Source organism: Choloepus didactylus, chromosome 3 (assembly GCF_015220235.1).
Source record: "Choloepus didactylus isolate mChoDid1 chromosome 3, mChoDid1.pri, whole genome shotgun sequence".
Classification (NCBI taxonomy): domain Eukaryota; kingdom Metazoa; phylum Chordata; class Mammalia; order Pilosa; family Megalonychidae; genus Choloepus; species Choloepus didactylus.
Window position 1 is genome coordinate 82066785 of NC_051309.1, and position 72089 is coordinate 82138873.

The following is a 72089-nucleotide window of genomic DNA, read 5'->3' on the forward strand; positions in this document are numbered from 1 at the left end:
TTAATATTGTTACGATGACAATATTCATCAAATTCATCTACAAGTTCAATGCAATCCCAATGAAAATCCAAGCTGCCTTTTCTTTGCAGAAATTGACGAATGGATCCTAAAATTGCAAGGGACCCAAAACAGCCTAAACATTCTTTTAAAAGAAGAGCAAAGTTGGAGGACTCACACTTCCTAATTTTATAACTTACAACAAAGCTGCAATAATTAAGACAGTGTGGTACTGACATAAGAATAGATATATACATCAGTGGAATATAATTGAGTGTCCAAAAATAAACTCTTATATTTATGATCAATTGATTTTCAGCAAGAATGTCAAGAACATTCAATGGAGAAACAATGGTCTTTTCAACAAATAGTGCTGGGACAACTGAATCGCCACAAGGAAGAGAATGAATTTTGACCCCATCTCACACTATAAACAAAAAATAACTCGAAATGAAACAAAGACTTAAATGTAAGTGCTAAAAATATAAAACTCAAAAGAAAAATATGAACAAAACTTCATGACTTTGAATTAAGCAATGGTTTCTTAAACACAGGGCCAAAAGCACAGGTAAGAATAGGAAAAAAATAGATAAATTGGACTTCATCAAAATTAAAATCTTTTGTGCATCAAAGGACACTATCAAGAAAGTAAAAAGACAGGTCAGAGAATGGGAGAAAATTTTTGTAAGTCATATTTCTGATAATAGACTAGTATACAGAATATATAAAAACCTTACAACTTAGCAACAAAAAGACAAGGAAAATAAATAAATAATGGACAAAGGAAGTTGCTTAGATATTTCTCCAAAGAAGAGACACAAAAACCACATGAGAAAATGTTCCACATCATTAGTCAATAAGTAAACGCAAACGAAAACCATGAGATACCACATCATACCTACAAGGATGGCTATAATAATAATAATAATAATAATAATAAAATATCCTGAAAATAGCAAGGACTGTCAAGGATATAAAGAAATTGGAATCCTCACACACTGCTTGTGGAAATACAAAATGGTACTGTCACTTTGGAAAACAGTTTGGCAGTTCCTCAAATTTTAAACATAAAGTTACATATGCCTCAGTAATTCTACTCCTAGATATATACCCAAAAGAATTGATAACATATGTTCACATAAAAACTTGCAGGTAAATGTTCATAGCAGCAATATTCATAATAACCAAAAAGCGAAAACAGCACAAATATCCATCAACTGATGAGTGAATAAGCAAAATGTATTATAGCTGTACAATGCAATATTATTCAGCTATAACAAGGAATGAATATAGACATTATCAAGATGGCAGAGTGAGACATACTGATTAATGTTCTTCCTTAGAAACAGCAGCAAAAATGGTAAAATCAACTATCTCAAAAGTCTGGAAGACATACAAGACTATAGAACAACTCAATGAATGCTGAATAGGAATTAAAAAAACACAACACCTAAAAACTGGTAGGAGAGTGGAAAGTCTGGGCTCCTCCCCCATGCTCAGATGCATGCAGCAGTTTGTGCAACCCTGCTGGTAGCTTGGTATCCCCTAAGGGTGTGCTAGTTTGAATCTATTATGCCCCTAAAAAGGCATATTCTTTGATGCAATCTTGTGAGGGCAGTCTTATTATGGGTGGGATCTTTTGATTAGGTTATTTCCATGGAGATGTGACCCCACCCATTTGGTGAGTATTGATTAGTTTACTGGAGTCCTTAAGAGAGCTCAGGGGCCAACACAGCTCCAGATGCTTGGAGATGCAGACAAAAAGACATTTGAAGATGCCAAGCTAAGAGATGAAGTCTAGAGTTTGTCCCAGAGAAGCTAAGAGGGGACCCCTAGATGCTTAGAGAGAAATGCCCTGGGAGAACAGCAAGGATGCACAGGAGCTGAGAGAGAGAAGCTAAGAGAGACAGAAGCCCAGAGACATTTTTGAGAAAGTCATTTTGAAACCAGAACCCAGTAGCAAAGGACCAGCAGACACCAGCCACATGCCTTCCCAGCTGACAATGGTGTTCTGGATGCCATCAGCTTTTCTTCAGTGAAGGTATCCTCTTGTTGATGCCTTAGTTAGGACACTTTCATTGTCTTAGAACTGTAAATGTGTAACCTGATAAATCCCCTTTATAAAAGCTGATCCATTTCTGGTATTTTGCATAATGGCAGCTTTAGCAAACTGCAACAGAGGGTTCTAGTGCAAGTTCTAAAGGCCCGGCACATCCATGGCAGCAGTTTGTGACCTGTGTGCATTCCTAGTGCAAGTCCCCTGGGACGTGATTACCAGTGCACCTAAACAAAAATATTGGGTAGGTCTGTACCTCGATCCTAAATGGCTTCATGGAAGACAGGCTCAGGGTTTCATGGAAGACAAACTCAGACTCCTGGATCATCTAACCTGGAAGTTACCAGGGGCAGAAAGCAGTCCAGAAAGGGGGAGCTGAGCCAGGAACCTGCAGAGTGGACCCAGTGACAGCTGGAGTGAAAAAGCAGACCAGAGCACAGGGAACAGAGCTGAACTGATTGCAGCATGTAGGATAAAAAATTATAATAGAAACAAAAAATACAGCCCCTGGCCCTGGGAGGAAATGCTGGGAAAAGGAACTCCTTTATTAAGGAGAAACAATTGAACATACTTAAGAATTCTTGAATGTTACTGCATATATACAGGGTAAGATGAAGGCTCAGAATGAGACCCAAACTGTTAACCATGGGCTGTTCCATGAGTTCAGTTTAAACTGGGTGAAATGTTGAAGAAGAGTCTTAGTGCACAGCAATCCACACTAAAACCTTAGGAAAGAGGAGAACCTGACTCCCAGAGTTAACCACATCAAAATAATCAAATGCACAGACTTCAACAAAATATCACAAGACATACAACAAAACAGGAAGAGATGATCCATTAGGAGGAACAAAATAAAACAACAGAGGAAGTACAGACATTGGACCAACTAATCAAAGACAATGGTCAACCCTCCTAAATAAGTTCGATGAGCTAAAGGAAAACATGGACATAGAACTGAAGGAAATCAAGAAGACAATACATGACAAAAAGGAAAAAATAAAAAAATTTTAAAAGGAACCAAATGGAACTTTTGGAGGTGAATGACATAATACTGGAGATTAAAAATACACTTGAAGCATGCAATGGCAAATTTGACCAGGCAAAAGAAATAAACAGTGAACTAGAAGATAGGACAATAGAAACCATTCAGTCTGGAGAGTAGATAGAAAAAAGAATGAAAAAAGTGATCTGAGCCCAAGGAACCTGGGGTATAAATATGGATTATGGGGGTCCCCAAGGGAGAAGAGAAAGAGAAGGAGGCAGAAAGAATATTTGAAGAAATAATACCTGAAAACACCCCAAAGCAGATGAAAGACATGAATACACACACACAAGAATCCCAACAAACTCCCAACAGGATAAACCCAAATAGGCCTACTCAAAGAAATATCATAATTAAAATGTCAAATGTCAAAGATAGAGGATTCTGGAAGCAGCAAGAGAGAAGTGGTTCATCACATATAAGTGATTAGAAGATTAAGGGCCAATTTTTCATCAGAAGCTGTAGAGGTGAGAAGGCAATAGAATGGTATATTTAAAGTACTGAAAGAGAAAAATTGCCAGCCAAGAATTCTTTATCCAGAAAAACTGTCCTTCAAAATGAAGGAGAGGAACCCTGGTGACCCAGCCCAAGGTGGGCCCAGCCTTGGGAGGAATGGAAGAAAAGCAATCAGAAAAGCCTTCCTGAGCCATGCTTGGAAGAGCAACCAGAGCTGCTTCACATCCTCCTGTCTTCTCAGATCACACTACTTTGCTGGTGTCCTGTGCAAATCCTGGAAATGAGGGAACAACATTCCAGAACCCTAAGGCCATCCTTTGGAGATAAAGATGAGTGTCTTGATTTGGCAGATTGAAAATGGCCCTTGAAAAAAGTCTGGAAACAAAAACCAAATGTGCTATAGTTGGTATCACTGGGGCCAGGACAGCAGAGGAGATTTGGACACAGACAGATGGACACAGAGGAGAGGAGGCTGTGTGAAGATGGAGGCAGAGACTGGAGGGATGCAGCCTCAAGCCAAGATGGGCCAGGATGGCTGGCAAACACCAGAAGCTGTGACAGGCAGGGAAGTTCCTCCCCAAGAGCCTGCAGAGGGAATGCCGACCTGCCCATGCCTTGATTTCAGGTTTCCAGCTCCAGCGTGTGAGAGAATCAGTCTCTGCTGTTTTAAGTACTCCATTTGTGGCATTTGTCTTAGCAGCCACAAGGAGCTAAGATAGATCTTAAAATTATCCAGGCCCTCCAGAGCCTAGCTCCACACTATTATCAGCAAACACAACTGTATGGCAGCTCAGGTGGAGGTTCTATGGTGAATGAGTCAGCAAAAATCCCTCCTCTGTGCTCAGAATGTAACTTTGGGGCCTGAAGGATTGGGAAAACCACCCCAGAGGCCTTTTTTTCCATCACCCCAGAGACCTTTTAATTTATATATTTTTAAATTAAGGTCCAAACTTTATTTGGATTTTTCTATTTTTTTAAATTTATTTTTAGTTTTTAAAAGTTAAGATAAAATTCACCTACTATAAAATTCATCATTTACAGTGTACAATTCAGTGAATTTTTGTATATTTGCAAAGTGGTGCAACCATCATCCCTATCTAATTCTAGAACATTCCATCACCCCCAAAATAAACTCCATACCCATTAGCAGTCACTCCCTATTTCCCCCTCCCACAGCCCCGGGGTAACTACTAACAAATTTTCCATCTTTATAGGAAAAAAAAATGAAGGAGAGGTTAAGACATTCTCAGATAAACCAAAGCTGAGGGAGTATATCAGTACAATACCTGTCCTACAAGATATCCTAAAGGGAGTTTCTCCAGTTGAAATGACAGTAAATAGTAGCTTGGAGCCCTGTGAAGAAGTAAAAATCTCCAGGAAAGGTGAAAGCACGGGTAAATACAAATGCCAGTATTTTTGTATTCTTAGTATCTAACTTCTACTTTAAAAACAAAACAAAAACAAAAAATGTAATACAGTAGTTGTGAGTAAGTTTTATTGCTAGGATTTAAAACAATAAACAACAATAGTAACCATAGAGTTAATATTATGGAGATGCTCTTGAGAATATTTTATTGTAACACACCAACTGCAAAACACACTAATAATAAAACATTGCAGTAATGATTTTAGCAGGAGAAACACAAAGCATGTTTCCTTGAAAGGTTTTATATATGTTCCTGTAATTTATTTTAAAATAGTTCATACTACAATTATGTAATATTGGGAGGATCTGGGTGAAGGGGTGCTTGGGACCTCTTTCTACTATTTTTTGCAACTTACTGTGAATCTATAATTATTTCAAAATAAAATGTTAAATAAAAACTACTTTATAAATAGTGTGATATTCTGTGTGTATTCAACAGTGTAAGTTGTGACTTTAGTGGCAGTCAGCTGAGGTAATTGTGCATTTATTGAGTGCACACACACTGTGTGGTTGGAGCACCTAAAAAACAGAGAACTAGTATGGTGGAAAGGGGAAGTGTAGAGTCATAAATGTCACCAGAAGGAAAGTTGAAGATTAAAACATGAGAATGTATAACACAGTGAATCTTGTGGTGGACAATGTCCATGATTAATTGTAGAAATATTAAAAAGTTATTTCATGAACTAGAGCAGATGTATGACACTATTATAAGGAGTTAATAATAGAGGGGTATACAGGAAAAAATGTACCTCTTGCAAACTATGGACTATAGTTAACGGTAATATTTTAATACCCTTTCATCAACAGTAACAAATATACCATGCCAACACTATGGGTCAACTATATGGGGGGATAAGGAACATAGGAGGATTATGGTTTTCTTTTTTATTATTTCTTTTCTGGAGTAATGAAAATGTTCCAAATTTATCATGGGGTATATGCACAACTATATGATGGTACTGCAAATTGGTGATTGTATACTTAGGATGGTTTCTATGCTATGTGAATGTATCTCAATAATATTGCATTAAAAGGAAAAAAAAAGACAGAGAACTGGGCACTTCATCGAGGTCATAGAACAGGTGGTCTGAACGGTACCCTGCTGGCTAATGAACTTTACTTTAGTTTAAAAAAAGTGTGCAAAATGGGAAGTCTGTACTTTCAGTTCATTCTTGACCATACCCCACTTCTCTGTTCCAGGTTTTTCTGTAATTCAGAGAAACTATAATTTTCTCAGTTTCTCAAAAGTGCTGAGCCCTGGCTAGCTTCCAAGATTTTTTTTTTTTTTGAGATAAAATTTACGTAGCATAAAATTTTACCATTTTAATGTGTACAATTTGGGGGCTTTTAGTATATTCACAACATTGTACAACCATCACCACTATTTCCAGAATGTTTCCATCACCCCAAAAAAGAAATCCCATGCCCATTAGCTGTCGCTCCCAATTACCCTGTCCCCCCATACCACAATAACCACTAATCTACTTTCTGTCTCTATGGATTTGCCTGTTCTGCACATTTCATATAAATGGAATAGTACAATATGTGGTCTTTATGTCTGGCTTCTTTCATGTAGCATAGTGTTTTTAGGGTTCATCCATGTGGTAGCATCTGTCAGTACTTCATTCCTTTTTAATGGCTGAAAATATTCCATGGTATGACTATATCACATTTGTTTATTCATTCATCAGTTGAGGGACGTGTGGGCTGTTTCCACTTTTTAGCTGTTATGAATAATGCTGCTATGAACATTCGTTTACAGGTTTCGTTTGAACATATGTTTTCAGTTCTCTCGGGTAACATACCTCGGAGTGAATTCTGAGTCACATGGTAGCTCTATCTAATCATTTGAGAAACTGCCAGCTTATTTTCCATCTGGGATGTTTTTATTGGCCCTTGGGATAATTTGAATATGCCATTCCTTAACCTGACCCATTCGTCCTTTCTGCTTAGCCATCACTTCCTTTAGAGCCTTTCCTGACCACTTACTTCTAAGTTAACTTTCCCTAGTTTGAAGTGAGGAATACTATAGTAGGATTTACCATACTATTTTGTAGCTTGTTTCTCTCACCCCACCCACAAACCCCAAGACTGTGAGCTCCATTAAGAGAGAATATGTGTACTTATTCGCTAGCACAGGGCCTGACACCTGGGAGACATGCTATGAGAAGTAATTAGATTGCACAGTCACAGCATATATTCTATTCAAAGCAACAAAAGCCTCTGCAGCATGATTCTTCCACTAACAAAAGTATGCATTAATTGATTTATGGAGTTGTCAAGAGTGATAATTAGTTAATTGTTCATATATACATATATATGCATATGTATATATATAGCTGATATTCATGACTAATTTTTTTAGGGACTAAATTTTTAATCATATTTTTTATTATTTATAGAAGTGATAACTTTCCAAGTGCAATTTAACAAGTAGAGAGCAAATTTCAAAGAATATTATAGGTTATAGTTCCACAGTTCAGTTATTTCCTTATTATGAAATACAGCTTGTATACAAAAAGGTAATATCTTTCAAAGTATGATTTAACAAGTAGATATATAGGAAATTTCCAAAGTTGTTATGAGTTATACTGCCATAGTTTCAGTTATTTCCTTAATGTGAAATATAACTTATATAAAAAAGTATAGCTTTCAAATTACAATTTAACAAGTAGCTATACAACAAATTTAAAAGGATGCTCTGTGTTACAGTCTCACCATTTCAATTTTTTCCTTCTAGCTATTCTAATGCACTAGCAACTAAGGAAAAGAAAATTATATAGAGATTCAGTATTCATAATCCTTTGTTAAATTCCATCTTGTCTGTTGCTACCCCTTCCTCTAGTTTAATCACTTTCCCAATCTTCAGAGATGTCTAGGCAGTGACCATCCTAACTGTTCAAGTTGAAAAGGGGTGTCAACTTTATGAGCAAAGGGGACACATCTAGTTGATGTTCTTGAAGAGGCTATTGCCTCTGGGATTTGGGACTTAGCTAGCATAGGAGCTGTTCTAGTTTGCTAATGCTGCTGGGATGCAAAACACCAGAGATGGATTGGCTTTTATAAAAGGGGGTTTATTTGGTTACACAGTTATAGTCTTAAGGACATAAAGTGTCCAAGGTAACACATCAGCAATTGGGTACCTTCACTGGCAGATGGCCAATGGTGTCCAGAAAACCCCTGTTAGCTGGGAAGGCATGTGGCTGGCACCTGCTCCAAAGTTCTGGTTTCAAAATGGCTTTCTCCCAGGACATTCCTCTCTAGGCTTCAGTTCCTCAAAAGTGTCACTCTTAGTTGCTTCTGGGGCATTTTTCCTCCCACAGCTTCTCCAGAGCAAAAGTCTGCTCTCAACGGCCGTCTTCAAACTGTCCCACCATCTGCAGCTGTCTCTCATCTGCAGCTCCTGTGCTTTCTTCCAGGTGTCCCTCTTGGCTGTAGCTCCTCTGCAAAATGTCACTCACAGCTGCACTGAGTTCCCTCTGCCTGTCAGCTCATTTATATGGCTCCACTGATCAAGACCCACCCTGAATGGGCGGGGCCATGTCTCCATGGAAATATCTCATCAGAGTTATCACCTACAGTTGGGTGGGGTCATTTCCATGCAAATCTAATCAACACCGATAATGTCTGCCCACACAAGATTACATCAAAGATAATGGCATTTGGGGGGCAAAATACATTCAAACTGGCACAGGAGGTGTTACCCCGCCCATTCAGGGTGGGTGTTAATTGTATCACTGGAGTCACATAAAGGTGTTCACAGACAGAAGGTCCTGAGAGCAACTGAGAGTGACATTTTGAAGAGCAGCTGCAGCTAAGAGAGGACAAAATGCCCCAAGAGCAACATTTTGGAGAATGCCATATTGAAATACAACCTGGGAGCAAAAAGATGCCATCGCCGTGCCTTCCGAGCTAACACATGTTTTCTGGATGCCAATGGCCATCCTTCAGTGAAGGTACCCTGTTGTTGAGACCTTACCTTGGACAATTTATGGCCTTAAGACTGTAACTTTATAACTAAATAAACCCCCTATATGAAAGCCAATACATTTCAGGGATTTTGCAAAAAGGCAGCATTAGCAAACTGGAACAGGAGCACCCTAAAGGATTTAAGTTTCTGAAGAATAAACTTAGTGAGTGAAATTTTTATAGAGTCTCAGATAGGGATCCAGGTATTCTTTAAGGTTTTCAGGACTACTGTTGAGGACTTATCGTGTTGTGGTCATTTGGCATATGTGTGTGAAGCTTACAAAGGAGTATCCTCCAGGACAGCCTCTTAACGCTATTTGAATTCTCTTAGCTACTAAAACCTTATTTTGTTGCCTTTCTTTTCCCCCTTTTGGTCAAAAAGGCATTCTCAATCCCTTAATGCCAGGGTCAGGTTCATTCCCAGAATCCATGTCCTACATCACCAGGAAGTCTCATTCATCTTGAGGGTCCTGTCCCTTGCCAGGGGGAGGGTGATGAATTTATTTGCAGAGTTGGTCTTAGAAAGAGAAAGTCCACATTTGAGCAACAAAAGAGGTTCTCTGGAGGTGACTTCTAGGCATAATTATAGGTAGGCTTACCCTCCCCTTTACAACCATAAGTTTCATCTGAGCAAGCCTCAATATTGAGGGCTTGACTTATAAACTAGGGAGTTCCTAAGTTCACATAGCATATGTTATGTGCATGATAATCCATCCATATCTCACCTTGTCATCACTTAGTTGTAAAATCATCATCACTCTCCATTTTGAACAATTCTCATGACCCAAAACATCTTGTAGCTCTTGTCAGCCATTAATTATTTGTCCCTAGTATTTGTGTAATACTAGTATGGTGTTCCTATTAATTATAGTCCCTAGTATGCAATAGGTAGATTTTTCCCATATACCCTCTGTTGTCAACTCTCTCTGCTAGTGTCATAGCTTAGAAGCACATCATGTAAATACCTATCTATATTTGTGGTGCTGATCTGTGGAAAACATGCCTTTAAACAATCCCTTTCAATCCTATTCACCTTCAATACAGCCCTGATACTTATAATCCCATTAGCAAATAATTGTCAAACCTATCCATTACCATACCTTTGAATTCACCATCATTAACCTATCTGAACATATTAGATTATCATTTGTCCTCACTAGCTACTGTCTGTCACTAGGTTCCCAATATTCTATATTATAAGACATTGATTTTACATTGTTCAGATAGTTCATAGAGGTGGTAACGTACGATAGCTCTCCTTTTGTGTCTGACTTATTTCACTTAGAATTATATCTTTAAGGTTCATCCATGTTGCTATATATTTCAGGACCTTGTTGCTTCTTACTGCTGTATAGTATTCCATCATATGAATATACCACATTTTGCTCATCTACTCATCTGTTGAAGGACATTGGTTTGTTTCCATCTCTTGGCAATTGTGAACAATGCTGTTATAAACATTGATGTACAAATGTCTGTTCAAGTCACTGCTTTCAAATCTTCTGGGTATATACCAAGAAGTGGAATTGCAGGATCATAGGGTAGTTCAATATGTAGTTTTCTGATAAACTGCCAAACTGTCTTCCAGAGTGGCTGTATCGTTATAGAGTCCCCCAGGCAATGAAGAAGAGTTCCAATTTCTCCACATCCTGTCCAGCATTTGTAGTTTCCTATATGTTTGATGGTAGCCATTCTTATTGGTGTAAGATAATATCTCATTGTGGTCTTGATTTGCATCTCCCTAATGGCTGGTGAAGATGAACATTTTTTCATGTGTTTTGTAGCCATTTGTATTTCCTCTTCAGAGAAATGTCTTTTCATATCTTTTTCCCATTTTATAATTGTGCTGTTTGTACTATTGTTATTGAGTTGTAGGATTTCTTTATATATGCAAAATATTAGTCTATTATCAGATACATGGTTTCCAAATATTTTCTCCCATTGCATTGGGTGCCTCTTCACCTTTTTGACAAATTCCTTTGGGATACTGAAGCTTTTGATTTTGAAGAGTTCCTATTTATTTTTTCTCTGCTTGTGCTTTGGGTATAAGGTCTAAGAAATGATCTCCTAATACTAGGCCTTGAAGATGTTTCCCTACATTATCTTCTAGGAGTTTTATGGTACTGTATCTTATATTGAGGTCTTTGATCCACTTTGAGTTAGTTTTTGTATAGTGAATGAGGTAGGGGTCCTCTTTCATTCTTTTGGATATGGATGTCTAGTTCTCCCAGCCCCATTTGCTGAAGAGACTGTTCTGTCCCAGTTCAGTGGATTTGGGAGCCTTATCAAAAATCAAGCAACCATATATCTGGGAGTCTATTTCTGAACTCTCAATTCAATTCCATTGATCAATATGTCTATCTTCATGCCAATACCATGCTGTTTTAACCACAGTAGATTTGCAATAGGCTTCAAAGTCTGGAAGTATAAGTCCTCCCACTTTGTTCTTCTTTTTTAGAATGTTTTTGGCAATTCGAGGCCCCTTTACCTTCCAAATAAATTTGATAACTAGTTTTTCCAAGCCTGCAAAATAGGTTGTTGGAATTTTGATTGCAATTGCATTGACTCTGTAGATCAGTTTAGGTAGAATTGACATCTTAATAATGTTTACTCTTCCTATCCATGAGCATGGAATATTTTCCCACCTACTTAGGTCCTTTATAATTTCTTTTAATAAAATCTTGTAATTTTCTGTGTTGAGGTCTTTTATGTCCTTTGTTAAGTTTGTTCCTAGGTACTTAATTTTTTTAGTTGCTATTGTGAGTGGACTTTTTTTTTTATTGCCTTTTAGGTCATTACTAGTGTATAGGAACATTACTAATTTATGTGCATTAATCTTATATCCTGCCATCTGCTGAATTTGTTTATTAGCTCAAGTAGCTTTGTGGTCAAATTATCAGGATTTTTCAAATATAAGATTATATCATCTGCAAATAATGACAGTTTTACTTCTTCCTTTCCAATTTGGATACTTTTTATATCTTTGTCTTGGCAAATTGCTCTGGGTAGAACTTCTAGCACAATGTTTAATAATGGAGGTGACAGTGGGCATTCTTGTCTCATTCCTGATCTTAGGGAGAAGGCTTTCAGCCTCTCACAGTTTACTACTATGCTGGCTGTGGGTTTTTTATATATGCCCTTTATCATATTGTGGGAGGTCCCTTCAATTCCTACCTTTTGAAGAGTTTTTATCTAAAAGGGATGTTGAATTTTGTCAAGTGCTTTTTCATCATCTCTCAAGATGATCATTTGATTTTTCCCCTTTTGATTCATTAATGTATTGAACTATATTAATTGATTTTCTTATGTTGAACCACACTTGCCTGCCAGGAATGAACCACACCTGATCATGGTGTATAATTATTTTAATGTGCCTTTCACTTTGATTTGCAAGTATTTTGTTTAGGATTTTTGCATCTATATTCACTTGAGAGATTGGTCTATAGTTTTCCTTTTTTGTAGTGTCTTCATCTGGTTTTGGTATCAAAGTGATATTAGCTTCATAAAATGAGTTAGGCAGTGTTCCTTTTTCTTCAATTTTTTGAAAGCGTTTGGGCAGGAATGTTGTCAATTCTTTTGGGAAAGTTTGGTAAAATTCCCCCTGTGAAGCCATCTGGCCTTGGGCTTTTATTTGTAGGTAGATTTTTGATGACTGATTGGATATCTTTGCTTGTGTTTGGTTTGTTGAGGTTTTCTATTTCTTCTTGGGTCAGTCCAGGTTGTTCATGTGTTTCCAGGAAATTGTCCATTTCCTCTAAATTGTCAAGCTTGTTGGCATACAGTTCATAGTATCTTCTTATAATTTTTTTATTTCTTCAGGATCTGTAGTAATTATCACTTTCTCATTTCTGATTCTCTTTATTTGGATCATCTCTCTTTTTGACTTTGTCAGTCTAGCTAAGGTTCTGTCAATCTTGTTGGTTGGTTTTCTTAAAGAACCAACTTTTTTTTGTTTGTTTGTTTTAGGGTTAGTTTGCTGATCATTCTCTAGACTCTTCAGTTGTTCAGTTAGGTCTTTAGTTTTAGGTTATTCTTGCTTTTTGATATATGCATTTAGAGCTATGAATTTCCCTCTCAGCACTGCCTTCCCTGCATCCCACAAGCTTTGATATGTTGTGTTCTCATTTTCATTCATCTCTAGATATTTACAAATCTCTCTTTCAATTTCTTCTTTGACCCACTTGTTGTTTAGGAGTGCGTTGTTTAACCTCCATATATTTGTGAAGATCTGGTTCATTGGTGGTTGTTGATTTCTAATTGCATTCCTTTGTGGTCGGTGAAGGTGCTTTGAATAATTTCAGTCTTTTTAAATTTAATAAGACTTGTTTTATGCCCTAGCATATGATCTATCCTGGAGAATGTTCCATGGGCACTAGAGAAGAATGTATATCCTGGTACTTTGGAATGTAATGATCTATATATGTCTGTTAAGTCAAATTCATTTATCAGATTGTTTAGGTTCTCAATTTCCTTATTGGTCCTCTGTCTAGTTCTATCTATAGAAGACAGTGGTGTATTGAAGTCTCCCGCTATTATTGTAGATGTGTCTATTGCTCCCTTCACTTTAGTCAATGTCTGTCTCATGTATTTTAGAGCTCCTTGATTGGGTGCATAAACATTTGTAATTGCTATTTCTTCTTGGTGAATTATTCCTTTTATATAGTGTCCTTCTTGTCTCTTATGACATCTTTGCATTTAAAGTCTATTTTGTCTGATATTACTATAGGTAATTGATTGCACTTTACGTAGAATATTTTTTCCCATCCTTTCATTTTATTCTCTTTGTGTCGCAGGGTTTACAATGAGTCTCAGCATAACAATGGGTCACATTTTTTAATCAATTCTACCAGTCTGTATCTTTTAATTGGAGGGTTTAATCCATTCACATTCAAAGTTATTATTGTGAAGGGAGTTCTTGAACCAGCCATCTTATCTTTTGGCTTTTAGTTGTTTGAGCTATTGTTCCCCCCTCTCTTTTTTTCCTCTATGTTAACCTTACTAATAACTCTTCAGTTCTGTGCTCTTCTCCAGATCTCTCTCTCCTTTCTTTTTTTTCTCAGCTGGTAGATTTCCCTTTAGTATTTCTTGCAGGGCAGTTCTCTTGCAACAAATTTTTTCAGTGTTTGTTTGTCTGTGAGAATTTTAAACTCTGCCTCAATTTTGAAGGAGAGGTTTGCTGGATAAAGAATTCTTGGCTGGCAGTTTTTCTCTTTCAGTATTTTAAATATGTCATACCACTGCCTTCTTGCCTCCATGGTGACTGCTGAGTAGTCAGTAATTAGTCTTATGTAATATACTGTGATTACAGCTATTTAAAAAGGAAAAAAATCTATGGTAAGAAAGATATCAATATGCTAACAAACCATGGTATTGTATGTGGTAAGACAATGAATAATTTTTCATGTTTCTTTCATTTTCTAAGTTTTAAATTTGATTTTATTATCCCTATAATATAAATAATAAAACAAACAATGAAGTAAAATTTTTAAAACCCATATGAATAAAATGGCTGTCTCTGAAGAAATTCTTCATAGGATTTTCACTTTGCAGGCATAGGGGCAAAGATTTAAAAGGCTTCATGATGTAAAATATGTAACTTTTGACAAGAACTATAGAAAGGTGGGGGAATGGAGGCATATAGGTACATAGTTTTTGTGTCCTATTGAAATTAAGTTGGTATCAAAGAAAAACAAGATTGTTATGGATTTAAAAGTTTAATTTTAAGACCCACAGTAAACACAAAGAAATTATCAGAGAATATGACCATAGAGATGAAAAGTAGAGTATGGGTTAAGAGAAATGGGGGAAGAGGCAACGGGGAGTTAAGGAATAAGTGTAGAGTTGCTGTTTGAGGTGAAGGGAAATTTCTAGTAACGGAGGGTGGGAAGGTGATAGCATTACAACATTCTAAATGTGATTAATCCCACTAATGGAATGCTAGGGAGAGGGTGGAATGGGAAGATTTAGGCAGTATATATGTTTCCACAATTGAGGGGGAAAAAAAAAGACAGTCTAAATAGATGACAATTGAATGCCAAGGATGACCCTGGATAGGATCTGAGGATGGAGGACAGGTGGCTCAAAGGGACACAGTTGAGACATAAGGAAAAGGAAATATAGAATGTAAGCTTTGTATCATTGTTGAATCTCTTGTACTTCTTAGCTGCACTTAATGGGATTGCATAAAAGAATGTTCTTGTTCATGGGAAGTGTATACGTGAATTACAGTGTATGTTCAAGTATGTGTGCAGCTAGATCTCATGTGTTCAGAAGACAGAGCAATAGATGATGGATGATACATAGGAAGAGAGGGAGGGGGTGAGGGAAAGAAATAGCAGTGTGGCAACATGTTAAAGTTAGTGGATCGGGGTATCAGGGGAGGAGGGTCAGGGAATGCTGGAGTTCTGTGTATGGGGTTTGTATTGTTTTTGCAACTGTTCCTGTAACTTTGAATTATTTCAAAATAAAATTTAAAAAAAAATACAAAAAAAAAAAAAAGGCTTTATGAGATTCTGGAGGGCAACTACCAATTCAGAAAATGCTTAGTCCAAGTCAAATAAATTAACTATCTCTAATACTCAAGGAAATACTGGGACTCATCCACATTTTCCATTTCTTTAATTATTATGGAATACCTGGGGAATATGGAGCTGAAGTCCTTAAACTTTAGTGTGTGTAATAATACCAGAGTTTCTGGGTTAAGTGAGATTCCTTGACCCAGTCCCCAAAGATTCAGACAGATGAGCCATGAACCACTCATGAAGACATATGCTTTAAGAGTAAGTTAGGCTCTTCTGCCCTGGGCCTGGAAGGGTGATGTGTCTGGGGCTTTCCCAGCCTCACTATGTCTGCCATTTTCAATTTTCAGAGTTTGTTGACTGTAATCTTGCTGCTTTTATGTACCTGTGCTTATATCCAATCCTTGGCACTCATCCTCATGGACAGAAATAAAACTGGATGTTGGGCATATTTTGGAAGTATGCTGCAATTGGTGAACGAAAGAGTCCTCATGTTGCATGCAGTGTGCTGTATAGTGATGGCCTTCAGTATCCTGTTCATGCAATAGCTTGGGACAATGCCAGAATTTAATTGCCATCAGATTTCAAAATAAAAAAGGATTTATATGCAGAAAATAATGGAAAGAGTGGTTAACCCTTTTATCTCTGAACATTGACTGAGATAAATTTCCAGCTGCAGTTCTTTATTTTTATGTTATTGGACCAGTGTTCTATGTAAATAATTAAGAAGTAACCAAACAATCAACCTCAGTACTGTCACTACAATATTACATTCTGCAAATGTCTTCTGTTGTGTCAGATACCAGTTTTTAGTGAGGTGTCTCTAAAGCACAGAGTAGAAAACAAAATTGGTAAATTACTCAAGTTCCTTACACTGTGATTTGGAAATGATAAATCTTTATAGAATGAGACCTTTTTTGGGCTAGCCTTTTTATTGGGAAAAGGGGGTTTCAATTTGTGTTGTAAGGATTGAGTTCTTATTTAATATTGCTTGCTTTTCCTCTGGCCACACCATTTTGAACATTAACCAGAGTACCTCTACTTTTAGTAAACTCTGTAGTTTATTACAGATTTTCTAAATATATAAAATAAGCCTATGCAGTTCTTAAGAAGGGAGATAAGTGAGATGTGACTTAAGAGTATTATTGGGAAAATGTTCATGTTTAACATGAGAGTATACACTAGCCAGCATGTATAATAAGCCTCTGAAGCTTCTCGCCTAATATAGGTAAATGTCTTAAGCATAAACTTGAACAGCTTGCTGTCTGTCTCTGAAAAAGTCTGCATTCTTAGAATGAGAAGAGCAAAACAGAACAATTATAGAATGATCTCTTACATAGTTTTCATTCTTTTTAATGTCAGGTCTTCAGAATTGAAACAATTATTTTAATTGCCTCATAATGCAAACTGTGTTATTGTTTTGTTTTTTAATACAGAAATTTAAATCTAGTTTACGTTTTGTCTGTCAAAATTTGAACTGGAATTTGATGGATATTATTTTTCAGTACTTTGTAGATGATGATAAACAGTTTTCAGAGCTACCTATCTATAAAAAAGAAAAAGAGTAAGGACCATATGTGAATAATTCCTTATTAATGCTGATAATTATCTGTTTACCATCATCATCCAAGATCTTGCCATATCTAATTCACAGCTGATCCCAGCTCCCCCAAGCTGTGAGCTTTATGGAGAACCTCACATTACTTTAGGGAGAGGAAAAGAGGAAGAAAAACCTGTGCTTTAAACTGGAGTGTGTCTTGTCACTGCAGGACAATTGTACATGAGTTTAGAAGTCACCTTTATCATTTCTAAACTGCCCTGACCATTAGATAACTCAAGTATTCATAATTGTGCCAGTTTGGATGTATTGTGCCCCCCTGAAACACCATGGTCTTTAATGCAATCTTGTGAAGGCTGATGTATTAATGTTGATTAGGTGGGCATCCTTTGATTGTTTCCAGGGAGATATGACTCAACCAGTATGAGTGAAAGGTTAGATTGGATTATTTCCATGGAGATACGGACCCCGTCCATTCATAGTAGATCTTGATTTAATCACTGGAGTCCTATAAATGATCTCACAAACAGAAGGGCCTCAGAACAGCTGAGAGGGACATTTTGGAGACACTTTTGGAGCCAGCCGCTGAAAGCAGACTTTTGCTGACATTTAGGAGACACAAGCCCAGTGCTTGCTCCGGAGAAGCGAAGAGAGGACAAAACACCCCAAGAGCAACATTTTGAAGAATGGACAGGAGCTGAGAGAGGAGCCAGAACACAGCCCAGGATCAGCAGATGCCAGCCACATGCCTTCCCAGCTAATAGAGTTTTTCTGGATGCCATTGGAGTTCTTCTGTGAAGGTAGCCTATTTGATGCCTTTGTTTGGACACTTTTATGGCCTTGGGACTATAACTTTGTAACCAAACAACCCCCCTTTATAAAAGCCAATCCATTTCTGGTATTTTGAATTCTGGCAGCATTAGCAAACCAGAACAATAATGAAGAGTCTGAGATGACTCTTGAAATTTGTCTAACTACCTAGGCAAGGACAGATGGTCCACTAAGAAGACTTCATGGATGATACAGGCTGGGACTCTAGACATAGCATATCAATAATGCAATATAACCCCGCCAAAGAATAGGGTTAGATGGGGTAGGGTCATGAAGCTCAGTGAATGGTGCATAATGTTTCTCTCACAAGAAAGGGTGAATTAATAGGTATTTGTCCAATTCCCTGGCTTAGCTCAACATCAGCAGATGCACACTAAGATTAGCCAGTAATGCAAGGATTGGTAAAACATTGTTACCAGGTGGAATGTTTTTCAGGACTCTTCTAATGTGCATCATTGGTATGGAAATAACTAGCATTCAAAAAAGCAATGTTTTTTTAATTGTTAAAAAGTAGGACAAGAATTTTTCAAAAATTGCTCAATATATTACATTGCATTAGATAGCATGAAGAAGTCTTGTCCTTTTGATTGGTCCCTTCCCATGGCTTAAAGCTAACATAGACTGACTAGAAGTGCTTTCATCTGTGAAATTCTATTATCATCTGATAATGGATAGTTGTGAGGGTACCACAATATTGTGAATTTGATTAATCCCACTGAATGGTATGCCTGGGAATGGTTCTGAAGGGGAATTTTTTGTTGCATATATGCTAATTTTTAAAAATTCCATTATGAAAGTGGCATCAGGGATTTGGACTGATGAATAATTCTGAGTGATTAAAATGCTTTTGACATTTTAACTTCCAAATAAAGATGCTAACATGCCTGAACCAACATTTCTGAAGTTTTATCTTTGGCACCTCCATTCTATTCCTGATGTCTTTTTATCCCGAAGTTCCCAAGCTACCTCACCTCTTAGATCTCCTGTGCTACTTTCTATTACTCCCTCAATCATCTACCTCCAGGTATCCAATCGCAAATTTATCCTCTTGTATTTTACCCTGCCAAAAGGAAGGAAATCTTATTTTCAGGCAAATGAAGTATTTTTTCAAAGGGTATGTAAAAAAATTTCTCATTTATTTTTGCTTTGTGTGTGCATGTTATTTTCTTTAATAATGTGAACACATCTATCATTAACATTAGACCATGGAGAAGAGCCCAGGCAAAACTGTGTTAGGGAAGTGGCTGTTCTACAAAAGTTCTTCATACTTCCTAAGCCAGCCAACAAAACAGCAGCCAAACCAGGAACAAAGAAAGATCAAGAGGGACTGGTTTTTCTCACTGTTGTTTATGCACTTTAATATACATGATGGCTTTAAAATATACCCACACAGGATCTAATATTGGAGGAGAAAAGGCTCAAAAGGACACTATTAGGACATATGAAAAAATTGGAATATAGACTGTAAGCTTTCTATCAATGTTAAATTTCTTAAACTGGATAGCTGCCCTTAAAGTGATTATATAAATGAATATTCTTGTTCTTAGAAAATGTACATGGAAGTATTGTGTGTTCAAGGAGCATGATGTGTTCAACCTGCCCTCAAATGTTCAGAAAATAGATAGATAGATAGATAGATAGATAGATAGATAGATAGATAGATAGACAGATAGATAGATGGAGAGATGGATGGATAGATAAAATGATACAGAAAATGCAGCAAAATGTTAAAATTGGTAGATCTGAGGATCTGGGAGGGGGGAAGTATTGTTGGAGTTGTCTGTATGGGGTTTGTATTATTTTTGTAACTGTCCTGTAAGTTTAAAATTTTAAAACAAAAAGTTAAAAAAAAGTGTCCATCAACTCTGCTACTCCTCCCTTCAAGTTGTGGAGCTTTCTTCCCCTCTCCTTGAGTATGAGCTGGATTTAGTGATTCTCTTCTTAAGAATGGAATGTAGTGGAAACAACTGTGTGTGACTTCAGAGACTATGTCATAAAAGACACCATGACTTCTATTCTATCTCTCTTGGATCACTTGCTCTTGGAAAAGCCAGTAGCTAGATAAGAAGGACACTCAAACAGCTGTACGTAGAGGACCTGAGAGCTCTTGTCAACTGGCAGCAAGGAACTGAGGCCTTTTGCCAAAAGCCATTCAAGTGAGTTGAGTTGTCTTGCAACTTTATCTAGTCCCAATCAAACCTTCAGATGACTATAGCCTCAGCCAATGCCTTGGCTGCAACCTCATGAGTCCTGAGTCAAAATCACACAGGTAAGAGATTCCTAATTCATGGAAACTATGAGATATTTAGGGTTTTTTAAAAACTGCTAAGTTTGGGGGTAATTTGTTACACAGTAATAGATAACTAATATATCATAATATTACATTTATGGTACATAGCATTAGGGCCCTTAAAAAACTAACAAGATAGTCTCACTAGCAACAAATAAATGCAACTCAATTTAAAGGTTGCACTGGACACCCATTTAAAACAGCTAACAAACAATTTCAAATAATGAAACCCATTCTTGGTAGGTATGCTGGTTTGGATTTGGTATGTCCCCCACAAAAAGCCATGATCTTTAATCCAGTCTTGTGGGATATTGGAATTAGATCATTTCCATGGAGATGTGACTCACCCAACTGTAGGTGAAACTTTTGATTAGATTATTTCCATGGTGGCATGGCCATTTAGCGTGGGTCTTGATTCATTTACTGGAGTCCTTTAAAAATGCTGGCACAAGAAGTGTTGGGCTTCCTGACCTGGATTTTTGCTGATGTTCTCACAAACCTTGAGGACTGATGATTTGATGTGCCAAGCCCTCTATCACGGGACTTGCCCTTATGATGCTTGTTACTGCAAAGGAGAGGCTAAACCTGCTTATAATTGTGCTTAAGAGTCTTCCCCTGAGTACCTGTTTGTTGCTCAGGTGTGGCCCTCTCTCTTTAGCTAAGCCAACTCAGCAGGTGAACTCACTGTCCTCCCCCCATGTAGGATCTGACTCCTAGGGGTATAAATCTCCCTGGCAACGTGGGATATGACTCCTGGGGATGAATCTGGACCCAACACGGTGGGATTGAAAACATCTCCTTGACCAAAAGGGGGATGCAAAAAGAAATGAAACAGAGTTTCAGTGGCTGAGAGATTCCAAATGGAGTCGAGTGGTCACTCTGGTGGGCACCCTTAACACTATATAGATAACACTTTTTAGGTTTTAGTGCAATGAAATAGCTAAAAATAAATACCTGAAACTATCAAACTACAACCCAGTAGCCTTGACTCTTGAAGACAATTGTATAGTAATGCAGCTTATAAGGGGTGACAGTGTGATTGTGAAAGTCTTGTGGATCGCAGTCCTTTTATCCAGTGTATGGATGGATGAGTAGAAAAATGGGGACACAAACTAAATGAAAAATAGGGTGGGGGGGATGATTTGGGTGTTCTTTTTAACTTTTATTTTTTATTCTTTTTTTCACTTTTTCTGGTAAAAGGAAAATGTTCAAAAAATATATTGGGGTGATGAATGCACAATTATATGATGGTACTGTGAATGACTGATTGTACACTTTGGATGACTATATGGTATGTGAATATATCTCAATGAAAATGAATTTTAAAAAATCTAAAAAAAAAAAAATGCCATCACAGACTCAGACGCTTGCTGGCTTAGTTCAGAGATGCCTGGAGTTGTGAGCCCCTGACATTGGCTGACACTTAGACATTTGGGAGAACGCAACCTGGGAGCAAACAGATGCCAGCCATGTGCCTTCCCAGCTGTACTGATTTGTATGTATTATGTCCCCCAAAACGCAACTGTCTTTGATGCAGTCTTGTGTGGGCAGGAAATGTATTGGTGTTGATTGGGTTGGAGACTTTTGATTGGATGTTTCCATGGAGATGTGATCACTCAGCTGTGGGCAGGATCTTTCATTGGATGGTTTCCATGGAGGTGTGGCCTCTCCCATTCAGCTTGGGCCTTGATTAGTTCACTGGAGCCCTATATAAGCTCAGACAGAAGGATCAAGCTTACTACAGCCAAGAGGGACACTTTGAAGAATGCACAGAAGCTGAGAGAGTAGCTGCAGATGAGAGAAAGTTTGAAGATGGCCGTTGAAAGCAGACTCTTGCTCCAGAGAAGCTAAGAGAGGAAAAACACCCCAAGAGCAACTGAGAGTGACATTTTGAAGAGGAGCTGTGGCCTAGAGAGGAATGTTCTGGGAAAAAGCCATTTTGAAACACAACTTGGGAGCAAGCAGATTCCAGCCATGTGCCTTCCCAGCTAAGAGAGGTTTTCCGGACACCATTGGCCATCCTCCAGTGAAGATACCCAATTTTTGATGCATTACCTTGGACACTTTATGGCTTTAAGACTGTAACTGTGTAAACAAATAACCCCCCATTTATAAAAGCCAATTCATTTCTGGTGTTTTGCAATTGGCAGCATTAGCAAACTAGAACACCAGCTAACAGAGGTTTTCCAGACCCCAGTGGCCTTTCTCCAGCGAAGGTATACTTGTGTTCATGCCTTGGTTTGGACACTTTTATGGCTGTAGAATTGTAAATTCATAATTTAATAAATCCCCTTTATAAAAGCCAATCCATTTCTGGTATTTTGCATAATGGCAGCATTAGCAAACCCGAACAGTAGAACTCTCAGGAAATAGGTCTTGCTGGTAGCACTTTAATGTAAATCAATATTTCTGAAGAACATGCTGGTAAAATGTAACAAAAGTTACAAAATTGCACCTGGGAAAATGGCCCAGAAAGGAAAGAACCTGCTAATTATTTTTACAAAGATCTTGAAATCAGTATTATTTGTAATAATGAGAAGTGATCCATATGTGAAACAGTAGGGGAATGGGTAAGCAAACAGTCATACGTTAACACCTCTGTCTATTAAAACTGTACACTAGGAGAATTATTTCAATAAATGGAATATGCTGTAAATAGCAGAAGGTGAAATAATATATATATGCTGATTACAATTATGTAACCTAATTAGATTATGTAAAGTTAAAGGAGAATTTACGGAATTGGAAATAATTAGAACTTATTCCTCATTTGGCTATCCTCTATGAGGATGTTTGAATTAGTGAAAAACATTATTAAAACATTATTAAAAATTAAAAAATAAAACTAGCAGCAATCTTCATCTTCAGATAAGGTTTTAAATAAAAGATCTATATGATCAGAAAAAAATGTGTTAGATTCATATATTCTCTTGTCCATTCTTATGTTAAATGATAAAGTAATTCTAAAATGTTCTCCCTAGCTGTCAGGAAAAATAAAAATTAAAATCAGAGCAGTGATACTTGTAGATAGAGCTCATTTTAAGTTGTAGTCAAGCATAGTAAATGTTCAACAATCATGTCTCACCCATTCCTTTTTACAAAAATACCACCGTGTATTACTTATGTAAGTTTTAAATTCTTTAAAATGTAAAAATATGGAAAATTTATAAAACCCAACCCTTTTATCAACTGAGCTCTGTGCATCTAAAATGCAGTGATAATTGATATTCTTAATGATAAGCACAAAGCATTTAATGACCTTGTATTCTTTTCTGACACACAAGATTAAATGACTTTCTGTCCAGTTTTAGTACTGAGTGTATTTAATTGTAGTTTGATTTTCTGAAAACTGTTAATCATGTAAAGAATATGTGAGAAATCTCTATTAGCTAGAATAATTTGTAATCAAAGCAATCCATTTCCCAAGCCTACCAGACAATAGGAATATTTATTGTGGTAAATACCACATCACAAAATTCTGCTTAACTTCTCTGCTTACATTCTATTTCCTTTTCAGAATACCAACAGACCGTTACTTCAAAGCCATTTTCCATCATAAGCCAGTATCTAGATGCTATGGCTTTAAGTTCATAAGGGACAAGGATTTTCTTATCTCAATTCATAGAAAATGAATAAAGACATGAGGAATTTTGAACCTGAGAAAATACCACATAAAGGCCTCTGAAACTGAATTTAGTCAGGAGTGTACCACAACAGAGAAAACATTGAGCATGGCAGAATAAGAGCCATTCCTGTGTCAACAGGCTGGAATTGCCAGGTGATACTAGTCCACCTGGTCTGCCTCTGTGCTTTTCCAGGTGGCCTTGGGCAAGCCTTTAGCAGGAAAACACCTGGACCCATGAGACCGCAAGGAGGTGTAACATGACACACAGACACAGGCTATAGGGTTATGGTCAGGCAGTACCTAATACTACTGCTGCCTGCAGATGTTTATCTTTGCCCTGAGTCTGGAGAATTAATTCTTTTCTCTTTTCAAAGAATCAAAGACTGTTTGTAGGATTAGAGATTTGAGTGGTTGCTGAATCAGCCTCTTCACACAGATGCCTTCCTTTACCAAGGATCTGGGAAGAATCTTGTATAAATGCAATTAAATCATAAGATGTAAGAACATAGGTACAACCAATTCAATTCTCCGTTATATATGCCAGAATGTATGGGGGTGGGAGGATGGGATGGAGTGGAGTAGAATATCAATAACATTGATAATTCAAAATTTCAAATAATTCCCAAATTCTAGCAAGTACCAACTGCACTTGAGTTTCAACCCCTCTGTCAGTTCCTGATTGAATCCTACAGTTAGCCAATAAAAACTAAATATCAGAACAGAAAATGCCTATGAAAGATCATCCATGTTGGATACACTCCTCCTGAATAAAAGCGTGTATGTCTCAAACTTGAAAAGTTGTTCTTATGGCTCTGTTTTCTAAAGGCTTTATGTCAAGCATCAGGAATTTTGCAGAAGTACTTAGGGCAATATTTTGTGATCTCTCCACAATGCACAGAAAGATGAATCCACAGGTAGGTTAATTATGTGTTACTTAGTTCATATACCCCTTAGGAATCCAGAGTTAAAAATCTCTATTGTGAGAGGATTTGGCCTCAGGATAAAGAAAAATCAGCCAGTCAGCCTTCTGTGTGTTTGTTTTTGTATAACGCTGCTGTTACCCATTACTAAAATGCTAGTGTTGTGCATCTCAAGGATTTGAGGCTGACTTGATGCTGTTGGTGTGTTTTCTTCTTCCTCCCCTTTCCTCACAAAATCAAGACCCAAGGAGATTTCATATTTGCTGTATAACCAGTTAGGGTCAAATCAGGTGGAGAAATAAGGTTCTTGACGAGTTGACATTGAACACTGTGAAGGCAGATATAAAAACACAATAAAGGTACATATATTGTAGAACATTTCAGGAAGAAAAATCAGTGTGACTGTCCCTTGACCATCAGCTCAGGGAAGGTCATCAGCTGAATGAGTGTCCATTTGAAGTGAGTTTTAATGAGAAAATCCAAATATTCTGATCTAGACATCCTTACGTAACTTTGCAAGCTTTGAAAAATTCCCAGTTTCAAACCACCAAGGAAACACTCTGGCCCAATTCCAGGCTCATAGAATAAAATCTCTGTTTCAGTCCAGCCTTGCTTGGTGGGCCCTGTCTATTAGACAAAGAAACTCACCATGGGATTGTGTCATTCCTGTCCCTGTAATGGTTCCCTAAATGACAACAAAAGATTAGTGTTCACTAAAAAGCTAATTTTGTTTGGGGACATATATATAATTGCAAAAAACTTCAAGTCCTATAAGAGTAACAATTATGGTTTTATAAAAAAATGGTGGTACAGAAATACCTGTTTATAGTTGCTAGATTTGGAAATGTTCTTTCTTCCAGAGAAAAAGAAATAGAGCATTTGGAAGAATTAGACTCTACCATGATAGAGAGCTGGCTTTGGCCCCAATAGGTAAAGGGAAAAATATATTTCTACCTATTTGTCTTATCACTTTCTTTTTTAATTGAGGCATAATTTACATACAGTAATGCCTTATTTTTTACAGGAATCAAATTTGGTAGCTAGGGATCAAGAAGTAGTATTTTCACACCAAGGAGATGGAACACTTCAACAGGTCTTTTTAATCTAGCCCAGTGAGACTTCGTCTTGACCAAATTAGTGGAATTTTGGTAGATTTAGATTTTTAGATTAGATGTTTCAAATGTCATGAGTGATAGTGCTTTTATATACACATGCACACATACACACACACATACACATACACACACACAACCCCCTCTCCCCTCAAGCCTCACTCCCCACCCTACCCCTCCAAAGAGCTCTGGCTGGGTTTCAGTTCCAGACCACACAGTAGCTGCTTATTTGACCGGTGTTAGCTTGCATGACTTCAATTAGACGTAATTCTGTTTAATTATATATCAAATAGCTAGTGATTGTTACACACAAAAGATAGTCGTTTTTTTGAAACGGGAAACCCAAGCATCATTTTATTTACAAGTGTAAGAGGAAACATTTGGCTTTATCAGTAAAGTTTGTTCTAATAGTGGCTTTTTCATCAACAGAAGAATTTCTTTGTCTTGGCAGGGATGGAAATTTAAAGTGAGCTGTATGTTTTGAATGTACAAAAAATAATAGCTAACTTTTATTGAGGATTTACTGTGTGCCAGGCACATAGTCCAAAAGACTTTGTATTAATTCATTTGACCCTCTGAAAAAAATCCATCTTATATTGGCATTATAATTGTAGTAATAATTGTAAGATTATTATTTCCATCTTACAAATGAGAAAACTGAGATGTTGAAGGACTTATCTTTGCCAGGCCAGCACTAGAACTAAGTGGCTAACTTCATTGCCCATGAACTTAAGTACTATACTATCCAATCTTTCATTACACATTTTAAATCATTGTTTTGATCTTGACTTTCACCTGCAAACAGGAGCACACACACCACAGCAGCACTGCAATGCCAAGCAGCTTGTATAGGGATTGAATTTACACTCTTAGATTCAGTGCCACCATGAACCTAGGTAGTCATTACAGTAATGAATGATCTAATCACCAAACCAGGGCATTTTAGAGCTGAAAGAAAATGTAGTGATGCTTCTGGATCTAACCTAACACTTACAAATAAAATCAATACCCCCAAAACTGAAATGTTCTTACATCAGTGTAGACATCCAATATTGTTGGGGACGATTAAGGTAGCATGTATAAAATCCACCCTCAGCGATGCCGGAGATATGCAACATGACCGCTAGGGCTGATGCAATAGCGGCTTAAGTTGCCCTCAGCCTTCTACGGAAGTGATAGCCGTTCGCACCTAAGATTTGTGCCTAGAGTGCTAGCTTTACTACCTGCCTTCTACCCCAGCAACAGTAGCCACCAATCCTGTGCTAGTCTTACATCTGCCATCCGCCCTAGCAACAGCAGCAGCCAATCCTAGACCGCCACTCGCCTTTGCAGCCACCAATCCTAGGCCGCCACCCGTTCGTACTAGCCACTCCCTCTACCTTAGAGTATATATACCCTGCCTCTTCAATAAAGTTTTGCAGCTTGATCAGAAACCTGTCTTGCTGTCATTCATCGTGTCTCTTGTCCCATACCATTCCTCCCTTGCAGGATTTGGAGCTTCCGTTGAACGTCCTGCCGGCCAGGACACAATATTATCTCCCTTATACAACTGAATTAGCCAACATTCCTAATATTTCCAATATAAAAGTAAGATACTACAAGAGCTTAATTGATCTCATCCTCCAATTTATCCCCTATACTGCAGCAAGAAGAATCTTTGATTGACACTAGCCTATACATCTCATCCCCCTGCATTAAACTATTAATGGCTGCCCATTGCCTAGCTCAATGACTCTCAATTTAAACAAAAGTCAGTTGTAGTGATGGTTGCACAACTCTGACTATACTAAAAACAATTGTACACTTTAAATAGGTGAATTGTACGGTATGTTGATTATATCTAAATAAAGCTGTTATCAAAAAGTATAGGAATCAAATGTTGAAACATAAGCAATTTTACTAACATAAAATAAGACTTGGTGTATAATAAAGATATTTACCACATAAAAATTCATTACTTCACAACTGTCTAGAAAGTAGACAGGGGTTGAGCTAAGCCTATCAAACAATTTCTAATGTTTGCCTTAATATTAACTTGCTATTTGTTTAACTATTTTGTTGCCTACCACTATTTGCTAGCAAGCAAGAATTAGCAACATTGAAGACTTAAGAAAAACTTTAAAACTCCAAAGTTAAGCACATACCGTCTAATACTTTTAGTACTTTGACATTCTTTTTGTCTCAAAATAAGACTGCTGGGAAACATATGGATTTGGAATAACAACAAAGCTTTCTAGGAGGAGTCTTGGATATCCCTGGCTTCCTAGAAAATGTCCATAATTCTTGACATGCCATAAAAGAACGCTTCTTTCAACCTGGCCTTAAGTTACCACCTTTCTACCTTCATCTCTTTCCACACCACCTTTCTGCTGACACTCTTAGTGGCTAACTATTCCCCAATTACAGCCTGCATCCAGCAGCTTTGTTCAAGCTTCTTGCTCCTCCTGGAATGTTCTTTCCTCCCTTCAAGGCCTAACTTCCCTTTTACCTTCCCTCACTTCCCCAGTCCAGGGAAGCACCATGAGAGCAGGGAACTTGTACATCTTACTAAATGTTGCATTTCCAGCACAACACAGGTGCGGGTACATAGAAAATGCTCCATAAATATCCCCTCCTCTGTGTTGTCATAGCCCTCACACATACGTCTACCCACTGACCTTGCTGTGCTGGAATTGTTTGGATTTTAGTGATTCCATTTTCACACTCCCCTCCCCCAGGAGACTATGAGCTCTTGAAGGCAGGAATTATGTCCCTATCACATTGTAGATGTTCAATAAATACTGGCTCAATTTAGACAAATTAAAAATACATTCTCTGATCTCCAGATGCTTAAGGAAGTTTAAGATATGCAAACAATTTACTAAAATACTATGTGGCAACTTGGCAGGTGAAATCACTGCCCTCCCCGCTACGTGGGATCAGACACCCAGGGGAGTGAATCTCCCTGGCAACGTGGAATGTGACTCCCGGGGAGGAATCTAGACCTGGCATCATGGGATGGAGAACATCTTCTTGACCAAAAGGGGGATGTGAAAGAAAGTGAAATTAGTTTCAGTGGTAGAGAGATTCCAAAAGGAGCTGAGAGGTCACTATGGTGGGCACTCTTATGCACAATATAGATAACCCTTTATAGGTTATAATGAATTGTAATAGCTAGCAGTAAATACCTGAAACTATCAAACTACAACCCAGAACCCATGAATCTTGAAGACAATTATATAAAAATGTAGCTTATGAGGGGTGACAATGCGATTGGGAAAGCCATACGGACCACATTCCCCTTTGTCCAGTGTATGGATGAATGAGTAGAAAAAAAGGCACCCAGTGTTCTTGTGTACTTTAATTGTTCTTTTTCACTTTAATTTTTATTCTTATTATTTTTGTGTGTGTGGTAATGAAAATGTTCAAAAATTAATTTTGGTGATGAATGCACAACTATGTAATATACTGTGAACAATTGAATGTATGTTTTGTATGATTGCATGGTATGTGAATATATCGCAATAAAAATGAATTAAAAAATACTATGTGGCAAAAACTGTAAGTGAGGTGTGTACACATTATTGTAAGAATTTATACATCCTGGTTTGGAGGTGTTAAGCTTGGAAATCTTCATATAGGCCATGACATTTGAGCTGTACTTGAAAACGAAGAGTAAATTCACCAGGAAAACAGGTGATTCTAAGGGATTCTAAGCTGAAGGAATTCATCAGTCAGACAGAAACTAAAATGGTAGGGCCGTTAGCACTCCAATTAGTCTGGTGTGGCTCATAGTAGGGTACATGGCAGGGAATGGCTGGCAGGAGGCTGGAAAACTAGACTGGGGCTGGCAGGCCTCCCAGCCTGGACTTTATGATATGAACAAGAGAGAAATGACAGGATCAGATCTGTTTTACTCTGCTCTCAACACCCTCTTCTGCCACTCCCAAAACTGCGTGTTGACCAGAACCATGGGAATGGCCAGAGGCCAGAGGGACATGACAGATCACATGAGAACCAACGTGAAACCCGGGACTGTGTTCTAACCAGTGAGCAATCAGCCAGCACAAATACTTTGTAAATCACACACTGAAGCAGAAGTCAAGAATGTGGTAGAACTAACAAGGCTGGTTTTTTCATTCACGTAAAGATTTCTAGCTTCCATGAAGCCCCTCCCTGATTCTCTGTTACAAAGGAATCTCTCCCTCTCTGAAACCCTCCAGAGCATTTAATATTGTACTTTTAATGCTTTGAAATTTTTTTCTTGCATTGTGGTTGTTTGTCCTCATTCTGGATACCACCTTTTTCTCTCTTTACCTTATTGTACAATAATGTAATGCAGCTTATCTAAAATAATGCAGCTTTAAAAGATACCTTGGGAGCAGCTGCGGTATAAATCAAGCAAACAAAAAATAGTTAAATTTTAAGTTACAAGATGTTAGAGGCAATGTCTCACTCACCTTTGTAAATCCCACAATACTAAGCAGAAAATATTTGTTGAATAAACTAATGTAGTGATAATAATATGGTAAAATAAAAACATTCTTTGGCTTTTAAAAGTTGACATTTTTTTAATTGTTTTCTTCTTGAAAATGACTTGCTTTCTAAGAATATCCACATGGTTGTTTACCATTTATTCTTAAATATTCCTCTCTCCTAACCATGCCCCCTCATTTGTGGTTGTCTCTTGTCTTTTTCTTGATTTGATTTGCCAATGTTTTGTTCCTTTTACAGGTCTTTTTGGAAAAAAAAAAAAAAATCCAGCCCTTGGATTTGTTTGTCATGTCTACTTTTGTTTTCTAATAGAATAGAGATATATTTATTTCAGCAAAATTATAAAGTAACACAACAAAGAAATGAAAATACTCGTCACTCACTGAGACAATTTCTTAAAGAAAATTAACAGCAATTAGCATAAGTATGATAAATTATAAAGATCTGTTGATATTTTAATGGGAGAAAATAACTAGAGGACACAAAAATACTTTTAAAATACAGCATCATTGCCACAGTACATTAAGATATTTCCATTAAAAAATTGACATTTTCTACTTTGAACATTTAATTTTTCAACCATTTACATTCAAAAATCCTGATGTTCCACTACATCCATTTTTACAAACTAGGCATCCTCTCGTTCCATGGACACACAATGATTACTACATCCATTTTTACAAACTAGGCATCCTCTCGTTCCATGGACACACAATGATTGATCCCTCACAGGCTACTAAAAGGAACACTTCCTGTTAGATATACAGTACTTCAAGGCTAATATTTAATCTTAATTGGCAACAAGTTTAGTGCAAATAAAATTATCTTTAGCAGCTCAGAAAATTCCTGGTCGGGAGGAATTACTATCTCCCCAGTGTGAAATCAGTTCTCTTTTAGTGAGTTTGAAGGTTGACCACTAAAACCTATTGAAAACTACTAATGATAATCCTGTTTGTTACACAGGGAGTTTCTATACTGTAAAAGATGGTTTCTGGTCACTATGCAAATGAGCCACATGGCTTTTACATTTGGAAAGTTCCCCTAGGGTAAATACAAAAAAGCAGGGTCTGATTGTCAGCCATTCCTCTAGGGTGTGGAGTCAAGGTTCTAACTGGATTTTACCCCACTGCTTCTCAAAGAGACTCAAGAGAGGCACTAATCATTTCACGTTTTAGCCACAATGGGTTGCATTCAAAGAAGGACTGGGGAACCCCTCTGAGGAATTTCATAAATCAAATTCTAATCTCCAGTAATAATTTTATTTCACTGATTTGAATGGAGAGAGAAGGAGAGAGAGAGGGAGAAGCCAACTGATTTCAAACCTGGTGCTTTCTACTCTCAGCCAAGATTTATGAATAGAAGCCAGAAAGCTACCAGCCAAGGAAGATTTTGTTTGCGCTTCATCAATTCCTTGAATTGCCTCCCTTTTGTTAGACATCTGCTCCCTCTCTAGCTAAGGCCTGGGAGAGCTACTTCAGGAAACAGTGTGGCTTACTGTGCCCAGACCAGTGGTGGCAAGGAAGGAGGGAGAATGCCTCCTGGGTTTTGCGCACCTGATGCTGCCCCTTTCCTTGTTTCATTGGTCCAAGCATTTGAGTCTTCAAGCTCAGATGACCCCTGAGGTCCAGGATGTGCTAATGTGAAATGCAGGGAGGTATGCTAGGCCACCCCACTTGACCTCTCAGTCCTCAGCAATTTTTCTATTCCCCCTGAATTCTCTCACTGAGTAGCCCAAGGATGAGCATGTGGTAGCTGCATGTGGGAGAGAGGGGCCCATCTCAGTCACTATACTCTTCTCTTTCCCTTGTATTGGAGAATTTCTCATACTGGTTGGCAAATTTCCATTTGCTGTGCTGACTCTTGAGTAACGCAGCAAAGGAAGTTTTTCGGGTGACATTTCTAGATACTTCCCTGCTCTTTGCCTTCCTGGTGGGGGAAGTGCTTTGGACTAAGGAATAAACTGGGAAAATGGGCCTGCCCCGAGGGGCTCCCAGTAGCTGCCATATTTCCCCAGAGGTATTACTGGTCAGATACTGCCATGGCTTCTTGCCACTGCTGTCCCGGACATTCACCCGAGAAGCCAATCTTTGCACCAGCAATTTGATGACCCCCTGGTGACCGTGAATGGCTGCAAGGTGCAGTGGGGTGTACCCACCACTGGACCTCACATTTACATCAAGAGCAATCCCTGCCTTCTGTGCACCGGAGACCAGATCCTGAAGTGCCCTGAGGTCACCGTGTTTGGCCATCCAGTGCAAGGCAGTGTACCCAGTCAAGAAGTCTTTGTGCAAAGCCAGTTGGGGGTCCTCCCAGAACAATGTCAGCACCTGAATCCAGGAGCCACTGGCGAGCTTCACAATCCATTCGTGCTCCCTGGCGTCCAGGGGGACCAGGGATGACTTGTGCTCAGAAGGTCTGTGAGCGACCAAGGTCTGTGCATGACTACGAGGGGCTCGTGTGCTGTGTGACCCACCCAGTTTAGCAATGACAGCTTTAATGTCTGCAGGATTTGGTGTCAAGGCAGCATCCACCCTTGGGCTGGGCACTGCTCCCACCTTGGAGGGTTTTCTGGAGCGAAGTGGGCGACGACTCCTTTTTAGCAAGTCCTCATCAAGCAACTCTTCATCAGAGGAAGACAATTTTGCTCCCCCTGCCCCAGAGGTCCTCCTGAGGGATCGCCTTAATTTGGGAGCTGGCCAGGGCAAGGGTTCTTGGGAGTGGCCTGCAAGACCATTATCCTCTGCTAGGACTGGCTGAGAGGTGCTGACATCCTCTGAGTTTCTGAGGCCCTGAGGGCTCCTGCTGGGGCTGCCCTCCTTTGGAGATATGGAAAGACCCCCAGCTGGATTCCTGAGCTTTCCCCAATCTGGGGTTTTCAGATTAACCGGCAAGCCCTCTTCAGAACCCCCCGGCGACTCTTTCGGCCCACTACTGCTCTCCTCACTGCCGTGGCTCTCCTGGTCCACAAAGTCATTCAGATCTTGCAGGGAAAACTGACAACGGATGCTACGGAAGACTGTCAACGGAGGCCTTCCCGGCCAGGATTCTGAAGACACGTCAGGAACAGGATAGACAGAATGAGAGGGAAGAGGGGGTCCTGCCAGCGCTGAGTTAGGCTCCGAGTCCACGAAGCTCGGCTCAGATGGCAGTTGGAGAAAGCTGTCCGGCAGCACCGACCAGGCACGGATGGGGCCCTGGTCCCGGGTCTCGGGCATCGGGGGGTGTCTGGCCACCCATTCCCGAGTGCGCTGTTGCTGCTGTTGCAGGGTCGAAAAGTGCAGGGCGTCCGGGATCAACAGCTCTGGCGGATCTCCGGGGGGAGAAGGGCGGGACAGGAGAGCTGGCGAGGAAGCCCTGTTTCCCGCAGCCTCGACAGCTGCCTGAAGCGTGGGGGGCGCTGCCGGCGAGGCTTCCCGCCGCTGCCCGGGAGCCTCTCGGGCATCCCGGGCAGATGGAGCCGGCTCTGGCTTCTCCGCGGCGGTGGCGGAGTCTGCTAGTGCTCCGCGGAGCGGCTCTCCCGAGAATCCCCCCACGCTGTTCTGGATGCATTCCCAGCAGCAGCGGCCCTGCGTACCTGCCGCTGCGCACCGCACTCCGGCCTGGGCAGCAGCCGCCGCCTGCACGGGCGCCCTCCGGGCGAAGTTGCCCCTCCGCCCTCCGCTTCCTCGGGCCGCCTCCCGGGCGCCGCTGGCTGGGATTCTATTGCAACCTGCGTCCGCCACTCGGGGTGCAGCACCTGCTGGCTCCTCCTCTTGCTCCTTCTCCCTCCGCCGCCGCCTGGGCTGCTGCTGCCGAGGCTCCCCGCGGCGCGCGCCTCGCGGGGAGCACGACGCAGCTCCCCCTGCAGAGGCGGCAGGGGCGGCGGGCGCCGGAGGGTCGCGGGGTCGCTGCAGCCCCTCCTCCCCCAAAAGGTCCCTGTACCTCCTCTTGAGAACCACATATTTGGTACCGTCGGGGTCCTGGCGCACTGCGGCGACCGAGTTGACAAAGCCTTTGAAGAGCTCGCGGCGACGCTGGTGCTCGCTGAAGGGTACATCGGGGTCTCTTAGGAAGCTTCTGAAGTGGCTCAGCAAGGCGGCGTTGGTCACTCGGCCCCCAGCCTGGCACAGAAAGTCCAGTAGTGCCTCCTGGCTCAGCTCCTGGGCCATCGCTGCCTTGTCCTCTCCCCCTCTGGAGTCTGCGACTGGTCCTCCCGGCGCTCTTCTCCGCCAGCAGAAACCTTGGCCCGGCGTGTGTCACCTGTGCCCCGGGCTGCGCCACCCGCCTCCATCAGCCACAGAGACTAGCGCTTACCGCAGTCCCCAAACGCGCCAGGAAGGCCGCGGGTTCCCCAAGGGGTGGCCCTTTGGCTCAGCCCCTATGTGCAGCCGGAGTGGGAGAGGGCGGCTCCCAGGTCTCCCTGGCGCGACGCGGGCCTCTCGCAGCGAGTCCCGGTGGCGAAAGTTCCCGGGATAGGTTAGAATCGGTTTCACCTGCGCCCTGGCGACGCCTCCTCTCTGGCTCTGTGGGAAGGGCTCGGCCCTCCGCCTACTGTCCTTCCGCCCTCTGAGGTCCACCTGACCACCTGCCACCCATCCCAGATGAGTCAGGCGGGTCAGAGCCGGAGAAGGCACGGGTATGTGAGGTCTGGAGGAAGCGGGATCCGGCAGCTAGCCGCTTCTGAGAACGCATAACCGCTCCCGGCCCGGGAAGTAAAAGGCAGGTAGGCAACCGGCCGTTTCTTTGGGTCTCGGCCACGTAGGAAACAGAAGCAATTGAAGATCCGTTCCTGCCCTCTCCTTGCGCTGTAAGTTATGGCTGAATTCGGTGTAGTGGAGAAGGTACAAATTAACCGGCTCTCTCTGAAAGGTTAGAGCCTGTGGACTTGGCAAAAGACGCCTCTCTATCTTCATGCTGTAGGGGAGGTATTTCGGATTCCCTGAGGCAGCATGGAGGTAGGGAAAACACACTTTGCATCCAACTCTCTATTGATATGGAAATACTGCAAGGGTCGCTCCTGGGCACCAGTTCCAAGGATCCGAATACACAGTATCGATACAGTATCCAGTCTGTATCGATAAGTCACCCTGAAGATTATAAGCCAGTGTTGGTTTCTGCCTTTCTTTTTCTGCACGGTGTTTCACGTTTAAGGTGAAGAGGGAAACACTGTTTGACAGTTGATTGCCCCAGCAGCTAAAATGAACAGAATTATGTCTCAAGAGTTAAAATGTCAAGTGCCTGCTATTACTTTGATTTACTCTAAAATTTGTCAACAGAAGAGATTTGTCTTAGCTAAAATGGTGAAGTTGTCTTTTCTGTCGGAATGTAGGGCTTCCTCCACACGTTCGAATGTTGAACATATTGCAGGCAAGTCTGATTTGACTTCACTCCTCCAGACGGTTGTGAACTCCCCCTAATTCTGAGTACATTTGCAGACTAGGGTTGTTTTCCTCATGGATGTCTTCAAGATGGTCTTTACTGTTAGAATTAGGGCATTCACACACACCCCACAGCCCACACCCCACAGCTCCAATAGCTGCCTTCCCTTCCTTTTCATTTTATCTTTCCACATGTTGACCTCGCCCTTTCTTTAATGATCCTTTTGGTCTTTGAGTTGAGATTCTGAGTGCCTCTCATTGTTTATTATCAATTCTGTTGACATGTCCAAGATACTTACCTTGTTTTATCTATTAACAGCCTTCCCATTTCTTTGAGTTACGTGATGTCCTTGCTGTCCTCAGCCCAAACTCTGACAGCAAATGTCTTTTTCTTATCAGAATCCTCTCATGCCTCTTATATTTCCCCAAGTCTCTATTTTCTTCCTTCCCTGAAATTTGCCACCCTTCTTTACTGTACTCCCCTCATCTTTCACATTTCCTACTTTGTTATATCATTTCAGATTATTCCACAAGTCCCTGTCTTTTTGCCAGGAGGAGGATTGAAAGTACATCAGACTTGCAATCACCAACATATTTAGCATGAACAAAAATCAGCCGGGCTTTATTTTAAGTCCCTAAGAATTCTGGCTTACTTTTCCATGAATGAACCAGAATCCTTAGCTTTAAAGTATCTAGGACAGAAAGAAAGACTGAGTTACATTTTTGCCTATATTTGGCATTTTCTAGAATCCAAACCCATTACTGGGTTGACAAGAGGGGTAATAGTTTCCACTGATGTCTCTACATAACATCAAGCCTTTAGGTAAGTTATTAAACTAAAAGGATTTGCATTACATTCAGCATCCCTTTGTGTTTATTTCCTAGTGCTGAGTTTTGGTGGGACAGAGAGATATGTTTATACCTAGGAAAGGAGGGAATCCAAATGGAAAACTTGGGTGGGTATTTTGAAATAGCAAGTGGAAGGAATCCCTCTTTGGTATTTTTCAAAACTAATGACTACAAAATAGGGGACTTGCAACAAGAGGGGGAGATGATATAGAGATTTGGACTAGAGAGAAAGGAAGGTGAGGTCACCAAAGGCATAGTTGTTTAGATCAGTTTATCTCTGAGGGTGGAATTAGTAGATTTGAAGGAATAGAAAGCAGAGAAAGAGAAGAAAGAAAAATCTAACAATTTTAGATTTCTGAGTGCCTACTTGTGTTTCAGTGTCCAGACATTCTCTTGTCCCCAGGTTAAGAGGGTAATTAGAATGCCCTTCACCTTATCTCAGGAAGCATTTTCCTGCCTCCCTCATATGACTCATTATTCCCAAAAATATTTATAGAGCACCTATGTTGGCTCTGTGGAAATGATTATAAATAAGAGTGCTGAAAGAACTCTTTTACTAGGAGCAACAAACAACAGAAATTGTATGAATCTGTGTGTTAAATGATTTAACATAGACAAGCACCCAGTGCCAGGAAGTTGAGGTGAGTTGCACAAAGGATCTAGGCTCAGCTTGGCATATGTTTTAGTTTCTTGGCTGCTAAAACAAATGCCATATAATGAGTTGGCTTAAAAAATGGGAATTTATTGGCCTACAGTTTTAAAACTGAGGCGTCAGCAGGGCAATGCTTTCTCCCCCAAGACTGTGGCATTCCAGGGCTCGCTGTCTGCCCACAATCCTTGGTCCTTGACTTTTCTGTCACATGGCAGCTTCTTCTCCTTTCTCTTCAGTGTTCAGTTGACTTCCAGCTTCTGGCTGCTCCCTTGGCTTTCTCTCTTTGTTGCTCTGTCTATAAGGCTTCTGGTAATAGGTTTAAGACACATGCTGATTCAGTTGGTCTGCACTTTAACTGAAGTAACCTCATCAAAAGGTCCTATTTACAGTGGGTTCACACCCACAGGAATGGATTAAGATTAAGAGCATGTTTTTCTGGGGTACATAATTCTAATCCTCCACAAGGGATCAGCAAAATTTCCAATAAGAGCCAACTCTGAATAGAAAAGACAAGGAAGAGCCTTTAAGGCAAAGAAAAGAGATATCAGTGCAAAGGCACAGAAATATGGCTCAGCTAGTGTATTTGGGGAACTAACTGCAAATAGAACTGCTTCGCTTTAAAGAAGAGGATGTGTGTGGATGTGCTAGAGATGAGAATGGGAAAGTTAAGTGGGAGTCAGAAGATGAAGGGCCTTGGGTGGAACCTTTAAAGAATTTTCAGGAGGAGACAGACCTGACCAGATTTGTCCTTTTGAAAAGATCACTCTGGAAGTAAGTGCAGGTTTGGAATCATCACTGATATGAATAAGCAAGAAGAGCACATTGCAGAAAAATAATGCATTTAAACAAGCCTAAGACACCATTGATGGTATGACACATTTTGATTTCAGAAATCTTAAAGTGTGAAAAAAAAATGTGCCTCTTAAAATAGTTGAAATGCAGCATGTTTAATAATATACTATTTTTTTTTTAGAAAAAAGTGTGTTTGTGTGTGTTTTGGAGGGTGAGAATTGAGAACTGGATGAGGAGTGGCTAACTTTTTCTCTGAAGCCTAATAAACTCACTATTTTCAATGAGAGTATATTAGTTTTTAGCTTGAAAAAGACAGTAAAGAAAAAATACATAAATGAATTACAGCAACAAAGAAATTGACAATATCAAATCTTCAGACTGGAGGTGGGAGGTGAGGCTGCCATCAGGGAGACCAGTTCAGAAATCACCCAGCTGACCCAACAAAGGGATAAAAAGCTCTGAATTTAGAAAGTCTGGGGGAGAAGGACAAGTACACTGATTTGAGAGATATTTAGTAGGAGGATACAACAAGATTTGGAGCCTGAGTAGGATAGGGGGTAAGCAAGCTTGGGTTGCTTCCATGCATCTAGCCTGAGTAGCTGGATGGATGATACTATTTTGGGAATGGGAAGGATGGTAAATTCAGTTTTGGACCTAGAAATTTCAAAGTGTCTCTAGAAGGCAGTTGACAACACAGGTTTGAGACTCCAAAGATATGTGACAGCATATATAAATGGTCATTTATACCACAGGCAAAGATAAAATTGCTCAAAAAAGTGATATACAGGAGGTGAGAAGGGAAGGGGTGGAAGGTTAACCCCAATTTACCAAATACAAGGAGGAAAAGAAACTTGTCAAAGAGACTTAGAAGGAGTTGCTAGAAGGGGAGGAGGAATACACTGAGCACAGTAACACAGAAGCACAGACAGAAGGAGGAACAGCTTTCTAAGGATGATGCCAAATTAGATAAGAACCGAAATATGACCATGGCTGGCTAGGGCACTGGGGTCTGAAATGGAGCAGTTTCAGAAGAGTGGTGGGGACAGAAACCAGGTCACCGTTGGGTGAGGAATGAGTGGAGTGAGGGAATAGAGGCAACTAATAATAATAATAATAATAATAATAATAATAATAGTAATAATAATAAAACACCTTGACCATGAAAGAAAGGGGAAAATAGAATGCTAGATAAAGAGAACATAATTCACATAGTAAAGGATTTTTCTCTTTGGTAGTTGTTAGAAGAGATATGATCATATCTATGTGCTGAGGAAAAAGACCCAGGAAAGACTATGATGAATACCTAGGGGAGAGTAAATAATTTATGGAACAGGCTTGGGGGTGGGATGGAGCTGGAGTCTTGAGTTCATGTGGAGGCGTTCCTTGGGATTGGATAGGGGAGAGCCACTTTCCCCACTGAGAATGGAAAGTAAAAAGGTCCGTTGCGTTTAGGGTAGCCTAAACTGTTATAACAAGTAAACCCAAACTGGTAAGGCTCAAACACAATGAAAGTTTATTTTTCCCTTATGTGATATTCTAGGGCACTTTTTACAGATAGGCAGGTGGCTATTATCCATACAGTTATTTAAGGACCCAAGCTAATGGCAGCTCTGCCATCTTCAACACATGGTTTCCATATCATCATACCACTTGGCAGAAGGAGAAAGACCATGGTAATGTGCACAAGACATATTTATAGGCTGGGCATGGAAACAGTACACAATACTAACGTGCAAATTTCATTGGCAAAATATAGTCATGTGACAATACCTTGCTGCAAGGGAGCCTGAGAAATGAGGTCTAGCTGTGTCTCCAGAAGGAAGGGAGTAACGAATTCTGGTAGATGGCAATTAGTCTCTGCTATAGCTGTGTATGCAGAGTCATTCCATTTGTACATGGTGGAGCAGGAAGCTGAGAGATTTTAAGCATGAAGCTCTCTATTTTCCTTGAAGTGGATGGTATCCACTGAGTGTATGAATGCTGATGGGGAGATAAAGGAGCATGAACAAGGTTTGTATATTTTTTATGGGTATTATAAAGCATATAGGATTGCTATTTGGTCAAAGGAATCGACTTAACCCTGAAAGTTTATAGTGCCACCAGATCAAATCACTATGTGATTTCCTCTATCAGGGCACAATACCTTTGGGGTAGAAGCAGAGAAGGCAGACATAGGACTGTTCTGGAGTTGAATATTGGCAATGAGGGGCATGGAAATTAAGAAGTATGAAAGAAGGTGGTGGTATGGGTCGATAGGGAAGGGAGTCAGATCAGAAAGAGGCTAAGGGATTGGGAGAAAAGGTTTAAGGGAGTATTGGTGGGATTGTAAAGTAGGTACAATGGGAGAAAGTGAATATGACAGCTAGAAGGTTAGGATATTATGAGCAAAACATCAAAATTGTTAAGCCTCGGAGTTTAAGGTTTCCAAAGTTGAATAGTTTGGGGGTGTATTAGTTAGGGTTCTCTTGGGAAACAGAATCAATGAGAGATGTCTCTGATTATCAAATTGTAAAAGTGACTCACGCAGCTGTGGGTATGCACGAGTCCAAATTCTGCAGAGCCGTCAACAAACTGTCAACTCCAAGGAAGATGTCCGATGAACTCCTCGGAAAACGAACCGACAACTTCGACGAACTCCTCAGGAAACGAACCGGCAACTTCGATGAGCTCCCCAGGAAATGCTTCACTGAGCAGCTAAAGAAGAAGTGAAGGTTCTCTAACCCTCCGGCTTATAAGCCTCCAACTGATCACCCAGACCAAATCCAGCCAATTGCATTCTCTCATTGTGGAAGGCACGCCCCTTGATGAGTCATCAGTCAGCTGCAGTCAATTGACTGATGATCCAACAAACCAGCCTGTTGGTTTATTAACCAGCCTCAAATATCCTCACAGCAATCGTCAGGCCAGTGCCTGCTTGACCAGACAGCTGGGCCACCTAGCCAAGTTGACACATGAACCCAACCATCACAGGGGCTAATGACAATGTTCAGAATGTGAACATGTGAATGAAGCAGAATGGGAGTGAGAGGCACTTGAGGTGATAAGGAACTGTGAGAGGGGTTGTTGAATGAGTTGTACCCAGGGATACTGAAGTCACTAGGATGGAGAGGAAACAAAGAGCCATCTGTGAAAGTCCTTCATATTGGGTTATGAGTAGCACAGTTGGCATTTTGCCAGGAGTACTCACTCTGATCCTCATCAACAAATACACCCAACATATAGTGTCATATTTTAGTGATTACTCATGTATGTCACATTCCAGATCACTCTCCATTATCTTATTTGATCCTCAGAAAGGAGATCATTACCTTGCAGAAAATAGCTCTCCTTACTACTAATATGAATATACTTCTTGTAGAATGTATTTGATATGCATTTTTTTGCCTTTTGTCCAAACCTCTACTGTGAATACAAAAAAAAGTGGCATATCCACCCAAGAAGGTGGAACTGCCCAAGGTCAATCTTCCAGGTAGGCAGATAGATCCCCAGGAGAACTAGAGCTAAGGTGGAATTTAGAAAGGCAGGAAAGGAAAGCATTTTCTTGTTGGGCTACAAGCTGAAGTTGAGGGCTCTAACTTTTGAGCCAGATAATCTAAGTATATAGAGCTCCCTGCATCTATTTCCCTTCTCCTGTCCTTAGTGTTTATTCATTTATTTATTCGTCAAATATTAACTGACGGCCTGCCCTGTGTATACTCTTTTCTGGGGCTGGGAACACAGAGGTAAAACAATTAAGATCCCCGCTCTCAGGCAAGTTACATTCCAGTGGAGAAGCGACAGGCCTTAAACATAAAAGTAAGTAAGAAAGTATCACTAATGGTAAGTTCTCAAGCAGACTGATATGATACAGGCTGATTGCAGAGCTACTCTAGCAAGGATTAACAGAGGAGTCCTCTCTTAGAATATGGCCATAAGCAGACACTTCAGTGATAAGAAGTCTTGCAAAGAGTGGAGGGAGTAGGGTGGGAAGAGCCTTCTAGATAAAGGGAATAGCTAATGCCAAGCCAGAAATGAGTGTGGTGTGTTTGAGGAATAGAAAGAAAACCAGGAGCTGAAGCTGGAGCATACTAGTGAGAAGAGATCAAAGCAGTAGGCTGGATTTAGATCTTGTAGGGCCTAATGGGATTTGGTGTTTGGTTTAACATGATAGGAAACAATTGGAAGTTTTTAATCAAGAGAGTAATGATTTATGTATTAAAAAGATCATCTGACAGTTGTGTGGAGAGTAGATTGTAGTAGATGCTAAAGCAGAAGCATAAAATCCAATTGGGGTGGTGGGGTTTTGCTGAGGGCCAGGCAAAAGATGGTGGTAGCTTGAACTAGCAAGGTATTTATGGAGACATAGAGAAGGATTTAGATTTGGAATATGTTCTGGTGGTAGGACCTACAGAACTTGGAGGATTGGATGTAAATTTACCAAGATTGGGAAGACTGAGGTAAGAGTTGATTTGGGGCAGGAAGTCAAAAGTCCCATTTTGGAAAAGTTAAGTTTGAAATGACTGTTAGACATCTAATTAGAGATCTAGAGTAGGCAATTGTTACAGCTCAAAAGTGAGTACTTGCCTGATGTGCACAGAGTCAGTTGATGCCCACAGAGTCAATCAGTAGACACTGGGATTTTGAGAAGAAAGAGTTTATTGCTAAGCACAAAGCAAGGATATCAGAAGGTCTGTGGGTCTTAAATCTGTCTCCCCAAATTGGAGAAACTTTCAGTATTTTATAGTATTCAACAAAGGCAGGCAGGCTTAGGATAATGAGCAAGATGGTCAGTTCTGGGCTGACTCATGTTACTTCATTAATAATCATTAAGGGGGCTGTATACAGGAGCACCAGATTTCAGGGGGCTATATGCAAGGGCATCCAACTTCAGGGTTGCAAAACAAGATAAGGGGACACAAGTAGGGCCAGTAACGAGTTGTCTTGTTACTATCTGGTTACAGGGTAAAGATTATGCAGTTTTAAAATATAGCATCAGCATTAAAGAAGCAAGGCATCTTGGTTACAATTCAGTGAGTTACAAAGTTACAGGTATTTGTTTCTGGCTACACTACAATATATCAAAAAATTAGAAAGCATTTAGATAATGATACAGTAACTATAATTATATTTGTTAGTGCTGCATTACACAATTGCATATACAAGTTTGGAGGTCAAGGGTGACATCAGGGTTGGAGATATGAATTTGAGGGTCCTGGGCATTGCAATGGTATTTTAAAGCTATGGGATTGGATGAAATTATCTACGGAAGGAATCTAGAAAGAGGAGTCCCATGCCAACACGAGGTGTCCACCCTTTTGTAGAATCTTACTTAAATAGTGTAGCCTGGTTTTAGCCATACTATGGGGAATGAGAGGATTGTGAAATCTGTGTTTTGTCCCCCTAAGGTCAGTCTGGTAGTGGTAGCTAAAACTGACATTAATGTGTGACACTTCAAGAGTGACATTAATTTCTGGGTATGGAGTAAGGTCCAGCCAATACCTCTCCATTGCAGTTTCCCATCATTGCCAATTTTGGAAGGCGTAAGTTTAAATTTTTTGAAGGAGTCAGCAGGTTTTCCATGTATGTCCTGATTTTACATATAGGAAAGTCATGTGTCAGAGTTCAGTGTCTTGCAGAACTGGTACTTGAGTTAAGATCATTTCAGATCAAGTACTTTGCGCTGGAGTCAGGTTTAATTTCTTAGAGCTCCCATAACAAAGGACCACAAACTGGGTCACTTAAAACAACAGAAATGTATCAAGGTGTCTGTAGGCCCATGCTCCCTCTGGTGCCTCTAGAAAAGAACCTGTTCCATGCCTCTCTCCTGGCTTCTGGTACTTTGCCGGCAATCTTCGGGCTTCAGTCTTCACCTCTGTTGTCACATTGCCATCTTCTCTCTTTGTGTCCAAATGTCCTTTTCTTATAAGGGTACTAATCATATTGGATTGGAAGCTCACTCTACTCCAATATGAACTCATTTTAACTTGCCTAATTCCATCTGTAATGACCCTTTTTCCAAATGAGGTCACATTCTGAGGACTTGGAATTAGAACTTCAACCATTCAGTCCGTAACAAGCCATAATCTTACCTCACCTCTCTGGAGTTGTTGATTCAGGTGACCATTTTTTTACTTTGAAATCTGTTTAAGCTTGTACAACCACTACTCTTTTCTGGTACTTCTTCCTCTCTGGCTCAGTCATATTTGCTAGCTCTTCTTTCTTGTTCTTCCTTCTACATTCTCTGGTTCTACCTGAGTAACTTTGTTTATTTCCACAGATCATTTACCACCTATATTCTTATCTTTCCCAAATCTATATATGCAGCCCACCTAGAAAACGGACAAACTTCCAAGCAATTGGCTTAGTCTTGGCTCTGCCCCTAGTTGTCTCTTTTAACTTGGCTAATTTACATCCCCTCTAGGCCTCAGTTTCTCAATTTTTATAAGGCGGTTGAACTAGATGCTTCTGAAGTTCCTTCTTATGCTTACATTCTGATTCCAAACTTGATGCTTCTTCTAATAATAATAGAAATGACACTTGTGCTCTCCGACACAATCATGTGTCAGACATTGAGCCAAGTACTTTACACCAAAACAATGTATTTAATTCTCCTAACAGCCTCATAAGGTAGCAGCTGCTATTATCCTTACTTTATAGCTGAGGAAACTAAGAACCAGAGAGATGACATAACTTCTTACTATTTTATAACCGGTAAGTGGCAGAGCCAGGATTCAAACCTGAATGGTTTTATAGTGCGGAGTCAGCATCATTTAGCCCCTTTTCTGTATTTATATTTAAAGATCTTGATCCATGCTATGCCTTTTTACCTTAGTCCCACATCTCTTTTGCCTCCCTTTGGTCCTTGTTGCTTCCATTACCCTTCTCCCTTGTATCTTCACCTTCTTCCTCTCTTCATCGCCAATGGCTCATCCCTTCCTGAAGCAGAGCAAAACAAAAGCCAAAAAACAAAAACAAAACAAAAAAAGCACCTTGCTTTGACACTGCCAGCCCTTCAGTCACTGCCTAAGCTCATGCACATTCTGTACAAATGTCATCTCTTCGCAGAGGCCTTTCCTGACCCTCTTGGATAAAGCAGCTTTTCACCTCTAGGCATCTCCAGACACTTCCACTTGGGGAAAGTTAAGTTTGAGATGCTCACTAGACATTTAATTAAAGGTGCCAAGTGGCAACTGCATATACAATGCAGAAGCTTAACTTCCACACGACTTAACTCTCCACTGTTAGAAATAACTTATGTATGTGTTCATTTTTGTGTGGCCCCCTCAACAAGAAAATAAGCTCCTTGAGGGCCAGGAGTGTGACTTGTTCACTACTGGCAAAGAATTAGTTGTGCAGAGGATTTGGAATAAAAAAGGTGCATTAGTTTCCCAGGGCTGCTGTAACAAATTATCACCAACTAACTGGTGGCTTATAGCAACAGGCATTTATTCTCTCAGATCTGGAGGCCAGAAATCTGAAATCAAGATGTTAGCAGGGTGTACACCCTCTAGAGGCTCTACGAAAGAGTCCTTCCCTGCCTCTTCCAGTTTCCAGTGGCTGTCAGCATTCCTTGGCTGCATCACTGCTATCTCTGTTGGTACATGACCTTCTCTTCTGACTTCTGTGTTTTATAAGGAAACTTGTCATTGGATCTAGGGCCCACCCAGGTAATCCATGATGATCTTATCTCAAGATCCTTAACTTATTACATCTGCAAAGATCCTTTTTACAAATAATGTAGTCACAGTTTCTAGGGATTTGGACTTGGGCATATAATTTTGGGGACCACCATTCAATCCACTACACAAGGGAACAGGAAGAAGTTCAGGAAATCTTTCATCAGCCCTATTCCTTCTTTCTTTATTATGGCTAATTCTTAAATCTCCTTCAAGATTCAGTTGCAGCTGTCACTCAGTAAGGCAAGCCATCCTTGATCCACACCCCCAGTCCTAGTACATGCTTTTCCAGTAATAATAATAATAATAACAATAATAATAATAATAGGATAATAATAATGTTTCTCTGGTACTTGATTGTTCCAGACACTATTTTTCAAGGGCTTTGCATGTATGAACTCAATTCTCTCTATAACCCTATGAGATAGGCTCTATTACTATCTTTATTTGTTTGAAACATAATAATTTGTTGTTTCCTGTCCCCCAGTAGACTTGTTCTGGGGCAGCAACCAAATCTCTATCCCCAGTGCACACCCCAGTACCTGGCATATCCAGGCTCTCCATAAAGGCTGATGGATTGAATAAATGACTGTACAAGAGAAATGTTGGTGATAGACTGGGGATAGTTCTGAGTATCAGATTAAGAACTTTGGATTTGATCATTTAGATCACAGGTGGCCAACAGAGTGTTAAAGCCAAGAAATGGTAGGACGACCTCTTTCAAATGTATCTCTCTTTGGGAGAAATCTCATCAAATATTGTCTTTTTAAAAAACTGTGGTAAGATATATAAAACCTACAACTTCCCATTTTAGCCACTTTCAAACATACGATTCAGTGACATTAATTACATTCACAATATTATGCTACAATCACCACCATCTATTACCAAAACTTAGTTTTGTCACCCCAAACTGCACCCATTAAGTGTTGACTCCCCAAAGACCCCTCCCCCAGCCCCTGATAACCTTATTCTACTTTCTATCACTATTAGTTTTCATATTCTAGTTATTTCATATATGTGGAATCATAGTATTCCATTGCATGTACCACATTTGTTTATTCATTCATCAATAATGAACACTTGGATGGTGGACACTTGGGTTGCTTCCACCTTTTGGCTATTGTGAATAATGAGGCTGTGAACACTGGGATACAAATATCTGTTCAAGTCCCTGCTTTCAACTATTTTTGGGTATATACCTAAAAGAGGGATTGCCAAGTCATATGATATTTCTATGTTTAACTTTTTAAGGAGCCACCAAAGTATTTTCCACAGTGGCTGCAAGATTTTTTGTTCCCACCAACATGTATGATGGTTCCTATTTCTCTGCATCCCCGCCAACACTTATTATTTTCCATTTTTGTAAGGTAATAGTCATTCTATTATGTGTGAAGAAAACATAGAGAAATATCTTTAGGTCTTCATATTAAGCACTGTGTTCTTAGACTTTACCAGTGAAGCCATCTGCTCCTGTACTTTAATTTGTTGGGAGGTTTTTGATTACTGATGATTCAGTCTTTTTGCTTGCTATTAGTCTGTTGAGATCTTCTATTTCTTCTTGAGTAAGTTTAGGTAATTTGTGTATTTTTAGGAATTTGTCCATTTTTTTCCTAAGATATCTGATCTGTTGGTGTAAAATTGTTAATTAAATCCTCTTATCCTTTTATTCTGATTTTAATTTCTGATTTTAGTTATTTGCATTCTGTCTTCTTTTTGTTGTCAGCCTAGCTAAAGGTTTGTCAATTTTATTGACTTTTTCAAAGTGCCAACTGTTGGTTTTGTTGATTTTCTCTGTTTTTCTATTCTTTATTTCATTTATTTCATTTATTTCCACCCTGACCTTAAATATTTCCTTCTTTCTGCTCATTTTGGGTATAGCTTACTCTTCTTTTTCTAGTTCTTTCAGGTGTATGGTTAGGTTACTGATTTGAGATCTTTCTTTTTTTTAATGTAAGCATTTCCAGCTGTATAACTTTCCCTCCAAGCACTGCCTTTGCTGCATTCCATAGTTTTGGTATGCTGTGTTTTTGTTTTCATTCATTTTAAGATATTTCCTGATTTCCCTTGTGTTTTCTTCTTCAAATATTGTTTTAATTATTACCTACAAATATGTAGTTGCACCCTGACCTTTATCCTGAGTCCATATCTCACATCTCCAGCTTCATGCTGGGTCTCTCTAGGTCCAAGCTTAGCATTTCCAGACTAGCCCCCGTTATCTTTCCCTCCCCCCACCCTCAAAGTCACTCTTCCTATATTACCAAGTTCACAGTCATCCAAACTTGTTAACTTGAATTTGTCTTCCATACCTCCCTCATCCCCACTGCCAAATGGTCACCAAAGTCCTGTCGACTTCATCTTCTGAACTCTCACATCCATTCTTTTGGCCACCACCATATTTCAAGCTTTTACATCTTTCATTTTCACTACTGCACTAGCCTCCTCAGTGATTCCCTTGCCACTACTTTTCCCTCTTCCACTGAAGTCCATTCTTCACCCTTCTACTTTCCTTATATGTCTCAAAGCCTTATCTGATTATGCCACTGTCTTGTTAAAACAACTAACAAAGTCCCCAAACAACTTTTCAATGGCTCTTCCTCACTTATGAGTTCAAGATCTTCAGGAACTAACTACTACTTGCCTTTCTATATGACTTCCCTATTTGTTCACTCAGTGAACATGTACCCCATACTGCGTTCATTGCACTTATATACCAGTTAGGGGATTCCTTACACTTATATAGATTGACATGGGTGTTCTCAATTGGACAGTAACAGAGGTATCCCACGGGAAAATACTACAGCTGGTAGGAGCTGATAGTATCCTTACCTGTTTGTTTTCAATATAAACTGTAAGCATGTTGCCATTTGTATCCTTGACTGGATTTACATATTATATTATCTAGTTTTAATTAAATTAATCCACACCAAGCAGACAAATGATTTAAAATAATTCTTGCAAGGAAACCATTGCATGAGGACCCAGGGCACCCCCACTCCTCCATTTTAAGAGCAAGTTGCACAGGTGCCTACATGACCAGGACAGACATTAAAGGTCAACAGACTCCCTCAGAGGGGAAAGAATGAATCATCAAAGCATTAAAACTCCCCTTCCCTAATCACCGTTAATAACCAAATCTCACAAGACTCTCCTGAAACTCCATTGTCACACCCTATGAACCTAACTAAACTTTTATAAGCCATCCCCTTGGCACTCCCCACTCTCTTTCTTGCACGGTTCACTTTCCACAGTTGGCCGCAACTGTGGGACCATCTCCTGTCAGTAAGTTTCAGTTAAACCCATGCCCACTTCCGTGCCTGATTATTTGCTCTTAGGGCTAAGCTGGTGTGCCACTTTGGATGTATTATGTCCCCCCAAATGCTATTATCTTTGATGCCATTTTGTGGGGGCAGATGTATTAGTGTTGATTGGATTGGAATTCTTTGAGTGTTTCCATGGAGATGTGACTCAATCAACTGTGAGTGAAATGTTTGATTGGATGATTTCCATGGAATCGTTACCCCACTAATTCAGGGTAGGTCTTAATTGGATCACTGTATCCATATAAATGAACTGACAAACAGAAGGAGCTCAGAGCAACTAAGAGTGACATTTTGAAGAGGAGCTGCAATCTGGAAAGGAACATCCTGGGAGATAGCCATTTTGAAACCAGAACTTGGAGCAGATGCCAGCTACATGCCTTCCCAGCTAACAGAGGTTTTCTGGACACCATTGGCCATCCTCCAGTGAAGGTACCCTATTGTTGATAGCTTACTGTTCCAGTTTGCCAATGCTGCCAGATTGCAAAATACCAGAAATAGATTGGCCCTTAGGTTTATTTGGTTACAAAGTTACAATCTTAAGGCCATAAACTGTCCAAGGTAATGTATCAACAATGGAGGATGGCCAATGGTGTCTGGAAAACCTCTGTTAGCTGAGAAGGCACATAGCTGGTGTCTGCTCCAAGTTCTGGTTTCAAATGGCTTTCTCCCAGGACATTCCTCTCTAGGCTGCAGCTCCTCTTCAAAATGTCACTCTCAGTTGCTTTTGGGGTGTTTGTCCTCTCGTAGTTTCTCCAGAGCAAGAGTCTGCTTTCAACGGCTGACTTCAAACTGTCTCTCATCTGCAGCAAGCATCTGGGCCTGTGTGTCTCTTTTTAAAGTACTCCAGTGATCCAATTAAGACCCACCCTGAATTAGTGGGGTAACACCTCCATGGAAATTATTCAATTAAACATTTCACTCACAGTTGATTGAGTTACAATTCCATGGAAACAATCAAAGGATTCCAATCTAATCATCACTAAATACATCCGCCCCCACAAGATTGCATCAAAGAACATGGTGTTTGGGGAGACATAATACATCCAAACCAGCACACTTATATGTGGGGAGCCGCTTTCCGGGTTAGGGCCTAGTGGACACGCCGCGACCTGCTCTAGAGTAGCCCCCGCCCATCGTTTGAGCCAGGATGGCGCCCGTATCCTGCTTCCGCATATGACGCATGAGGCAGCGGTTGCTGCTAGCCTATTGTACACGCTTGCGTACTGCCAGCACATTGGTTGTAACTATTGTATATAAGAAATTACCCGGGCTAGCCTCGGGGAGACAGCCCACAGGGAGCCGTGCCTGACGGCCGCATAGAGGTTGTTCTCCCACGGGGTATAGGGCCTCGTGTGGAATATGTAACAGAGAAAATTTTCTTCCTGGCTCCAGTAAAAGGCTTGCATTCACTGCCATTGCGTACCTCAAGTGTCAGTTTGTCTGCGTCTCTCCCTCTTTCCCTCTGTTCTCCTTGCCGGCCGAGGACAGGACGCGCGGGACCGAGCGAGAAGGCGCCGGACACTTATATTGGACACTTTATTGCTTAAGACTGTAACTTTGTAACCAAATAAACCCCCTTTATAAAAGCCAATCCATTTCTGGTATTTTGCATAATGGCAGCATTAGCAAACTGGAACAACTATGTAGACCCTTCTTATGCCCAGATTAACAACTGATGTAATGGTTAAAAAAAAACAAAAAACAAAAAAACTCTCAAAATTTGCAGGGGGAGAATATCTGGTATTTAAAACCTTCCCACAATATTCCTCTGTCTGGTACCTTGTTATCCATCGATGTAACTCTAGCATGTAATTAGCCCTTATTGTTTCCCATAGACATCTTTCTTTTCGCCCATAGTGCCCTAGTAAACACCTTCTTATAGTGGGCTTCAGCAGTAACTCATGCCCACAATTGAACCCAATGTTGGGTTTGCATGGACTTGACATCTCAGGCACTCCTGGCCTTCCTTGAACTATAATCCCTGCAAATTAGGCTGTGTAGAACACCCTGCATCAGAAAATATGAAAAAAAAATCTTAAATACTTTAATTCCCTTTCTTGGCCTTGGCAACATCTCTCTGTGGGGTTGTTATCTCTGTGTAAGAGTCTTCTAGTGTTCTGTGTCTCCTAAACTGTTGTTATGGAATATGGATGCAATGTCTATCCTATGGTCAGTGTAGTCTGCTGCATGGGGGTGGATTGTGAGGACCCAGGGCCCTGCCTCCCTCCTCCATTTTGAGAGCAAGTCACACAGCTGCCTACATGACCGGGACAGATGTCAAAGGTCAGTAGACCCCCTCGGTGGGAAAAGAATGTATCATCAAAGCATTAAAACTCCTCTGATTGCTATTAATAACCAACTCGCACAAGACCCTGCTGAAACTCTGTTGTCTCATCCTATGAACCTGAGCCTTTATAAGCCACCCCCTTGGCACTCCCCACTCTTTTTTGCACAATTCACTTTCCATGGCTAGCTGCAACCATTGCACCATCTCCTGTCAGTAAGTCTGAGTTAAATCCATGTCCACTTCCATGCCTGGTGTGTTCTTTGGTCTTAGGGATAAGCTGGGTTGGAACACATGGATTAAGGGTAATGCAAATATTGGAAGCCCAAGAATACAATGAAGATAAAGTAGGGCTGCCTTAGCATGAGCCTTCAGAAACAATAGGCTTAAAACAGTAATGACCTAAGCACTTCTGACAAGAATTGGCCCCCAAATTTAAAACTATGGAAAAGAGCATTTGGAATAGAGATCTACATTTTCCATCTTTAATGATGAGCCCCTTCTTAAGTGTATTTTGGGGCTTGACATATTAGCTGATGATCCTATATAGCCATCATGATTAATAAGGTCTTTACAATTTATTTCCTTTTATAATATTTTTATATATGTTTTTATAACATTTGTATAATACATGAATATAATTTAAAGTAAATAAGTTGCTCTAGGAAACTCCCTAAGCATGTTATAGTTTTCTAGAGCTTTGTGCACTTGGTACTGTTTGTCTCTTACTCTTGATTCTCTATTCATCTGGCAGAATCCTAATGATTTTTCAAGATCGAAAAGCTCATCTTCCTTTTGAAGCCTTGTTGAACATCGAGAGGCACAAATAGTCACTTTCCTCCCTCTTCCTTTAGAACTTACCTCTATTATGGCACATCTCTCCTTGGGTTATACTTGTCTTGTTAGTGTCTCCCCTAGTGGATTGTGAGTTTCCAGAGGGCAAGGATCATTCTTAGTCATTACTTTTGTCCCTAATGCATGCAGTAACAAGAAGTGATGTCAATAGTGTTAATTGAATTTATCTCAAAACATTCAGTGTCCTAAACCTCCAACTGATATGATATATATACATGCAGCAAAATAAAAAAGAAATGGTAGTGAGAACCCAAGATGGCAGCTAGGTAAGACAGGGCAAAAAAACATCTCTGTGAAAAATACTAGATAAAAGCCAGAAAGTGACCCAGAACACCAGTTCCAGTGATAAACCAGCAAGACAAGGTCTGCTAAATCCACAGGGACCATGCATTTGGTGAAACTGGGAGTCTGCATTCTGAAACAACAGGCTGGGAACACCCCTGCATGGCCCAGCAGCCCAGGGCTTCCCTGGAGGGCCAGCGTGCACTTGTGACATGGCACAGCCTTCCCTCGGCAGGGGTCCTGGAAGAGCACAGCTGAGAAGGGGGACCTGCTGGGAAATCCCAGGGACCCTATGCCAGTACCAGGGACTTGTGGGTCAGCAGCAGAGACAATCTGTGGCGGGACTGAGGTGAAGGCTTGGACTCTTGCAAAAGCCTTAAGTCTCTGGGAACACCTAGGAGGGTTGATTATTAAAGCTGCCCTGCCTCCCTAACTGCTCAGACACACGCCCCACATTCAGGGTGGACAGCACCAACAACAAACCCAAACTTGGTGCACCAATTGAACCCCACAAGAATCAGACCCCCATGCACCACAAAGACAAAGTGGGGGGGAACTGACTTGAGGGGAATATGTGACTTGCGGACACCATCTGTTGGTTAGTTAGAGAAAGTGTATGCCACCAAGCCATAGATCTGACAAATTAGAGATTGGTATTTTATAGACCCTGAAAGAACCCTATCAAGTAAAGCAAATGCCAAGAGGCCAAAAACAACAGAAAATCTTAAAGCATATGATAAAACCAGATGATATGGAGAACACAAACCCAAACACCCAAATCAAAACATCAGAAGAGACAGAGTACTAGGCGCAACTAATCAAAGAACTAAAGTCAAACAACGAGAGCATGGCACACGATATAAAGGATAAAGAAAACGCTAGAAGAGCATAAAGAAGAAATTGCAAGAGAAAATTAAAAAATAGAAGATCTTATGGAAATAAAAGAAACTGTTGGCCAAATTAAAAAGACACTGGATACTCATAATAGAAGATTAGAGGAAGTTGAACAATGACTCAGCATCCTTGAGGACCACAGAACAGAAAATGAAAGAACAAAAGAAAGAATGGGGGAAAAAACTTAAAAAATCAAAATGGATCTCAGGGATATGATAGATAAAATAAAATATCCAAATTTAAGACTCATTGGTGTCCCAGAAGGGGAAGAAAAGGGTAAAGGTCTAGAAAGAGTATTCAGAGAAATTGTTGGGGAAAACTTCCCAAACCTTCTACACAATATAAATACACAAAGCATAAATGCCCAGCGAACTCCAAATAGTATAAATCCAAATAAACCCATTCCAAGACATATTCTGATCAGACTGTCAAATACTGAAGAAAAGGAGCAAGTTGTGAAAGCAGCAAGTGAAAAGCAATTCACCACATACAAAGGAAACAACATTAGACTAAGTAGTGACTACTCAGCAGCCACCATGGAGGCGAGAAGGCAGTAACATGTCATATTTAAAATTCTGAGAGAGAAAAATTTCCAACCAAGAATACTTTATCCAGCAAAACTCTCCTCTAAATTTGAGGGAGAGCTTAAATTTTTCATGGACAAACAAATGCTGAGAGATTTTGCTAATAAAAGATCTGCCCTACTTCAGATAGTAAAGGGAGCCCTACTGACAGAGAAACAAAGAAAGAAGAGAGAGAGAGAGAGAAATTTAACAGACATATGTACAACATTACATCCCAAATCACCAGGACACACGTTCTTCTCTAGTGACCACAGATCTTTCTCTAGAATAGACCATATGCTGGGACATAAAACAAGCCTAAATAAATTTTTTTTAAAAATTGAATTTATTCAAAGCACATTCTCTGACCATAATGGAATACAAATAGAAGTCAATAACCATCAGAGACTTAGAAAATTCACAAACACCTGGAGATTAAAAATGAGGGGGAGATGAAAACATTCCCGGATAATCAAAAGCTGAGGGACTTCATCACCAGTAGATCAGTCCTATAAGAAATGCTAAAGGGAATTAAGCAGGCTGAAAGGAAGGGACATTAAACAATTGACTGAAACCACATGAAGAAATAAAGATTTCCAGTAAAGATCACATGCTAAATATAAATACCAATACTACTGTGTTTTTGATTTGTAATTGCACTATTTACTTTCTACAGGATCTAAAATACATAAAGTGTAATGATAAATCAGTGGTTTTGGACTCAATGTAAAACATAATTTTTGACAAGAACTACATAAAGGTGGGGGAATGGAGGAGTATAGGAACATAGTTTATGTGTTCTATTGAAGTTAGGTTGGTATCAAAGAGAACAAGATTGTTACAGATTTAGGATGTTAAATTTAAGCCCCATGGTAAACACAAAGAAATTATCAGAGAATATGATCATAGAGATGAAAAGTAGAGTATGGGTTACAAGAAGTGGGGGAAGGGGCAATGGGGCATTAATAAGAAATGAGTGTAGGGTTTCTGTTTGGGGTGAAGGGAAACTTCTAGAAATGAATGGTGGGAAGGTGATGGCATTGCAACATTGTGAATGTGATTAATCCCACTAAATGGAGTGCTTGGCAGGGGTTGGAATCGGAAGATTTATGCTGTATATGTGCTTCCACAATTGAAAAAAAGAGACAGTCTAAACAGATAATGACAATTAAATGCCATAGATGATCCTGGATGAGATCTAAGAATAGAGGAGAAAAGGCTCAAAAAGGACACAATTGGGACATAAGAAAAAATGAAATATAGAATGTAAGCTTTATATCAATGTTAAATTTCTTGAATTTCTTAACTACACAATGTGATTACATAAATGAATATATTGTTCATAGGAAATGTATATGTGAATTATATTATCTGCTCAAGGATGTGTGCAGCTTGCTCTCACTTGTTCAGAAGACAGAGCAATAGATAATGGATGATAGGGAGGGAGGGAGGGAAAGAAAGAAATGGTGGTGTGACAGGTTGTTAAAGTTGGTGGATCAGGGTATCAGGGGAGGGGGGTCGGGGTATACTGAAATTCTGTGTACGGGGTTTGTATTGTTTATGCAACTGTTCCTGTAAATTTGAATTTACTTCAAAATAAAATTTAAAAAAATCACACACAAAAAAGAAACGGAGGGCTAGGGATTTAAAGCAAGAGCTTTAATTTCACACACAACATTTTATAGAGTGATTCTTAAAGTATGGTCTGTAGGCCTATCTGACAGATTGTGAACTAAATTTAAAATATGCACATCCTTCATTCATTAAATGTGAAGGATGTGTAATTCCACAGATTTTCATTTCCATATGTAGCTAAGGGATACTTATTAGTAATCTACTAAATTAGTTATTAAAATTTGGTATTTATAAACTGCAGTTGGCACATATCTAATGAGTGTTAAGGTTTCTAATTTAGTACTTTTATGAAAAAGTCTGGCAGCCACAAAAATGCTTGGCAAACGCACACATGCAGATAGTTGGATTTCCCCCCACATATCAGCAGGCCAGTTTCTTATCATGCATCATCACTATTAAATTGATGTAGCTGAGGTTACAATTACAGTTCTTCTTGCTTGTTAATTATAAGTTGCTGTTTAGTTTTATTATCTTCATCTCATAGTGGGTTTGGATATTTTGGTGGTGTCTCCGTAGGATAGTTACACTCTGTATGTAGCGAGTCTTCCATGTACAGTCCGTGTGAACTTGAGCAAGTTATTTAATTTTCTGAACCTCTGTTTTTCCATCTGAATATGGGGCGGGGGAGATTACTTATCTCACTGGTGTGAGGAATCATTAAGTTAATGCATGTAAAGTGCTTTCACAGAACGGTATTTAGGACATAGTAAGGGCTCTGTAAATGTTGGTATATGTCAGGATACATAATTACATCAAGGGTACTTTGGCTTGTAGACATGCATTGTGGTTTATAGGGGAGTTACAGGGAAGGAGTGAGTAGTAAATGAAAATACAAGTAAAAGAGTTGAGAAGGTGCCTGGCACAGTGTGTGCTTGTATTAGGATTCAGTTCAGCTAAGAGTGACAGAAAAACAAAATAAAAGTTGCTTAAACAACATATGACACGCATAAGCATGGGCAGCCCAGAGCTGGGATGGCAGTCTACCATCATCATATACTCTGGTTCTTCCCATAGAGTTGTTCCACCATTTCTCAAAATGAGATTTCCATTCCACACGTAGATGGCTGCTTTTGCACCAGCCACACCATCTGGCTCTCCAGGAGCTTGAAGAAGGAAAGACATCCCAAGGACATCCTCAGAAGATACACATAACACTTCTGCTTTCATTTCATTGGCTAGAACTTGATCACATGGCCACATCTAGCTGCAAAGGGAGGCCTGGAAATAAAATCTTTATTTTGGATAGGAATGTTCCCAGGTTAAAAAATGAGGAATCTATGATTGCAGAACTGTGTTTATCAGCAGGAGCACTATTGGCCTTTTGGGTGGGACAAATCTTTATTGAATGGGATCGTCTTATGTATTTTAGGAGATTTACAATTTATGTTCCAAATATTACTTCAATGCCACTAGCATCCTTTCAGTTATTTTATCAACCCAGAATGTTTCTATGCATTTATTATTATCCATAAGGAGTGGTATTAACCCTGGTTGAACATCTAGAGAGAGAGGAAAATGGATTATTAGGAAAAAAACTAGCACTCTGCTATGGTGCTCATTAAAGTTTAGATTTCTGTGGCATGCTTCTACTATTTTATCTGCTCTGACAGCAGCATATACCTTTCTGGGGAAATATTTCTTATACCCATGTAGTGGATGGCCATCTTCTCTGTGACCCTTCTCTTGAGATCAGAAAACACATCAGCACCTGACTTCAGCCAGGCCAACTAAGATATTCTCCAAGAGTTTCTTGAATTGGACCCAGGAGAAAAGTTTCAGTTCCTCGCTGGGTGGTGATATAAAATCCAGTGCTCTTCATTCACTGCCCATGGTATGTGAAATGGTGCAGCCACTTTGGAAACCAGTCTGTCACTTCCTCAAATGATTAAACATAGAATTACCAACAACCCAGCAATTCTACTCCTAGTTAGATACATCAAATAATTGGAAACACATGTCCATGTAAAAACTTGTGCAAGAATGTTCATATAAATTTTATTCCTTACAGCCCAAAAGTGGAAACAACCCAAAGTCCATCAACTGATGAATGGATAGATAAAATGTAATATATGTAAATAAAATGTGGCATATATTAGTCAGGGTTCTCCAGAGAAACAGAATCAAGTGTGTCTGTGTGTGTGTGTGTGTGTGTGCATAAAAAGTTTTATTATAAGGAATGAGCTCATATAATTGTGGTGGCTGCAAGTCCAAATTTGTAGGGCAGGCCAGAGATGGGAAATTCTGGTGAGTGAGATATTGAATTCCTGAAACTGAGTTCCTTAGACTGGAAACTCAGGAAGGAGGGGAGGGTTTAGTACTGAGATAGAATTCTTTCTAGATTCCTGGAATCTTCAGTTCCTACTGTTAAGACCTCCAACTGATTGGATGAAGCCCACACATGTTATGGTAAAGGATTATTTAATGCCAATTGATCATAGATGCTAATCCAGTCTACAAAATACCTCCACAGTAACAAATATACCAATGTTTGACTAAAGAACTGTATACCATACACTAGCCAAGTTGTCTATAAAACTAGCTATCACACATAAAATGGAATATTATTTGACAATAGAAAGGAATGAAGTACTGACACATGCTACAACATGGGTGAAACTTGAAAACATTATGCAAGGTGAAAAAAGTCAGATACAAAAGTCCACATTATATGACTCTATTTATACGAACTGTCCAGAATAGGCAAATTCATAGAGACAGATAGTTGATTAGTGATTGCCTGGGGCTGGGGATGGGGTGGGGGGTGATGAGGAGTGACCATTAATGGGTACAAGTTTTCTTTTTGGGGTGATGCAATATGCTAAAAATTGTGATGATGGTTGCACAACTCTGTGAATATATTAAAAATCATTGAATTATACACTTTAAATGGGTGAATTTATGACATATGAGTTATATCTTAATATAAAGGTTATAAAATATGAAGTTGATGAAAGAAATAAAAGACCTACATTAAAAAAAAAAAAAGAAAGAAAGAAAGAAAGACCTGGTACTGTCAGATTGACCTTTCCCTCTCCTTCAGCAGGAGCAGCTTGTTGTAGTAGAAAAAAAAGTGAAGCAGATCCAGAGGTAAACAAACAGGAGAGCTACATCTAAGAATCTATCATGGGAGTGTTATTTCAACATTTTAAAATAAAAAAGTTTTACATATGCCATTTGAACCACGAATTGCAAAAAAATTCAATGTTAAATCAGATGTAATAAACCTGCTTCCCCTCCCCCATTCATCATCAATTTTGCTTCTATGGTGGGTCACCATTGTTATCACTGGGACATTTTTTCCAATCCCAGAGGTAAGTTGGAATGACTGGAGAAAGCAGACTTTGTTAAGTGGGCTATTATCTAAAAAGTTTGGGAGCCACAATAGGATAGATAGTACTTATTACAAAAGAACGAAGTTTTGAATATGAGAGAATGCAGCAACTGTGCTACTTTTAAGGCACCTCTTAAAGGGAGAGAAAAATATTGACAATTTTATAATTGAGCTATACTTGACTATACAAATGTTACTAGGGATATTTTCCAAAGATGCTTTCTCTTCTTATCATCCTTTTTGAAGATAATGAGGCCTGCTTACCCAAAATTATTTAGGGGTAGATCTGTCTGAAGGTGAAAGGATACAATTAGAGGTTCTCTTTTAGCCACAGGACTATGTATGTATTCCACCAGGAATTTCTCCATGATCTTGAAACAAAACAGCTGTTGACATCCAAATAAGTATGGATAATGGTATGAATTCAACACATTTTTAATAGATATTTTTATTACATTGATCCCTTTGGTCAGAGATGAATATTTCCATTCTTGTTCTGTACCCTATTCTCTTCTTCAACCTCCTCCTTTCTTACCCTGCCCCCCAATCCCCAGATAGGAAGAAAGACATTCTTACAAATTCATAAACACAATTCCTAAGTGCAAATACTCAAGAATTCAAAAGGATAAGAAATAGTCCATTATGAAAAAATTATTACTCCAAGAAGATGGGGATAAAGAGTGATACTTCCTGACCTTTAGGGCAGTGAGTAGAGAAAAGGAGGACACATACTTTTAGATTTGGAAAGGGAAAAAACTTCAAAACACTTCATGTGGCATACTATAACCTAAATATTTGTAAGGCGAGTATAAATAATGAGAAGTCTTCTTTTGGAAAGCAGCACAAATAATACATAAAGAAGCTAGTTAGCATGTGTGATATAGGATCTTTCCTGTGAATAATACTATCTTTATCATAAGTGTGACTTCACTCTTACTGTGTCAGAATCCCCACAGAGGGCATTAATTTGCAAGTGAAAATTTTAAAGAAAGACTTGTTTTCCCCCTAGGTGAAAGCCATGATTTTAGTATTATTTCAAATGAGAATATTTGGTGTACTTCATTGAATTTAGTTCATCAACTCACATTACATTTTTTCTCTTTTTGAAAGATTACAATTACAGTCTCATGATGGGTCTTTATAGACTGACTTTAGCCCTAGAGAAAATGTCTTATATTACCTTCTTAATATTTTAAAATTATAGGAGTCTCTTTCATAGCACCTTGGGGAAATTGTGAACATGAATAAATTTATGCAGGCAATTTTTAGTTTGCTAATTGAATAACACTTTAGTTCATCCAGAGCAGTTCCTAGAGACTATAATAAAAAGTAGCTCATTTATTTGTAATCGCCAATTTAATTTTAGCTTTAGCACGTTTATTTAGGAAATGACTTCATAGGAGAAAGTATTAGGTAGCAAGAAAAGAAATAATTAAACATGTAATAATCTTTAAGATTTCATCAGGTACAGAGCTTATGATATTATTTAGAAGAAAATGAATGAGGTCATTATGTAGATTTAACATTCAATTGTACCTTTTTAATGTCTTGATGGGTTTAATGTGTTTATAGGAGGTGCTGTGTATGGTAGTGGCAAATGTACTGTGTGGGAGCCTGGGTTGTTGGCTCTATGTCTGCTCTGAAACCAACCAGCTCTGAAATCTCAGACTGACAAGTTAATGTAGCATTCCTGGATTTCAATTTCCTTATCTCGGGGAATGGACTCAAGAATCTCTAGAGAACTTCCTAGCTCTAAATTTCTGTGATTAATTCAGTGATTAATTCCATAATCTCTAGGCTGTGCCTAAAGCACTGGCATGCTTTAATTGTAATGAGCACAGGATTTGGAGCCACATAAAATGAATTCCCAGTTCTGTTACTTACTTCTAATTGACCTTGGCCAGGTAACCTTTCTGAATTTCAGTTTGCTCAATTTTTAAACAGTGTTAATAATACTGTAACTGAAACTGTTGATTTCCCGCCCCATAGGCCTTTGTCTCACTGCAAGTGCAGAGGACAGCTTCCATGCCCTCCATCAGCTACCTACTTCTGGCCCTGTCTCATCTTCTTTGACCCTGGCTTTTTCTTCTGATGCAGTAGGAGCTGTGCAGCCCAGAAGTGCCAGTGATTTAATATCCCTGGACGCAACCCTCTACCAGTGAGAGGCATATATCTTCCAGACCCTTGGTGGGACAATTTGGAGGCACATCTCACAGTTTCTCAGTGGGTCCCCAGCTGGACTGAGCCCCAGTTGCCTACAATGGTGTGGTAGTGTGAAGCTGTATGTATTCCAGAAAAACATGTTCTTAAAATTTAATCCATTCCTGTGGGTGTGGACCCATTGTAAGTAGGACCTTTTGATGAGGCTACTTCAGTTAAGGTGTGACCCACCTCATTCAGGATGAGTCTTATAAATGGAATGAATACAGAAAGAGAGAGGGCGAGAGAGCCACAGAAGCAAGAAGCTGAAAGCAATGAAACCAGAAGACAAGGGAGAGACCAGCTGCCACTGGCATGTGCCTTGCAATGTAGCAGAGAAGCCAATGATTGCCAGCAGCCAGTCTTCAGGAAGAAAGCATTGCTTTTATGATGCCTTGATTTGGACATTTTCATGGCCTCAAAGTGTAACTAATACATTCCCATTGTTTAAGCCAATGCATTTCAAGGTATCTGCTTTCAGCAATCTAGGAAACTAAAAAAAATGGTAATCTGATTATTAATTCACCTTATATTTCCATTTCTTGCCTCCCTGTCTTTTTTTCTACTCCCTCATTTGTGCTTCCTGGGATTCTCTCTCAAATAAATTAATTGCACACAATTTCTTTCCTCAGGTTTTGCTTTTGGGAAACCCCAAAGAAGATAAAATCCATTCTGTATTGCTGTGATGTTTAATTGAGACATATGTGTAAATCACAAATAGATCCTATAGTAAGATTTCAATAAATAATAATTATTATTTTATCTGACAATAGAAACAGAATTTTATTGTTATGGGTAATGTTTAGATTGTATTTATATAATTAATGAGATTTACATCCTATTATGAGGTATATAAAATGCAAAGAAAATTTTGCAGGTGTGGGAAATTTTAAGGTATGATTAAAACTATTAGCATAGAAAAATGACATTTCTTTTAAAAAAGTATTCTCTTAGCAATATTTGCTAAGGAATTTCTGAATATTTTTCACTTTCTCACTTCTTCTTTTCATTATTTGAATACTGAAGTCATCATTCTATATATAAAGTGTCATAAGTTAAGTACTATTTCCTTGTAGAAAGAAGTAGAAGAGCATTTATAATACGAGACAACGTGTGCATAAATATAAATCTTTTGACTGCTACTTAGTGATTCCACAATTGTTCAATCATGAAAAGGTCATTTGCCTTTGTCTGTCATGACAGTTCTACAGAATAATGTTAGATACTTTGTGTTTCCTTCAGTGCTAGAATTGAATTCCCTTAATCCTTTCTTAGTCTATAGCTTTCTTAGAAAATGTGTTTAACAAGCATGCTGTTGTTTGCTGTTAAACAACATGTCCCTGTTCAATTTTAAATATATTCTTGGCTTAGAAGAGATTCTATGAACAAGTACATAGTTTAATCTGGAAGTTCTAATAACTGATGAAATGGAGCAGAATGAATCTTGTAGCAAGCAGCTATAGGCATGTCAACACTGAAGTCTTAATTGCACATGCTAACAGAAAAGACCTCTCTCGGCTTTCTGTATTTATGGGTAGACTCAAACTCTTTGGGCTTGCCCCAAGACCAGAAAGGCATCCTAGGACAGTGTCAGGTACATAGGAAGAGAATAGTTTTTCTTGATGAAGGTGTGGTGATTTGGGGACTTCAATATTTTGGTGATGGGAATATAAATCAGTTGGTTCTTTCTGGAAAGTAATTTAACTTTTGTGTCAAGAGTTTTAAAAAGTTCAGACCCTTAGATCCAGTAATTTCACTTCTACAAACATTTCTTAAGAAAATAATTAGAAATTCATACACTTATGTACAAAGATGTTTATTGTGTTATTTTTTTTATTAAATTTAGTTTTATTGAAATACATTCACACACCATACAATCATCCATGATATACAATCCACTATCCACAGTATGATAACATAGTTATGCATTCATCACCACAGTCTATCTCTGAACATTTTCCTTACATCAGAAAGAACCAGAACAAGAATAAAAAATAAAAGTGAAAAAAGAACACCCAAATCATCCCCCCATCCCACCCCATTTGTCCTTTAGTTTTTATCCCCATTCCTCCACTCATCCATACACTAGATAAAGGGGGTGTGATCCACAAGGTCTTCACAATCACACTGTCACCCCTTGTAATCTACATTATTATATAATTGTCTTCAGGAGTCCAGACTGCTGGGTTGGAGTTTGGTAGTTTCAGGTATTTACTTCTAGCTATTCCAATACATTAAAGCCTAAGAGGTGTTATCTATATAGTGCATAAGAATGTCCACCAGAGTGACCTCTCGACTCCATTTGGAATCTCTCAGCCACTGAAACTATTTTGTCTCATTCTGCATCCCCCTTTTGGTCAAGAAGATACTCTCAGTCCCACGATGCCGGGTCCACACTCATCCCCAGGAGTCATACTCTGCGTTGCCAGGGAGATCCACAACCCTGGGAGTCGGGTCCCATGTAGCGGGGAGGGCAGCGAGTTCACCTGTTGAGATGGCTCAGTTAGAGAGAGAGAGGGCCACATCTGAGCAACAAAGAGGCACCCAGGGGGAGACTCTCAGGCACCATTACATACAACTTTAGACTTTCCTTTGTGGTAATGAGCTTCATAAGGGCAAGTCCCATGCTTGAGGGCTCTATTGTGTTATTTATAATGGCAAAAAGGAAGGATGATAGGAAAGCAGACAGGAAGGAAGAAAGGAAGGGAGGAAGAAAGGGCAGGAGGGGAGGGAGGAAAGAGAAAGGAGACAAAAGAAATTGGCAAAAACAATATTCAATAACCAGGGCATGATATTTTGATGCACTCTCATGATGAACGATTTTGCAGCCCTAAATATAATTTCCTTTATCAATAGAAATGGTTGATATCCTTCATGTATAAAATCTTCTATAGATCAAGAAAAAAAGTTAAACATTCCCTATGGAAATAATAGGCAAACAATACAAACTGGAAATTCAGAAAGAAAAAAATGTCCAGTAAACATTTTCTAAAATGGAATCACTAATAGTTAAAAAAAATTAAATTAAGAAAACTACAATCTATAATTTTGGACTACTAAAATGGCAAGGATTAAAAAAAAAAAAAAAAAAAAAAAAAAAAGATACCCAGGGCTGGCAACAGGATTGAGGGCCTTTCTGTAAAACAGAAATTTGTATCAAAAGCTTAAAAATGTGCATAATTTTCCACCTAAAGTATTGGATTTAAATACATATGTATTCAAATCTAAATAAGAGTTCTTAAAGTTTTCTTTTAAAGTAACTTGTTTCTACCCCAAAGTTAGGTATTAAATGGAAAGTAAAAGAAGTTGGCATATGTTGCTAAGTGAAAGAAGTCAGTCTGAAGGCTCCACATGGTATGATTCCATTTATATGCCATTCTGGGAAAGGCAAAACAAGAAAGTCTGTAAATAGATCAATGGTTACAAGAAGTTCAGGGAGGAGGAAAGGTTGAATAGGTGAAGTAGAGAGGATATTTTTAGGGTAGTGAATCTATTTTGTATGATACAGTAATGAATCATACATGTAATGGATACATGACACTATTTGTCAAAATACATAGAACTTTACAGCACAAAAGGTGAACATTAATGTATGCAAATTTTAAAAATCATTTAGGAGGCTGGGATCTCAGGATGGAATGCAGACTGTGACAAAATCTAACTGTATTCCAAATTTCTGAAATAACCTCCCCGAAGAAAGTAGAGGAAATGTGCTGACCTAAGTAACTTTGGAAATAAGTGGGTTCTGTAAGACTGAAAACAAAGGAACTGCACATAAATGCTATGTTCTAATTGATAAAGTTGTTTCCCATGGGGTATATGTTAACAATTCTGAAACCACCATATGTATATACTGGAATTGAAAAGTTAAGTAAATTGATGGTGGATGGTAAGAGCCAGGTCTCTCATTGTTGGAGTGGGAGGTTATGGACAAGCAAGGGGAGATGGCTAGAATATGGTAATGGAATAGAATTGGAGACATTAGTATGAATTCCTATTTGTCTTAATATAGATACAGATAAATACATATGGAAATATTTATAGATATACGTAAGTCATAAGTTAGGTTAGTATATGCACATTTCCTTGCTGAGAGAGCCTAGAAGCAACATACCCCTGTGGAAATGAGCACATCTAGAGCCCAGATCTTGGTTTCTGATACCTTTCTTCAATAAAAAGAACTGGGGCTGGTGGTATACCAGAATCCTGTGTTTTATGCATGACCGTTTTGTAAGCTTACAACTACTCTTAAAAAACAATCAGGGGAGAAACTAAGATGGCGGCTAGGTGAGACAGGGCAAAAAACACCTCCATGAAAAATACTAGATAAAAACCAGAAAGTGACCCAGAATACCGGTTTCAGCAATGCACCAGCTGGACGAGGTCTGCTAGTTCCACAGGGGCCGTATACTTGGTGAAACCAGGAGTCAGCATTCTGAAACGAGTGAGTAAGCTGGCTGGAAGACCCACAGCTGCACGGTGGTCTGGGGAAGCCAGGGTTTGGCATTTGGACACCAACTGGCTCTTTAAAAAAAAAAAAAAAAAAAAAAAGGAAAAACGCAGGAGTGGCTGCTGTTGTGATAGTGGGAACCACGCAGTAAAACACAGCAAGAGGGGGCTGGGCTGGCCTCTCAGTGTCTGGCCTGGAAGATAGCCTGCTGCAGATACCCTCAGGGCCAGGGGAACAGAGGGGAGAGCCAGAAGCAGAAAGAAACCCTGCAGCTAGCAGCTGGCTCCCTGGAGGGCTGGATAAACTTCTGCCAGGGGCTGTGCCCACAGCCCAGAGCCCCACCAGTTGTCCCGGAGCTGGGAAGGAGGAACTGTGTGAGGAGGGGGGTGTGGAGACGCCCCGTTCGACCATCTTTGCGTCAGGCTGAAAGCGCCCCTGCATGGCCCGGTGGCCCGGGACTTCCCTTGAGGGACAGTGTGCACTGGTGATGTAGCATGGCATTCCCTTGGCAGAGGTCCTGGAGGATCACGGCTGGGTGGGGGGACCCACTCGGAGAACCCAGGGACGCTACGCCAAGTCCGGTGGTTTGTGGGACAGTGAGAGAGAGGGTCTAGGGCTGAAATGAAATGTAGGCTTAGTCTCTTGCAGTGGCCTTGAATGTCTGGGAACCTGGGGGATTTGAATATTGAAGCTGTCCTTCCTCCCTGGCCACCCGTACACACGCCCCACATTCAGGGCGGATGGCTCCAGCAACACACCCAAACTGAGTTCTCCAACTGAACCCCACAAGAATCACTTCCCCACACACCTTGGGGACAAGGTGGAGAACTGACTTGAGGGGTATAGGTGACTCACAGACGCCATCTACTGGTTAGTTAGAGAAAGTGTATGCCACCAAACTGTGTTTCTGAAAAATTGGATTAGAATTTTTTTTTTACAACTTGAAAGAACCCTATCAAGGAAAGCAAATGCCAAGAGGCCAAAAACAACAGAAAACCTTAATGCATATGATAAAACCAGATGATATGGAGAATCCAACTCCAAACACAAATCAAGATATCAGAAGAGACACAGTACCTTGCACAATTAATCAAAGAACTACAATCGAGGAACGAAAACATGGCAAAGGATTTAAAGGACATCAAGAAGACCATGGCCCAGGATATACATGACATAAAGAAGACCCTAGAAGAGCATAAAGAAGACATTGCAAGAGTAAATAAAAAAATAGAAGATCTTATGGAAAGAAAAGAAACTGTTGGCTGAATTAAAAAGACTCTGGATATTCACAATACAAGACTAGAGGAAGCTGAACAACATCTCAGTGTCCTAGAAGTCCACAGAACAGAAAATGAAAGAACAAAAGAAAGAATGGAGAAAAAAAATTGAAAAAATCGAAATGGATCTCAGGGATACGATAGATAAAATAAAACATCCAAACTTAAGACTCATTGGTGTCCCAGAAGGGGAAGAGAAGGGTAAAGGTCTAGAAAGAGTATTCAAAGAAATTGTTGGGGAAAACTTCCCCAACCTTATACACAATATAAATCACAAAGCATAAATGCCCAGCGAACTCCAAATAGAATAAATCCAAATAAACCCACTCCAAGACATATTGTGATCAGACTGCCAAATACTGAAGAAAAGGAGAAAGTTGTGAAAGCAGGAAGCGAAAAACAATTCACCACATACAAAGGAAACAACATAAGACTAAGTTGTGACTACTCAGCGGCCACCATGGAGGCAAGAAGGCACTGGCATGTCATATTTAAAATTCTGAGAGAGAAAAATTTCCAACCAAGAATACTTTATCCAGCAAAACTCTCCTTCAAATTTGAGGGAGAGCTTAAATTTTTCACAAACAAATGCTGAGAGAGTTTGCCAATAAAAGCCCTGCCCTACTTCAGATTCTAAATGGAGCCCTACCAACAGAGAAACAAAGAAAGGAGAAAGAGATATAGAGAATTTTAACAGACATATATAGTATCTTACATCCCAAATCACCAGGAACTCATTTTTCTCTAGTGATCATGGATCTTTCTCCAGAAGGGACCATAAGCTGGGACATAAAACAAGCCTCAGGAAATTAAAAAAAAAAAAATGAATATACTCAAAGCACATTCTCCAACCACAATGGAATACAAATAGAAGTCAATAATTTTTGAACTGTAACTCCACTATTTACTTCCTACATGATATAAAATACACAAACTCTAATGACAAATCAGTGGTTTTGAACTCAGTGTAAAATATGTAATTTTAGACAACTGTATAAAGGTGGGGGAATGGAGGAGTATAGGAACATAGTTTATGTGTCCTATTGAAGTGAAGGTGGTGTCAAAGAAAAACAAGATTGTTATGGATTTAAGAGGTTAATTTTAAGCCCCACAGTAAACACAAAGAAATTATCAGAGAATATAACCATAGAGATGAAAAGTAGAGAATGGGTTAAGAGAAATGGGGGAAGGGGCAATGGGGAGTTAAGAAATGAGTGTAGGGTTGCTGTTTGAGGTGAAAGGAAATTTCTAGTAATGGATGGTGGGAAAGAGCATTACAACATTCTAAATGTGATTAATCCTACTAATGGAAGGCTAGGGAGGGGGTGGAATGGGAAGATTTAGGCTGTATGTATGTTTCCACAACTGAAAAAAAAAAGTCTAAATAGATGACAGTTGAATGCCAAGGATGAACTTGGATGGGATTGGAGGATGGAGAACAGGTGGCTCAAAGGGACACAGTTAAGACATAAGGAAAAGGATATATAGAATGTAAGCTTTGTATCATTGTTGAATCTCTTGTACTTCTTAGCTGTGCTTAATGGGATTGCATAAAAGAATGCTCGTTCATGGGAAGTGCATAACATGAATTATAGTGTATGTGCAAGGATGTGTGCAGCTAGCTCTCATATGTTCAGAAGACAGAGCAATAGATGATGGATGATAGACAGGAAGGGAGGGAGGGAGGTAAAGAAATAATGATGTGACAGCATGTTAAAGTTGGTGGATTGAGCTATCGGGTGAGGGGGTCAGGATATGATGGAATTCTGTGTATGGGGTTAGTATTGTGTTTGCAACTGTTCCTATAACTTTGAATTTATTTAAAAAAAAAATAATAAGAAAAAAAAAAAACCAATCAGGGCTCCTTGGAGAAATGGCTGATTCTAGGACTGGGGCAGGTAATAGAAAAGATGAAACGATGGGCCTGGAACATCTTATAGTGCCGAAAAGTAAGAAGTGCTGGGAAAAAAAGCACCAAAAACTCATAGAGATGGCAGTTTGTCAAAGGGACACAGGATCCAACTGAAAGAGCTCCAGGTAAGCAACCTGAGCAAAAAAATAAAGTAGCATTGTATTATAACTCAAAGTGTATGATGTGATATGATGTGATGAGAATGGCATTTTTCGTGTGGTCTTCTTACCAAAAACCCTTATCCCTATTCTGCTAATGAAAAAATATCAGGCAAATCCCAACTGAGAGACATGGTACAAATACCTGACCCAAATTCCTCAAAACTGCCAAGGTCATAAAAATAAAGAAAGTCTGGGAAAGTGTCACAACCAAGAGGAGCCTAAGGAGACATAGCAACTAAATGTAATGTGGTGTCCTGGGTGGGATCCCAGAACAGGAAAAGGACATTAGGCAAAAATAAGGAAATTTAAATGAAGTATAGACTTTAGTTAATAGTAGTGTCACAGTATTGGTTCATTAATTATGACAAATGTACCTACTACTTAAGATGTTAATAAGAGGGGTAACTGGGTGTGGGGGATATGGGAACTTTCTGTACTATCTACACAAATTTTCTGTAAATCTAAACCCTTTTTTAAAAAACTTACATTGTGGTGACATATACAACATACACTTCCCATTTTAACCACTTTCAAGTAAATAATTAATTGTTAATTATATCCACAATGTTGTGCCACCATCACCACCATCCATTTCCAAAACTTTTCTATCACCCCACACAGCAACCCGGTACCCAGCAAGCATTAATTCCCCATTCCCTACTCTAGCTCTGCCCCAAGTAACCTGTAATCTTCTTTGTCTTTATGAATTTGCATCTAATAGAATTTTTAAATTAAAACTTGATTAAAAATGATAGTAAAAAATGGCTTTTGAAGAGGGGGGAAATAAAGGAGCTGTAGCTTGTGGTAGACAGAAAGAGAGGCGGCCACAGATCCTCCTTGAAGGAAGGGCTTGCTACCCACTGCTGTCAGCTCCTTCAGGGTCTGCCTTAGCTGCAGAGAGCCACCCTTCATGAGATCACGCCTTTCCAGAAACAGCCCACATCCAGCAACTGAGCGAGGTGCTCTATAAAAGGCCCAGCCATTTCTGCTCAGGATGGTACTACTGGCAATTTTAGCTCCAAAGCTCCCCACTGGATTGGCAGAGACTCTGTTGGACCTGCATCACGCTTCAACTTCTCTTTCTGTCCAAGCTGTTTCAGCCCCCCCTCCCTTTTTTTTTTTACAGGTGTGGATGGACATCTTGAATCCCAGTCTCCATTTTAGTGTCTGCTGCCAGAGAACCCAATCTGTAGCAAGGCTCTTTAGGCAGCTCCCTCCCGCCACCTCTTAGATCCTAAACAGAAAAGAATGGTGGGGGGTGGGAGTGGGGTCTTAAAAGGAGGAGAATACAAACCACTGCATGGTGATGAAATATCCTTATTTCATAGACATGTTCTAATAAAAATAAACATCCTAGTAGTACTCACTGTTGGTTTCGCCTGCCCAATAGTCTTACCCATTCTTTTGAAAAGCAAATCTTGATTTTCCTCTTGGGAATTGGTGGGATCAGTCAAGGTGCACGGGCGTGCACACTCCCTCGCCAGCGGCTGGGCACGTGTTCCAAGCCAGCCCAACCAGATTCTCACTTGGGAATTTGAGTCTTGAGCAAGTGACAGAAAGTTGGAAAATAAAGCTGACTCCTGCCATTGATAATCCCTATCTGAGGCCTGACCCTCCAACTCTTCCTGTGTAAACTACCTAGGCCTTTATAAAGAGTATCTCTTTTGTTGTTTTTAACCAGTATCTATGTCTATTGCTTCAAACCAAACTAACCAAACAGACAAAAACCCCAGACAAGCTAATTGATATATTTCTACTTTACAATCTTTACACAGTAATCAATACAAATAAAGACTGTTCCTGTAACATCCCTGAAATAGAGGAGGTTTTTACAAAAGACTAAGGGCAATTAGAGGGATATAGCCAGAGAATGAAGATTTTCTTAAAATTCCTGTCACATAACACCAATAGCAGTTTCAGGAATTTATTCTAAGGTAATAACTAAACATGCAAATCAAAGCTATACATGCTAGGCTGTTAACCTCAGTTATTTATAAAAAATTAAATATAGAAACAACCTATGTATCAGTGGGTAAATGTAATTGAACATGTAATGGAGGTTTGTATGTATTAATTTGGAAAGATGTTCTGATAAACTTTTAAAGTGAAAAGAGTGGCTTTACAACACTATTCCAGTCAGGGTGGTATATGGGCAAAAGCACTATACCACTTTTGTGTCTATAAATATGTCTTTATTTACATATGTATGTATGCATGGCAAAAATCTAGAAAGGCATATACAAAAATATTAACAATAGTTATCCAGATGGTGTGGTTGTGAGCAAACCTTGTTTTTCTCTTTACATTTTCAGAATTTTCCAAATTATTTGCAAAGAAATAATAGTACATCTACAATCAGAAATAATCAAAAGACTATTAAAAAGTAACATTCTTGAAGGATTTTCAACAATGTAAAAATAATGTGAACCAGTAACCTTGACTCTTGAAGGTGATTGTATAACATGTAGATTACAAGAGTTCACAGTGTGATTGTGAAAACCTTGTGGATTATACTTCCTTTATGTAGTGTATGGATGGATGAGTAAAAAAATGGGGACAAAAGCTAAATGAAAAATAGGGTGGGAGGGGGGATGATTTGGGTGTTCTTTTTTATTTTTATTTTTATTTTGTATTCTTATTCTGATTCTTTCTGGTATAAGGAAAATGTTCAAAAATAGATTGCGGTGATAAATGCACAAATACATGATGGTACTGTAAACAGTTGATTGTACACCATGGATGATTGTATGGTATGTGAATATAAATAAAACTGAATTTAAAAAATAATAAAAATAAAAATAAAAAAGTGAAGAAAAAGTGTATAAAGTATTATCTTTAGCATCTTCTTAATAACATCAAAATATTCCATATTGAGAAGAAAATGCACCACTATATTGTGCTTTTCTCTGACAGGTTAGAGTATTAAAGATTCTAATTTTCTTTTAAGTGTTTTTAATGTTCCACAAATTTTCTACGAAGAATACATATACATATACATATATACACCACATATGTAATTTATCTCAACACAAATTAAAAGTTAAAAAAACCAAAACAATATTTAAATCCAGACCCCAAATAAACTATTCATTGTATAGACTCAGAGAAAGAGTTGATTATAAATTTAAAGTCAGTTTCTTTCAGGTTGGGAGGTTTCATCATGGAAGGATGAAGATAGGAGAGATCGGAGCTAGAGGTGGGTGATCAAATCAAATTTGGGATTAACCCTGAAAACTTGGCCTCTTTTTCTCTCCCCAGCCCCCTCTGCTAGGGCTAATTTGATTCATGTTCAATCACTTTTTCAGTTCCCTCAATTATTAGTAGTACTAATATTTGTTCCCACTG

At 39.4% G+C, this 72089-nt stretch overlaps 1 protein-coding gene and 1 pseudogene across 1 annotated transcript; one reads left to right on the forward strand and one right to left on the reverse strand.

The window, feature by feature from the left end:
• The first annotated feature begins 15790 nt into the window (after positions 1-15790).
• On the forward strand, positions 15791-16012 carry LOC119528678 (annotated as a pseudogene).
• Positions 16013-30720: 14708 nt separating this feature from the next.
• SOWAHB (sosondowah ankyrin repeat domain family member B) lies at positions 30721-34715 on the reverse strand. The gene has a single exon (XM_037830038.1). It carries the CDS (start codon positions 34419-34421, stop codon positions 32052-32054), a length of 2370 nt encoding a protein of 789 aa, XP_037685966.1. The 5' UTR covers positions 34422-34715; the 3' UTR covers positions 30721-32051.
• Positions 34716-72089: the final 37374 nt, after the last annotated feature.

Excerpts from the sequence above, each read along its gene's own strand:
- SOWAHB (XM_037830038.1), bottom strand. The coding sequence starts at position 34,421 with ATGGCCCAGGAGCTGAGCCAGGAGGCACTACTGGACTTTCTGTGCCAG.